Genomic DNA, 72,089 nt, shown 5'->3' on the forward strand with positions numbered 1-72,089 from the left:
GATTTCTTTCAATTTAAAACGCAACTATGCCTACCAATGTGAGTAGTTTTTAGCATAGAATTATCTGTTGTTGGGGACAGATTGCAAGGTGCAACATGGTACGATTACCATTCTATGACGGGATTAGTTAGCCAGTGATTTGTTTTAGAAGCATGGACTTGATGGTGGGGGATGTCGTAATCGACCAGCGGTCGTGTGCACCCCCCTCCCCCCCCCCCCCCCCCCCCCCCCCAGTGGGACCTAGGACCTAGGCCTACAAATAACGGTAGTTTGTCATCTGCTTTCCATTGAAATGAGGGAGCTTATGAATATTTAAAAACAATTGATAACGGCACATTATGACTCACCATCAACGAAGTGCTGTCCGCAAACAGTGAAACACAAGTGAGATGGCTTCTGGACTTGACACCAAGCAGTCCTGCCAATAGATGATATCCGCATTGCGCGACGTTCCGGATCTTTTGAAAACAGTGGAATATAACTGAAGATCCATTTCGTTGTCTATACTATACGTACAGCCAGCGGAACAATACGAAATAACCATTTTCAACAGCCAAACAAAACGGAAACGTATAATTCGACTTGCAACTGACAGGAGCCACATGGACATTTTTGTTTTATTGCCGTCCAGTAAACAAGGTCACGTGACCCGTGCAAGTCCTCTATACTTGGGTGTGAATGTGGAGTTTGAAGAAAAGTGCAGTTTCTACTATATCTGTACAAAAAAATAATGAGTGTAGAATGATGTGATAATCAATGTGTTTACGAACGCACTCAACTAATAGTCTACTGGACAATAAACGACAATAATAAAAGCAGCGTAAAACAACAACAAGAGAGCAATGCTCAAATATATGGACACGCAGAACAATTCCCCAAAAATCATATGCGGTGACCAACGACTAACATACCGGCGGTGACTTACCAGTACCTGTATCGGGGTACCGTGACGGTACAGGGACTGTCATAGATATTTTAGGTCCTGTGACAATTGAAACATCAGTTGAAATATCTCGTGATATGAGTCAATTATGTACCGTATTATCGGATCAGGTACCAAACCACAGTCAAACATTTCACATAAATACGTTACTAAATAACATGCGTCAACTTAACACCAGCCGAATCGGGGCACAATTTTTGGTACAGTGACTGTCATAGCCGTTTAGGGCTGATGGACAATTCGACTACACGGACAACTCACCAGGCCTAGGGTGGTGTAGCCAGTCTGCGGACAATTTCATTCAAACCGCTATAAAACAAAAACCAATATATCTAACTCGTTAATTTTTTCACCGTGGGTGCATTGGCGGCATTTATTCTACACGCTAAACCTCGTATTAACTTTCTACGACAAAGGGTTAAAGCTATACAAATCCCCAAAGTACGGCACTCGAAAGACGTATTTGCGACCGAACGACCAGTGTGCGACCACGGATTTCAAGCCTTGATCATCGTTTCTGCTGCGTTGAGACTATCGCATACGCAGCCATACAGCAATCAAACAGACAAAACACGGTGGTCGCAAATTGGTTGACAAAGATATTATCGGCGTATTAGAATAGGATTTACATATTTATCCCGGGGGAGAGAAGTAACTATCAAAGATGGTTAACACAACTCTACCCACCTGCCAAGTTTCATCTTTTTATCTCTTATATTTGTATGGATTTTCAAGCTTTTGACAGCTACGAGTTAGTTCAGTGTCACCGCGCTGTGTTACGGTACCAGAACTACTCTATCTTTAGAAGTTCCTGTCTTGTGACAGCGTGAAAACATTGGGCTTCTAATTGCATTTCTGACCGTCATATATTTCAAGAACACGGTTATTTCGAACAAAACTCGTTAAATTTTAAACAAAGCACCACATCACAGCAATCAAACAGACGAAAACACGGTGGCCGCAAATTGGTTGACAAAGATATTATCGACGTATCCGAAATGCACACCCCCTATTCCCCCTCCTTCAAATGTAGAAACGCGAAACTTTCAAATATGGTTAAAAGAAACACAACTCTACCCACCTGCCAAGTTTCGTCTTTTTATTTCTCATATTTGTATGGATTTTCAAGCTTTTGACAACTACGAGTTAGTTCAGTGTCACCGCGCTGTGTTACGGTACCAGAACTTCTCTATCTTTAGAAGGTCCTGTCTTGTGACAGCGTGAATTGAAATTGCAAGATGGTCCGTTGGACACAAAATGGCGTCCGATATCCGCAGAACGTTTAGTGACGTCATAGCAAACAAAAACAAATCTTACAGAGCTAACAGAAATATTTGAAATAAATAAAAGTAATAGCCGTCTGGAGAAAAATTTCATCTTCAACCACTGAAAATTTCGAAGCAATTAGTCCAGTAATCAAAGAGAAAAGCGACTATTTAAAAACGTGTCAAAGAACAAGAACAAGAACAAGAACAACAACAACAAGAGAGCTACGCACAAATATATGGACACGTTAGACAAGAGCGAATCAGTCCTTACCGGTACCTTTGACGCTACCGGTACCCTCAAAAAAGTTCTGAATTTCCAGTAGCAAGAATTTTGCAGAATCAAAACGTACAGCCAGTCATGACACTGACTAAAATCCGTGTTCCCATGGATAAAAAATAATACAGCAAAATTTTAGACGAAATATCAAATTTCATAGAATTCACGCAAAATTTTGAAATAAATAAAAGTAATAGCCTTCTAGCGAAAAAATTAATCTTCAATCACTGAAAATTTCAAAGCAATTGGTCCAGTATTCGAAGAGAAAAGCGACTTTTTAAAAACGTGTCAAAGAACAAGAACAACAACAACATAATATTGAAACGATCGTTATGTCCACTACGTGTCCAACAACAACATAATATTGAAACGATCGTTATGTCCACTACGTGTCCAAAAACGAAGTAAAATATGACAAGAACATTCCACGCCCTGGCGTTCCAACTTCAGTTTTAATCAAAATCCACGTGTTTTATGTATTGTGTAAGCAGTCTTTTTCATGGAATCCATCATCCGTTACATCTGACGTTTGGTCTGTCATGTTATCCTCGGCTTCGATCAGTTTTCCATATAAACTCCATGCATGCAGGCCAGCATGATCAGGCTTGTAGAAATTACCTTACCATGCGAGCGCTCGGGATGCATTTCTATTTTATTCAAATACTACCTAGATAAATACTTTCGCTTTTTTATTTTATTTATTCTAATCTTGTTTCATGGTACATATTGTGTGCATTTGTGCCTTTCTAATTCCTTCCATTAATAAAATGGTACGAAAACTACACATAGAGACATAAATCCCAGGCCGAAGCTGCTGTCAAAGGGCGAGTGTAGTTTTAAGTAGAGATGTATGGTGGCCCATCGTTGTCACGCGTAAAATTGAAAAAAAAAATAAAAAAAACTTAAAATAAAAGTAAAATAAAAAAATAGTCGTGAAAAAACATAAAAAAAAATAATAAAAATGAAAAAAAATGCAAAAAAAAAAAATCAAAAATAAAAACGAAAATAAAATAAAACGGAATAAAAAAAAGCCAAAAAAAAAATTTGAAAAATAAATAAATAAACGTGAATAAAAAGGGTGAAAACGATGGGCCGCCTCGTGGCCCATCGTTGTCACGCGTTTTTATTTTGAGAAAATTTGCTTCTGCTTGGGACCAACGTTGTCATGCATATTCCTACACGCACAAACGTGTTCCCTGAGTTTCTAACTCACTACTGATTTTCTTGAGCAATATTCAATAAATTCAAAACGAAAATGTCCTATAAATTCTTCATGCTACAAGTTCAACTAGGAGTAATACATTTATAATAATGATAAGAGAATATAGAATTGAGTACGAAAATTCGGGAAATTTGTTTTTACGTGTAGAAGGTAATTCAACTGCTCAGTTGTCCGGACACTCTTGGGATACCGGTACCATCTGACCGTACCTGTACCCATTCAATCACTCATGAAACAAATGGGAGATACGGATAGTCTAGCTAGTAGAATATAGTGAATCGAGGGATGGATTGAGCGCAGCCAGTTGCAGGTTGTACGTAATATTAATTACCAGCATGGTACCGGTTATTGTGATTGTCATGGAGGTACGGTACCGGTAACCTACGGTGAATAAAATGTGAATAATTCACATAGCATAGACTTGAATAAATAGTGACTATGTGCATAAAGTAGCCTAGTTAGACTCGTCCGCCGGCTCTAGCCATCACTGTCTGATCGTACAACCACGAGGCTGGAAGGCGATTATGGTTAGACCTGATTTCAATGGAACGTGCATGTCGGCATGTGCATAAGGTATGGCATACCGTACAGCCGTAACGTACCGATCCAGACGAATGATAAATCGCGCGGGCTCAACCATTTATTTCAATCCATCCCTCGATTCAGCATATTCTACCAGACTATCCGTATCTCCCACTCGTTTCATGAGTGACTGTATGCTGGCTACCGGGTACGATCAGACGGTATCGGTATCGCACGAGTGTCCGGACAACTGAGCATTTGAGCAGCATTCTCCAATTCAATTACCTTCTACACGTAAAAACAATTTTTTCGAATTTTCGTATTCAATTCTATATTCTCTTAGCATTATTTTAAATATATATATTACTTCTAGTTGAACTTGTATCATGGAGAATTTATAGAACATTTTCGTTTTGAATTTATTTAATATTGCGCAATAAAATCAGTAGTGAGTTAGAAACCCAGGGAACACCGTTTGTGCGCGTAGGATTATGCATGACAACGTTGGTCCCAAGCAGAATCAAATTTTCTCAAAATAAAAACGCGTGACAACGATGGGCCACGAGGCGGCTCATCGTTGTCAAACTTTTTATTTTCTTTTTATTAACGTTTTTTTTTTAAATTTTTTTTTGTTTTTTTATCCCGTATTTATTTTATTTTCGTTTTTATTTTTAGTTTTTTTTTTGCATTTTATTATTTTTTATGTTTTTTCACAACTATTTTTTTATTTTAAGTTTTTTATTTTTTTTTTCAATTTTACGCGTGACAACGATGGGCCACCATAGAGATGTATCGATATCGGCCATTTTTTTGGTATCGGCCATCTATCGGTATCGGCTAGATTAAGGCCGATATTTCCGATATAGTTACCTTTTTGATATGGTCCAGAATGTTTTAAGTCCTCCGACAATCGAAGCAACTATTGACACCTTCCTTCAGAAAGTTTATTCCCCGCTGTTCAAATACGCGAGAGACACCACTTTAGGGAAGCTGGAGGGAGCTGACTCCGATGACCGCATGGTCGTATCGCTCCTTCCAGTCTATACCGAAAAAAGTGTATTTTTTGTTACCATTATTTATTGTTATGACTGTTTTTTTTCTTCTGGTTGACGAAAATAAAAAATCTCTTTCTCTCTCTCTCTAGTGTTTATCGGAAGGTTTTCTAGTCGCCTTGCGAGCGAGATTACTAGAGAGAGATATCTAGACTTCCTCTCGTTGTATACACTCTCGAAATAAAAAAAATCCAAAATTTTCGAGAAATTGCTTCAAATTGTAACGACTGTATTAAAGAAAGTTGTGATGCAGACGAATTGTCTATTTCAGTGTGTTGTGTACAACCTCCTTTTTCAAATAAGCTATGAATGACAAGTTAGATATAAACCAGACCTGAGATATCGGTCGAACATTATCGCTCAGTTGTAAACACAGCGTGTTATTTACTATAATATAGGACGTCATATACAGTCTTCTGTTCACGCTAAAACACTATTGAGATATAATTTGAAAGAATTTATTTAGTCTAATTGTGTGGGACTATTTGCTAAGTGATAGCTGGCTTTTTGAAATTTCAGGGGGTGGGTCAATGAAAATGTGAAACAAAATTTTTATTTTTTGGTGTGCTGTAGTATACAATAATGCAATATAAAAGATTTGTATATTTCCTTGTACTGGGCTCTACTAGCTCATTTCAACGAGACATTTGAATCAAAATCAAACGAGATATGTCTTTGTAGTAGTTCGCCATCTAGATTCTATGACGTCACAACCATCTTTCAATGCGCATTGCGTGGCAATAATAACACCATGGTTCGTTTAGAATACCATGAAATCCCTTCTTTCTACGTAAACACTATTTCCTTGTGTGAATATAAACAGTGACACATCTGCAGGTGGACAACACTAAAAGGCTGAAGGAAGAAACGGATGAAGTGGCGGAAAAACGGAAGTTGAAGTGTTCCCAAAGGTGAAAAATTAAAAAACACTAAAAGGCTGAACACTAAAACGAAGAAGTGAAAAAAATTTCTTTCGAGGTGGCTGAAGTCACTAAAAAGCTGAACACTAAAAGGAAGAAGTGGATGAAATTTCTTCCGACGAATAATGAGGTGGTTGAAGTCACAAAAAAGCTGAACACTAAAAGAAAGAAGTGGATGAAATTTCTTCCAACAAATAATGAGGGGGTTGAAGTCACTAAAAAGATGAACACTAAAAGGAAGAAGTGGATGAAATTTCTTCCGACGGGTGTTGAGGTCACTAAAAAGCTAAACACTAAAAGGAAGAAGTGGATGGAATTTTTCTACGACAGGTGGTGAGGTGGCTGAGGTCACTAAAAAGCTGAACACTAAAAGGAAGAAGTGGATGAAATTTCTTCCGACGAATAATGAGATGGTTGAAGTCACTAAAAAGCTGAACACTGAAAGGAAGAAGTGGATAGAATTTCCTCCGACAAATATTGAGGTGGTTCAAGTCACTAAAAAGCTGAACACTAAAAGGAAGAAGTGGATGAAATTTCTTCCGACGGGTGTTGATGTGGTTGAAGTTACTAAAAAGCTGAACACTAAAAGGAAGAAGTGGATGAAATTTTTTCCGACGGGTGTTGATGTGGTTGAAGTCACTAAAAAGCTGAACACTAAAAGAAAGAACTGGATGAAATTTCTTCCGACGAATAATGAGATGGTTGAAGTCACTAAAAAGCTGAACACTGAAAGGAAGAAGTGGATAGAATTTCCTCCGACAAATATTGAGGTGGTTCAAGTCACTAAAAAGCTGAACACTAAAAGAAAGAAGTGGATGAAATTTCTTCCGACTGGTGTTGATGTGGTTGAAGTCACTGAAAATCTGAAAACTAACAGGACGAAGTGGATGAAATTTCTTCCGACGGATAGTGAAGAAAATTTAATATATTAGTTTAATATTTATGAGACAATGTCCTCGTGGATTCGTTTTATGTTAATTTTTTATATGGTATGCTCAGTTCGAGCCTGGCGAATATTGAAGGCCATTCTCGTTATATTGTTTTTAATTTTGATGTAATGTGCAAGCAAATTGCTATATATATATATATATACTCATTTCTAGCTGTTACTGCCGTATAATGGATTTGTTGCGCCACAATGGGTGGGTTACGGCGAGGCATGTTTTGCAAATAGATATCTTGTTTTTCAAGACGCGTGAAGCTGATTTTGTTATTAAATCAATTTTTCCAATCAACAAACCTTGTAATTTATAATATGTTTGTGGCCCACCTCAAAATGGCTCTGAGGCTTACCAGTGGGCCATGGCACATTGGTTAAGAACCAGTGGTCTAACAGGACTTCGAATTGACTAATACATCATTATTTAAAGTCTTCGTGCGTGAACTGCTTGCAAAATTTCAAAAACAGATATTAAGTTTAAGGAATGAAATACGGAATTAAAAATTAATTATATTCGGGCACAATACCACGGCAATCTATGTACATAGATGTGTGGTCAACTGCGCGATTGTTATTTATTTTTTGATTCCTTTTTTCGTATTTACAAAATACAACGGCGATCCATGGACTTAAAATGTGTGGTAAATTGCCCGATTATAATTAATTCTTGATTCATATTTTCGTATTTATAAAATAATAAAAGATATATATGCGGACATTGAAGTGCCCGAATATAATTCATTTTTCATTCGTGTTTACGTACTCACGAAGAAATTGTCGCAAGTCAGAAATATAATTTATACTTTATCCCGCTTTTTGGCAAATAATTTGGATAATGGTTGGTATTCAAACTTTTACTGGAATGATTTTGTGTTGCGCAAAATGTTCGAATCCATGACTGATAGCACTATTTTAAATGCTTGCCGTATTAATTTAAGTCTGATAACTCATGGTATATAAAAAAATATATATAGCAGTAATCTGCAAACATGAAATGCATGGTAGACAACATGTTGTTGATAACAGTTATTCCATTGTTTATTGTATGCAAATTCCTTTATATAGGCTACTATAGATAAGCCTCAATTACTTTATTTTATTTTCGAATGTATTCGGAATTTCATATTTGAAAATAATATTTTTGAATGTATTCGAAATAGTGAACTATTCGGTATTGACCAACCATCCCCTTAGGACTGAGGCAATTTGATGCAACTCAATTGTGAAAATAAGCGCAGGAAACAATTCTATTGTACCATCTTAAACAGTGCTGCAACAGTAACAGCATTAGTTCCCGCTGTCCCCATGTGACTGTGGTATTTCACCTATTGGTATATTAAATTAAGGCAGGACTCATTACAGATTTTTTATCTCTAAAATATTAGTACAATAACTTGTGACTCTGGGTTACACATAAAGGAAAACTTTGTACACACAAATCTTTGTCATCTCTGTGATATATGGGCTCATTATTGCGATAGAGCTTGCTAAACAAGGAGATACTGAGCATACATTTATGATAGCAGCATAGTGTAATAAGACAGACATTTTAATTGCATCTGGATTACAATAAATAAGAAATGCTTTCAGGAATTTGCTTGAACACAAAAAAGTAATTAACTTATTCAAAATAAACCTCCAACCGAAAACGATTAGAAGAAAATACTACATTTCTTTTATGATTACTGCTGCAAGAAGTGTTCTACCATGTGTTCCCTCATTTCGTTAATTAACATGCCCGGCGAATGAACTTGTTCAGTAATAGTTCTCTTCAAATATATACACGAAATATTTCACTCTCAACGGAGTTTAAATTAAATTTAAATCAAAATTGAATGTTTTCTAAAAGTCGGTATCTGATCGTTTATCAATTCATGTCAATGCGTACCATAACTTAGTCGCAGCGAAGGTGTGCTGTTGCAAATTATTAACAAAATTGCAACGAAATTTCGGGTATACGAGCCATTTAAATTTGCGTGTGATAGAAACTTAGGTCATTCAGTGGAAAACTCAACTGACAGATTGAAGGAAATTAATTACTCACACAGCACGTCAGCATCTCGAGTGATGATCAGGGTGTGTTGCGCTGAACTTGAAAATTAACGAAGGCAGATCAATAGAAGTAAATGACGAAAAATTCATTTACATTCCCGTCTGGCAATTTGTGTTATTTGGAGTGTTTGTTCTTCTTCGCTAAACGGCTCTCTTTCTTTCGAATCGCGTAAATCGGATTCGAAATGAATTGCGATTTGAATCGATTCAATTCATAAATCTAAAAGTGGCATGCCTACTCATCAGTCCGTGTTCAGGATCTTCATTCAATCTCACTTCCGTCGGGATATGTTTTGGCTACTTAACTCTCCTAATGTTCGGTATTTTAGTGACTTCAACCGCCTCAAAATTGATAGGACAAAATATCATCTACCGTACTTCTTCCTTTTAGTGTTTAGCTTTTTAGTGACCTCAGCCACCTCACCACCTGTCGAAAGAAATTCCATCCACTTCCTCCTGTTAGTATTCAGCTTTTCAGTGACCTCCGCCACCTCATTATTCGTCAAAAGAAATTTCATCCATTTCTTCCATTTAGTGTTCATCTTTTTAGTGACTTCAACCATCTCATTATTCGTCGGAAGAAATTTCATCCACTTCTTCTTTTTAGCGTTCATTTTGTTAGTGACTTCAACCACCTCATTATTCGTCGGAAGAAATTTCATCCAGTTCTTCCTTTTAGTGTTCAGCTTTTTAGTGACTTCAACCGTAGTAGTAGGCTATATATTTACGCTTCAACTACCTCATTATTCGTCGGAAGAATCTTCATCCACTTCTTCCTTTTAGTGTTCAGCTATTTAGTGACTTCAACCACATCAACACCAGTCGGAAGAAATGTCATCCACTTCTTCCTTTTAGTGTTCAGCTTTTTAGTGACTTCAACCACCTCATTATTCGTCGGAAGAAATTTCAACCATTTCTTTCTTTTAGTGTTCAGCTTTTCAGTAACTTCAACCACCTCATTATTCGTCGGAGGAAATTTCAACCACCTCTTCCTTTTAGTGTTCATCTTTTTAGTGACTTCAACCGCTTCAATATTCGTCGGAAAAAATTTCATCCACTTCTTCCTTTTAGTGTTCATCATTTTAGTGACTTCAACCGCCTCATTATTCGTCGGAAGAAATGTCATCCACTTCTTCCTTTTAGTGTTCAGCTTTTTAGTGACTTCATCCACCTCATTATTCGTCGGAGGAAATTTCATCCACTTCTTCCTTTTAGTGTTCAGCTTTTTAGTGACTTCATCCACCTCATTATTCGTCGGAGGAAATTTCATCCACTTCTTCCTTTTAGTGTTCAGCTTTTTAGTGACTTCATCCACCTCATTATTCGTCGGAGGAAATTTCATCCACTTCTTCCTTTTAGTGTTCAGCTTTTTAGTGGCTTCATCCACCTCATTATTCGTCGGAGGAAATTTCATCCACTTCTTCCTTTTAGTGTTCAGCTTTTTAGTGACCTCATCCACCTCATTATTCGTCGGAGGAAATGTCATCCACTTCTTCCTTTTAGTGTTCAGCTTTTTAGTGACTTCATCCACTTCATTATTCGTCGGAGGAAATTTCATCCACTTCTTCCTTTTAGTGTTCAGCTTTTTAGTGACTTCATCCACCTCATTATTCGTCGGAGGAAATGTCATCCACTTCTTCCTTTTAGTGTTCAGCTTTTTAGTGACTTCATCCACCTCATTATTCGTCGGAGGAAATTTCATCCACTTCTTCCTTTTAGTGTTCAGCTTTTTAGTGACTCCATCCACCTCATTATTCGTCGGAGGAAATTTCATCCACTTCTTCCTTTTAGTGTTCATCTTTTTAGTGACTTCAACCATCTCATTATTCGTCGGAAAAAATTTCATCCACTTCTTCTTTTCAGCGTTCATCTTGTTAGTGACTTCAACCACCTCATTATTCGTCGGAAGAAATTTCATCCAGTTCTTCCTTTTAGTGTTCAGCTTTTTAGTGACTTCAACCGTAGTAGTAGGCTATATATTTACGCTTCAACTACCTCATTATTCGTCGGAAGAATCTTCATCCACTTCTTCCTTTTAGTGTTCAGCTATTTAGTGACTTCAACCACATCAACACCAGTCGGAAGAAATGTCATCCACTTCTTCCTTTTAGTGTTCAGCTTTTTAGTGACTTCAACCACCTCATTATTCGTCGGAAGAAATTTCAACCATTTCTTTCTTTTAGTGTTCAGCTTTTCAGTAACTTCAACCACCCCATTATTCGTCGGAGGAAATTTCAACCACCTCTTCCTTTTAGTGTTCATCTTTTTAGTGACTTCAACCGCTTCATTATTCGTCGGAAAAAATTTCATCCACTTCTTCCTTTTAGTGTTCATCATTTTAGTGACTTCAACCGCCTCATTATTCGTCGGAGGAAATGTCATCCACTTCTTCCTTTTAGTGTTCAGCTTTTTAGTGACTTCAGACACCTCACCACCCGTCGGAAGAAATTTCATCCACTACCTCCTTTTAGTGTTCAGCCTTTTATTGTTTTTCAATTTTTCACCCTTATGAACACCTCAACTTCCGTTTTTCCCCCACCTCATCCGTTTCTTCTTTCAGCCTTTTAGTGTTGTCCTCTGCAGGTTGTGGGATATAACTTAGATACATTTGCTCTGCACATAACAAAGATTTTATCATACTAAAACTCATTGTATGAATTCAAAGCGTGTATATAAACTTCAGAATCACTGCCTTCTTTTCCTTCATCACGTGGTCTCTCGTTCGAATGTAGAGCTTACCAATTATTACTAGATCAAACCTGTTATGGGCATAAGTAATAATTGCCAACACACTGTAATAAGGCCTGGTCAACACACAGAAAAAATTCTCAATCCGCGCTGAATCAAAATTTTGTGAAGTCGGCGGCTTGGGGCTGCTTTGACACCTAAAGGATGTGAAATTAACACTTTAGAAGCATGCAATTAGCACTTTAGGATCCGTTATGACTCTGGCGTAAGGGGGGGTCCGCTATATTCCACCTTTAGGAGGGAAAAAGGTGTACAATAAAAATATTTTTACTCCTAATATGGGATATTTTAAAAAATCGCAATTAAATAGTATAAAACGCTTTTTTATCATTTTTCGCTAATTATCGACATTGTTTGCTTTATATCTTTTGAACTAATATGGATGCGCATTATTTTTTATACATTTTAAAAACAAGTAAATTTGATATACTTCAACGTACAATAAAATTATTTCTACTCCCAATGTGGGATATTTTGAAGAATTGTACAATTGAATAGCTTAGAAACGCCATTTTTCAGGTTTTCGCTAATTATCGACATTGTTTGCTTTTTGTCTTTTCAACTAATATGGATGCGCATTATTTTCTGCGTTTTAAAAATAAGTAAATTTACTGTACTTTAATCTACAATAAAATTATTTCTACTCCCAATATGGGATATTTTAAAAAATCGCAGTTTAATTGCTTATAACGCCATTTTTTACGTTTTTTGCCAATTATCGACATTGTTTGCTTTATATATTTTAAACTAATATGGATGCACATTATTTCCTATATTCTAAAAACAAGTAAAATTAATTTGCGTTAATCTACAATAAAAATATTTTTACTTCTAATGTGGGCTATTTTAAAAAATCGCAGTTGAATATCTTAGAAACGCCCTTTTTATCGTTTTTTGCTAATTATCGACATCGTTTGGTTTATATCTTTTGAACTAATATGGATGCGCATTATTTTCCACATTCTTAAAACAAGTAAATTTAATGTATTTTGATGTACAATAAAAATATTTCTACTCCTAATGTGGTATATTTAAAAAATCGCAATTGAATTGCCTATAAGGCCATTTTTCGATAATTATCGACATTGTTTGCTTAATATCTTTTTAAACTGATACGGATGCACATTATTATCCATGTTCTAAAAACAAGTAAATTTATTGCATTTTATTGTACAAAAAAATATTTCCACTCCTAGTGTGGGATATTTTATAATATCGCATCTGATTTGCTTAGATACAATCTGATTCCCAGCAATGCACATTTTTATATGTTGCGGTCATGGTCCTTCAAAGTATGATTTTAAAAGTGAACACTGCATGAAATCGTGGGCAAAAAGTTTCGCCCGAATTTCGCTAACTTCACACGGGTGAAAAAGAAGTGCTTGGGTTGCTGAGCGACCGTTCTGGTAATCTTTCCGGATTCTTTGGGATAGAAAGTCAGAAGATATGAAAATAGGGGAAACGCGTGGTAGATATTACAGGCTGACTGGTCAACGTAGGCTACAGCATGGATAATTCGCCTATCTGCATGAGTGCGGAAATCCCGTGATCGGACGCATGGCGACTGTGGGTCATGCAATAGACCTTTCCCCGACCTTTGACCCCCGAAAAATTCTTCTTATACTTTACCATTGCAACATTTTCGGGGCTATTTTATGAGTGCTTTTGCGAGTTGGCGCTTGTAAAATGGGGTATGTATTTCAAACCATCATTATGATTCATCGCATACAACAATCTGTTTTTCAAAAGTACCGGTAAAGAATTTTAGCCTAGTGTATCACAGCTATTTCTACACTAATTTTTGTTACTGCAGTTAAATTAAAACTCCTAAAAAGACAGGGGATCATTGAATTATCTGATATATATTTAAGTTTCCGAAACACAAATGAAAACTAACGAATAGAGTTCAAAAACAAGGTAATGTTTACGACCACGCATGAAAATCTGTCTGAGTGAGAAAAGTGTCTGAGCGGATGCGAAAAGGGAGCATTGTTACGTCACTTTTTGCATCTTGCTAATTGGCCAATGTCATGGAGTAAACACGAAAGTCGATGCTCGGGGAAAGGTCCATGACCAGCAACGACTAACATACCAGAGCCATTATATAACGGCTATGAACATACCGATGACCAGTGACCACGCGATAAAACCATTGCGCGCCAGACACAAGATGGCGCATGTTATGGAAATTTACAGAGTATCTTTGTTACCACTGTGAAGCTAGCAGCACTTTCAGCCAGAATATTTTTAAACATTGAATATAGGTTCCACGCGCATATAGTGTTCACTTATAGGTAAATATGAAAATTGAAAATGCTGATCAAAATATAATATGGGCACGAAAATAGATGAAAAATCTTTAAACTAAAATAATACATTAAATTTAATAAGAAAATAGTGTTTAAAAAAAGATCAACTAAGCGAAAAATGAATTTCCAGGCATTCCGCAAATACAAAGTTTCGGAAAATTATCCTTTTCGGAACCTCGATTCCTCGAAAACCGCCAATAAAGGCAGCACCACGACACATTTGGAGAAAAGCAGATACCCTATAAATTCGATATTTTTATAACAGAACAGTAGCAGCACGTTTTGGCTTGGCCATATATATTACCAAACATATCGTGTAATCTAAATTTTAATAACGGCATGGACGTAACAAATTTAAAATTCATTTTGTATTTCAACTAAAATTGCTAGACAATGGATCAAATATAATTTTCTCTTTGTCACACATTAATACTGTACATCTTTTAAACTTGGAATACGTTGCGGGAAGTATAAAACAGCAAAAAAACATTTGCGACTCCTAGTGGATTCTGTCCTGGATTACAAAAAATTATCGTTTTTAAAAACGCGATTTCTCAAAAACCGCCAATAAAGGCAGCACTACGACATATTCGGATAAAAGCACATACCTTATATATTCGATTTTAATATGCCAGAACAGTAGCAGCACGTTTTGACTTGGCCATATATAATACCAAACATAGCGTATATTCCTCGATTTTTAAAACAACGGTACGTACCATATTAAAAAAGGGTTTGTATTTCCACTAAAGTTGCAGGATAATTGATCAAATAACTTTTTCTCTCTGTCGCACATCAATACTGCACGTCTATTAAACTTAGAATAAGTTTCAGAAAGTATAAAGTAATAATAAAAAAAACTTCGCGCACCCCCTTGAATTAGTTTGAGAATTTCGAAAATTATCGTTTTTGGATTGGTGATTTCTCAAAAACCGCCAATAAAGGCAGCATTACGACACATTCAGAGAAAAGCACATACCTTACATACTTCAATTTTATTATGTCAGAACGGTAGCATCACGTTTTGACTTTGCCATATATAATACCAATCATAGCGTATATTCTTCAATTTTATGAACAATGTGGACGAAACAAATTTAAAAAGAAATTGTATGTCAACTAAATTTGCTGAACAATTGATAAAATATATATTTTTCTCTTTGTCACACATTAATACTGTACGTCTATTAAACTTAGAATGAGTTGCAGAAGAAAAGTTTAAAATACCAAAAAAAACATTTTACGCCCTCTCGTGGATTCTTTTCAAAATTTCGAAAAATTATCGATTTTGGAAGGGCGATTTCTCGAAAACCGCCAATGAAGGCAGCACTACGACACATTCGGAGAAACGTAGATACCCTATAGGTTTGATTTCACTATAACAAAACAGTGGCGGCATGTTTTGACTTGGCTATATATAATACCAAAATAGCGTGTATTCTCAGTTTTATAAACAATGTCGACGTAACAAATTTAAGATGGATTTATATTTCAACTGAAGCTGCTGGAAAATTGATCAAATATATTTTTCTCTTTGTCACAAATGAATACTGTACGTTTATTAAACTAAGAATTAATTGGGAAAGTTTAAGATACAGAAAAAAAAAAAATTTTACGCTTTCTATAATGGGTTCTTTTCTGAATTCCGAAAAATAATCGTTTTTGAAAGGGCGATTTCTCGAAAACCGCCAATAAAGGCAGCACTACGACACATTCGGAAAAAAGCAAATACCTTTTAGATTCGACTTCACTATACCATAACAGTAGCAGCACGTTTGGACTTGGCCATTTATAATACCAAACATAGCGTATATCTCAATTATTTGAATAGCGTAGATGATCACATATTTTAAAAAGGTTTGGTATTTCAAATAAACTCACCTAATATCGTAATATTCCGTTTTCTTACTTTTTCAAACACCGATACTATGTGTTAATTAAACTTGGAATAAGATGCAAATTGTATAAAACAATGAAAAATGTCTTACAACCTATATATAATTTTTTTCAATTTCCCAAACATGCCGTTTTTGGAGTGACGATTTCTCGGAAAATGGCCAATGAAGGCAGCAATACGACACTTTTCGAGAATAGCAGATACGTTAAAGATTCGATTTCACCAAACCAGAACAGTAGCAGCACGTTTTGATTTGGCCATATTTAATACTAAACATAGCGTGTATTCTGAATTCTATAAACAATGTGGGCTAAACAAATTTTGAAAGGGTTTGTATTTCAACAAAACTTGCTACATAATTGATCAAATATAATTTTCTCTCTGTAACACATTAATACTGTACGTCGGTTAGACTTGGAATACGTTACGAGAAGTATAAAACAACAAAAAAAATATTTACGACCTTTAGTGGATTCTTTTCTAATTTTCAACCAATTAACGTTTACAAAATGGCTATTTCTCAAAAACTGCCAATAAAGGCAGCACTGCGAAACATTAGGAGAAAATAAGATACATTATAGATTCGATTTCCCTATACCAAAACAGTGGCAGCATGTTTGACTTGGCCATATATAATACCAAACATAGCGTGTATTCTCAATTTTATAAACAATACCGACGTAACAAATTTAAAATGGATTTGTATTTCAGCTAAAGTGGCTGGATAATTGATCAAATATATTTTTATCTTTGTTACACATCAATACTGTACGTATATTAAACTTAGAATAAGTTTCAGAAAGTATAAAATTATAAAAAACATTTTTCGCACACTCGTGAACATATTTTAAAATTTCGAAAATTATTGTTTTTGGAGTGGCGATTTCTTTGAAACCGCCAATAAAGGCAGCATTATGACACAATAGGATAGAAGCAGATACATTATATATTCGACCTCACTATGCCAGAACGTTAGCAGCACGTTTTGACTCGGCCATATATAATAACAAAAATAGCGTGTTTACAAAATTTTACATCAACATGGACGTAACAAATTTCAAAAGAGTTTGCATTTTAACTAAATTTGCTGAATAATTGATAAAATAAATTTTTTTTTGTCACAAATTAATACTGTACGTCTATTAAACTAAGAAATAATTCGGAAAGTCTAAAATACTGAAAAAACATTTTAGGCCCTCTAGTGGACTATTTTCAAAATTACCAAAAATTATCGTTTTTAAAAGGGCGATTTCGCAAAAACCGCCAAACAAGGCAGCACTACGACACATTCGGAAAAAAACATATACCTTATAGATTCAATTTTATTATGTCACAACTGTAGCAGCACGTTTTGACTTGACCATATATAATACCAAACATTGCGTATAATTTTCAATTTTGTCAACTATGTAGATGTAACATATTTAAAAACGATTTGGTATTTCAACTAAATTTACTGGATAATTTATCAAACACTTTTCTCCCTTGGTCATAAATCAAGACTGTACGTTCATTAAACTTGGAATAAGACGGCGAATCCTAAAATAACAAAAATGATTTGACGCCCTCTTGTGGATTTTTTTCGAAGTTTTGAAAAAATATCGTTTTTAAAAGGGCGATTTCTCAAAAACCGCCAATAAAGGCAGCACTACGACACATTCGGAGAAAAGCAAATACCTTATAGATTAGATTTCATTATGTCAGAACAGTAGCAGCACGTTTTGACTTGGGGATATATAAATCCGAACATAGCGTATATTATCAATTTTATTAACTATGTAGATGTGACATATTTAAAGACGGTTTGGTATTTCAACTAAATTTACTGGAAAATTCATCAAATACTTTCCTCTCTTTGCTATACAACAAAACTGTACGTTCATTAAACTTGGAATTAGTGTGCAAATCCTAAAATGCCAAAAAATGATTTGACGCCTTCTTGTGGATCCTTTTCGGAATTTCGAAAAATTATCGTTTTTGAAAGGGCGATTTCTCAAAAACCGCCAATATAGGCAGCACTACGACACATTCGGAGTAAAGCAGATACCTTATAGATTTGATTTCATTATGTCAGAACAGTAGCAGCACGTTTTGACTTGGCCATATATAATACCAAACATAGCGTGTATTCAAACTCTTATAAAAAATGCAGACGTAACATATTTAAAAACTGTTTGGTATTTCAAATAAATTTCCTAGATAATTTATTAAACATCATTTTCTCTTGGACATATATATATACTATACGTTCATTAAACTTGGAATAAGTTGCGGAAAGTATAAAATACCAAAAAGCATTTTACGTCCTCTTGTGGATTATTTTCAAAATTTCAAAAAATTATCGTAATTGAAATAGCGATTTCTCGAAAACCACCAATAAAGGCAGCACTACGACACATTTGGAGAGAAGCAGATACCTTATAGATTCGATTTTGATATGTCAGAACAGTAGCAGCACGTTTTGACTTGGCCATATATAATACCAAAATAGCGTGTATTCTCAGTTTTAGAAACAATGTCGACGTAACAAATTTAAGATGGATTTGTATTTCAACTAAAGCTGCTGGATAATTGATCAAATATATTTTTCTCTTTGTCGCAAATAAATACTGTACGTCTATTAAACTAAGAATTAATTGAGAAAGTTTAAAATATAAAAATTAAAACATTTCACGCTTTCTATAGTGGGTTCTTTTCTGAATTTCGAAAAATAATCGTTTTTAAAAGGGCGATTTCTGGAAAACTGCCAATAAAGGCAGCACTACGACACATTTGGAAAAAAGCAAATACCTTTTAGATTCGACTTCACTATACTATAACAGTAGCAGCACGTTTTGACTTGGCCATTTATAATACCAAACATAGCGTATATCTCAATTATTTGAATAGCGTAGATGTTCACATATTTTAAAAAAGTTTGGTATTTCAAATAAACTCACCTAATATCGTAATATTCCGTTTTCTTACTTTTTAAAACACCGATACTATGTGTTAATTAAACTTGGAATAAGTTGCAAATTGTATCAAACAATGAAAAATGTCTTACAACCTATATATTTTTTTTTCAATTTCCCAAACATGCCGTTTTTGGAGAGACGATTTCTCGAAAACTGCCAATAAAGGCAGCAATACGACACTTTCGGAGAATAGCAGCTACATTATAGATTCGATTTCACCAAACCAGAACAGAAGCAGCACGTTTTGATTTGGCCATAATTAATACTAAACATAGCGCGTATTCTAAATTCTATAAACAATGTGGGCGAAACAAATTTTGAAAGGGTTTGTATTTCAACAAAATTTGCTATATAATTTATCAAATATCTTTTTCTCTTTGTCACACATTAATACTGTACGTCGGTTAGACTTGGAATACGTTGCGAGACGTATAAAACAACACACAGTATCGGTGTTTGAAAAAGTAAAATAATGGAATAGGTGAATTCATTTGAAATACCGAACTCTTTGCCTTTATTGGCGGTTTTCGAGAAATCGCTATTTCAAACACGATTAAAATTTTTTAAAAGTAACAAAATTCCACCAGAGGGCTTAAATGAGTTTTGGTATTTTATTCTTTCCGCCACCCATTCCAAGTTTAGACGTACAGTAATATTGTGCGACAAAGAAAAAAAAGATATTTAATTAATTATCCAGCAAATTTGGTTGAAACTCAACCCCTTTCAAATTGTTACTTTTACGTTGTTTATAAAATTGAAGAATATAAGCTATGTTTGGAGTTATATAGGACCAAGTCAAAACGTGCTGCTACTGTTCTGAAATGATAAAATCGAATCTATAAGGTATGTGCTTTTTCCGAATGTGTCGTGATGTTGCCTTTATTGGTGGTTATCGAGAAATCGCCACTCCATAAACGATAATTTTCGAAATTTTAAAACAAATTCACGAGGGTAGGTAAAATGTTTTTTATTATTTTATACTTTCTGAAACCTATTCTAAGTTTAATAGACATATTGACGTGCGACAAGGATAAAAATATATTTGATAATAATCCAGCAAATTTTTTTGAAATACAAACCCTTTTTAAATTTGTTACATCTACATTGTTTATAAAATTGAAAATTATACACTATGTTTGGCATTATATATGGCCGAGTCAAAAAGTGCTGCTACTGTTCTGACATAATGAAATCAAATCTATAAGGTATCTGCTTTTCTCCGAATGTGTCGTAGTGCTGCCTTTATTGGCGGTTTTTGAGAAATTGCTATTTCAAAAATGATAATTTTTTAAAAATTTGAAAATAATAAACAAAAGGGAGTAAAATGATTTTTTTTTATTTCATACTTTCCGCAACTCATTCCAAGTTTAATGGACGTACAGTAAAATGTATGTCCAAAAGAAAAAGATGTTTGATAAATTATCTAGTAAATTTAGTTGAAATAACAAACGGTTTTTAAATATGTTACGTCTGAATTGTTTATAACATTTTGAATACACGCTATGTTTGGTATTATATATGGCCAAGTCAAAACGTGCTGCTACTGTTCTGACATATTGAAATCAAATCTATAAGGTATCTGCTTTTCTCCGAATGTGTCGTAGTGCGGCCTTTATTGGCGGTTTTTGAGAAATCGCTATTTCAAAAACGATCTTTTTTTAAAATTCCAAAAAAATCCACAAGAGGGCGTAAAACCATTTTTTTGTTATTTTAAGATTTGCCACTTATTCCAAGTTTAATGGACGTACAGTTTTGATGTATGACCAAGAGAGAAAAGTATTTGATGAATTATCCAGTAAATTTAGTTGAAATACCAAACCGTTTTTAAATATGTTACATCTACATAGTTAATAAAATTGAGAATAATATGCTATGTTTGGTATCATATATGGCCATGTTAAAACGTACTGCTACTATTCTGACATATTAAAATCGAATCTATAGGGTATCTGCTTTTCTCCGAATGTGTCGTAGTGCTGCCTCTATTTGCGGTTTTTGACAAATCGCTCTTTCAAAAACGAAAATTTTTTGAAAATTTGAAAATAATCAACAAGAGGGCTTAAAATGATTTTTGTTATTCATACTTTCCGAAACTTATTCCAAGTTTAATGGAAGTTCAGTATATATGTATGTCTAAGAGAAAAAGATGTTTGATTAATTATCTAGTAAATTTTGTTGAAAAGCCAAACCATTTTTAAATATGTTACGTCTGCATTGTTTATAAAATATCGAATACACGCTATGTTTGGTATTATATTTGGCCAAGTCAAAACGTGCTGCTACTGTTCTGACATAATGAAATCAAATCTATAAGGTACCTGCTTTTCTCCGAATGTGTCGTAGTGCTGCCTTTATTGGCGGTTTTTGAGAAATCGCTCTTTCAAAAACGATAATTTTGTGAAATTTGTTAAAGAATCCACATGAGGGCGTAAATTTTTTTTTGGTATTTTAGACTTTCCTCAACTTATTCTAAGTTTAATGAAGTGCATTATTGTTGTGAGACAAAGAGAAAAATATCTTCTTTGATGAACTATCCAGTAAATTTAGTTGAAATACAAAATCAGTTTTGAATTTGTTGTATAAACATTGTGAATAAAATTGAAAATTATACGCTATGTTTAGTATTATATATGGCCAAGTCAAAACGTGCTGCTACTGTTCTGACATAATGAAATCAAATCTATAAGGTATCTTCTTTTCTCCGAATGTGTCGTAGTGCTGCCTTTATTGGCGGTTTTTGAGAAATCGCCCTTTCAAAAACGATATTTTTTTGAAATTCCGAAAAAACTCCACAAGAGGGCGTAAAATCATTTTTTTGTTATTTTAGGATTTGCCACTCATTCCAAGGTTAATGAACGTACAGTTTTGATGTATGACCAAGAGAGAAAAGTATTTGATGAATTATACAGTAAATTTAGTTGAAATACCAAATCGTTTTTTAAATATGTTACATCTACATAGTTAATTACATTGAAAACCATATGCTATGTTTGGTAATATCGAATCTATAGGGTATCTGCTTTTCTCCGAATGTGTCGTAGTGCTGCCTTTATTGGCGGTTTTTGAGAAATCGCTATTTCAAAAACATAATTTTTTGAAAATTTGAAAATAATCAACAAGAATGCGTAAAATGATTTTTTGTTATTTCATACTTTCCGCAACTCATTCCAAGTTTAATGGACCTACAGTATATATGTATGTCTAAGAGAAAAAGATGTTTGATAAATTATCTAGTAAATTTTGTTGAAAAACCAAACCAATTTTAAGTATGTTACGTCTGCATTGTTTATAAAATTTTGAATACACGCTATGTTTGGTATTATATTTGGCCAAGTCAAAACGTGCTGCTACTGTTTTGACATAATGAAATCAATTCTATAAGGTATCTGCTTTTCTCCGAATGTGTCGTAGTGCTGCCTTTATTGGCGGTTTTTGAGAAATCGCTCTTTCAAAAACGATAATTTTGTGAAATTCCGAAAAAAATCCACATGAGGGCGTAAATTTTTTTTTTGGTATTCTAGACTTTCTTCAACTTATTCTAAGTTTAATGAAGTGCATTATTGTTGTGTGACAAAGAGAAAAATATTTTCTTTGATTTACTATCCAGTAAATTTAGTTGAAATACAAAATCAGTTTTAAATTTGTTGTCTATACATTGTGAATAAAATTGAAAATTATACGCTTTGTTTAGTATTATATATGGCCAAGTCAAAACGTGCTGCTACTGTTCTGACATAATGAAATCAAATCTATAAGGTATCTGCTTTTCTCCGAATGTGACGTAGTGCTGCCTTTATTGGCGGTTTTTGAGAAATCGCCCTTTCAAAAACGATATTTTTTTGAAATTCCGAAAAAAATCCACAAGCGGGCGTAAAAGCATTTTTTTGTTATTTTAAGATTTGCCACTTATTCCAAGTTTAATGAACGTACAGTTTTGATGTATGACCAAGAGAAAAAAGTATTTGATGAAGTATACAGTGAATTTAGTTGAAATACCAAACCGTTTTTAAATATGATACATCTACATAGTTAATTAAATTGAAAATTATATGCTATGTTTGGTTTCATATATGGCCAAGTTAAAACGTGCTGCTACTGTTCTGACATATTATTATCGAATCTATAGGATATCTGCTTTTCTCCGAATGTGTCGTAGTGCTGCCTTTATTTGCGGTTTTTGAGAAATCGCTGTTTCAAAAACATAATTTTTCGAAAATTTGAAAATAATTAACAAGAGGGCGTAAAATGATTTTTTGTTATTTCATACTTTCCGCAACTCATTCCAAGTTTAATGGACCTACAGTATATATGTATGTCTAAGAGAAAAAGATGTTTGATAAATTATCTAGTAAATTTTGTTGAAAAACCAAACCATTTTTAAATATGTTACGTCTGCATTGTTTATAAAATTTTGAATACACGCTATGTTTGGTATTATATTTGGCCAAGTCAAAACGTGCTGCTACTGTTTTGACACAATGAAATCAATTCTATAGGGTATCTGCTTTTCTCCGAATGTGTCGTAGTGCTGCCTTTATTGGCGGTTTTTGAGAAATCGCTCTTTCAAAAACGATAATTTTGTGAAATTCCGAAAAAAATCCACATGAGGGCGTAAATTTTTTTTTGGTATTTTAGACTTTCTTCAACTTATTCTAAGTTTAATGAAGTGCATTATTGTTGTGTGACAAAGAGAAAAATATCTTCTTTGATTTACTATCCAGTAAATTTAGTTGAAATACAAAATCAGTTTTAAATTTGTTGTATATACATTGTGCATAAAATTGAAAATTATACGCTATGTTTAGTATTATATATGGCCAAGTCAAAACATGCTGAGACTGTTCTGACATAATGAAATCGAATCTTTGAGGTTTCTACTTTTTACCAATGGTGTTGCAATGCTGCCTTTATTGGAGGTTTTCATGAAACGACCGTCTTAAACGACGAAAATTCAGTCATTTTTAAACAACTCTCAAAATAGTATAAAAATTTTTATGCACTGTAATAGTCGTTTTAGCTTGTTTACTATATATTAACAATACAAGTAGTGTAGTTAATGATTGTTTTGCTTTATTTGCTATTGTAAAACTAATCAAAATATACACTTTCTTTTAAAAATCATTGGGAACATATAATTTTACGCGTGGGTATTTTCTGCGATTCTGTCAGTCACAATTTCGTGATTTGCTGCTAGCTTCACAGAGGTATCTTTGTTGGTTCCCCAATCCTGTCGAGTGCTCCGCAAGGCGCAAGCCAAGTTTGGTTAAGGATCTAAACTTTAGATTAAATCAGTGAGACCCGTAAAACGCTATTTGCTTCTGCATAATTATTGAAAAAAAATGTTGGCTCCAATAGAGGTTTGACACAAAACATTCCGAACTTTGAGTTCTAAATTGTTCGCATGTCAATACAGCATTAGGTACCGGTACCGGTACATTATTTTTTTTTTACGGTAGTTTCATTTTCATATGGTATTTACCTTGCAAACCATAGAATGTTTTTAATCTACAGTCTGACAGTTTCCATTGCCTGATTACCGGTACCAGATTACAGACGTTGAGGTACCGGTAGCCTACCGTACTCTACTTTAATTGGTCAAAAAACAAAATCTACGAAAGCAAAGAAAGAAATCTGGATATGGAATCTGAATTGAAAATAACTACAGTTGGATTATAGTTAAATATTTTAGAGTTGTTTTATCGGTTGTGATGTTTACATGAATTTAAACTATTATTATACAGATATAGTCTAGTTCCCGTACTACTGCACTATATATATAACAGTTAGACTATAATCCAGTAATCTTTGTTCGTCAATTCTTTAATTAAAGATTACTGGATTAACATTTTGTACGGCACACTATACAAACTCCAAGAATTTCCCTCCATTTGGCTCAACAAAACAAACACTCCGTTTGTCTCACAAACAAGGGGCGTCTGGCAGTGGCACCACGTCAGATGCTTCATATCGCGTCATGCTTGTCCCAATAATAACCTAAATTATTATATTTTTTTGTACAATAAAAATCAATATGGAGGCCCAGACTTGGATCCAGGTCTTGCAAAGGAGGGGTTTGCACTTAACGGGTATATTGATGTCCTTTAATGTGGGGGCTATTCTTGGAATCAGGGATCTGTACCCCACCGTATGAGCTTACCCAGTTACCATTTCTTTGAGATAACTACAGAATCTTATTCAAGTTATCGTTTTTGACAATACTGAAAAAAAATAATACTTTCCCTTCTTGCTAAATACATTACAATGAAATTGTTTATATTCCACTTTTCAATATTTTAATATATCCCATATTTTGATAATATATGAATTAGATGGATATACCATCAACTCCAGATATCCAATCAACAGCAGATGATATATTTTCAACTTATGGATTAGATGATTTCGAAGAATTTCCAATTGTACCTTTCATTGGATTGAGAAATTTAGGAAACTCTTGTTTTTTCAATAGTGTTTTGCAGGTATTGTCACTTAATACTAGTAATTTGATAATGTTGATTGATAACTCTGGAAGCCATAAGGCATGATTAATTAGGTATTCTGGCATGGGGATTGATAGGCTGAAATTTTTATTAGATAGGTATAAGTAATAAACATATTTAGTAACATAAATTCAGATTTTTAGTAAAGCTATTTCCATTTTCCTTGACAGATATTACGGGTAAACTGAACTAAAATTTTAATTCTAAAAAGTTTTTTTCAAAAAATTGGCATTTTTTGAATATTGGATTTTATTTGATAAATCTTTGACTGTATCTTATTATTTTGGTGATTAAAAATTGGTCAAGTGAAATGCCTGTCTGACGTAAAAACTAAAATTCAGTACTATGATGTTATTAGTACCCACCACTATCATTCCATTCTTATCCGTTTTCATGGTTTCATCTTAGATTAGGTCAGGACTCAAAGATGGTCATGACTTGATATTGGATCATTATAAATACATGCTAAAAATATTTATCCGCTTCACATGATATAATTAAAAATATTCGGAATGCAGAGTGATTGATTATTTTCGAAGGTATTTGGAATAGTAACTTATGGAGCATTGGCCATCCTTTAGTTCCACCATAGAAACATTATATGTTATAGTCTAACATTTTTATCTTGATGCAGATTCTCTTTTACTGCCCTGGTTTTCAAAAATGTCTGACAGAGATTGCAGAGAAAATAAAAGATGGTTCAATTGAATGTTCTGGTAATGCTGTGAACAACGATGACAATCTGAAATTACTTCTGGGTGAATATAAATTATTTTTTTTATTTTGTATTCATGTCAGATTTGTAAATATTTTTACCTATTCTTGTAGATGATGTAATGAAAATACCATGAACATAATATAAATTGTTTGCTCATAAAATATCAACGAAACTGGTATTAAAAATTATGGGGTTGGTCTGTTGGACTTTTAATTTTTCCTTTGAAATTGGTCTAAATCTTGATATTTGGTAGTTATAAATTGAAGAATTCATTGAAGTAAATTCTTCTGCTTTTGGCATTACTTCATTAGGATTTTTGTTATCACTCATCTTTCTGTGGACCAAAGCTATATATATTGTATTAAATTGCAATAATTCACCTTTTCATCCAATATCACATGATTGACTAATGAACCAAGTTATGTGAAATGAGTTTGAGACTTATAAAATAGAAAGCATTATCAAACCAGTAAAAGGCATGTACATATTACCAATTTTTTTGCTGACCATTAGTTCTAGCAAATATCTGAAAGGATACATTACTAAACTTGTAGTGTGGAAAAATATATAAAGAATAAGTAACTTTATTGATCATCATTTAAGACAGAGGAAGTGTCAATTTTCAAGTCGTGCTTTAGTTGCTACCAATTATACCTTCAGCATGTTCTTTCCAATTTAACGTGAAATGTGAAAGTATTTTATATTGATCAATACCCGTGTTGAGGTTTATATTTTTAGGTATTGTTTTTTGCTTCGTTCCATTCAAATAACATTTCAATTTTTTTTCTTATACTATTTTTGTGCAAAATAACCAAATATGTTATACGGTATTTTAAAATTGTTGAATTCTATTTATCATACATTGACAATGAAAAATGAAATGTCATGTTGCGATAGAATTAAATGTTAAATGTGAAGTCTGAGTGGAAGTTCTCCTATTGATTATGTTCTATTTAAAATGTTGTAATTAGGTTATATAGAAGTCTTTTAATATATTAGAAAAACGCGAGTTAACTTACAGATGGCAGATGCCCCCGATTATTACATAAAGTTATCATACCAATCAACTTTTTATTAATGTAGCTTTTTTTAAAGTTAATATTTCAAATTTCCATTTTCAAACTAAATTTTACGATATTTCCTATCACATTGTTGTGAAGCATTAGTTTGAAAATTGCATTCGCCATTCATATTGTTATTTATTTAGAATTGCAAAAGCTCTTCATTCACATGAGAAACAATCAAGATGTTCTTCTCAATTCATCAGATGAAATAATTGACAAAGAAAATATTAAAGCCGTGCGACCTGAAGATTTAATGCAAATTTTGAGGTAATGATGTTTCGTTATTGTTGAAAAAACGATGTCATGGTAAAGGCTTGTATAACTTTTTTATTTTATTCTTCATTTACAATAGGGAATTTTCAAATCGGTTTGGTTTTTAACTTCTTCTTTTTAGAGGTTATTAATTTTGAACACCATTAGAATTCTCTCAGTCACCTATACAGGTAACTCTTCGGAGAAGGAAACCTTAATTGACCATTGGTTATGTTGAACTATTTCTGCACCATGGAGGAGACTAGTAATTATCTCCTACAGGGTTTGATTCTTGAGATTTTTGGTGGTGTGTTACCGCTATTGCAAGTGTGTCGTGTCTCAAACGGTCAGCATAGGGAAATAGGCGTCAATTTCTCTTTGAATCTATAATACACTTCTATAATTCTCCAAAAATACCTGAAATCGTAAATGAAATAAACTTTAAAAATATTCTACATAAATTACTTTGTTTTTAATTTAGGAAAGTTTATCCTGCATTTGAGCCATATACCCAACAAGATGCCCAAGAATGTTTGAGATGTATTCTCAGTATTCTGCAAGATGCAATGCAACCATTGGATGGAGAGAATAAAAGCGAGAATTTATCAAAACCAATGGTTAGATATTTAAACTGATTTCATAAGCAGGTGAATCTGTATAAAGTAAAAATTGTAAAAACTGAGTCGCCAGTCATAGTTTGAGAAAATGATACAAAAATTAGGGATCAGTATTTACTCTGATAATTCAAATGTATTTACTGAGGAGTTTGCTCTAAATTTCAATTTTGGCGGACGAGCAGAATGGCCACAATTATTACTATATCATACACCAGGGGTGGGCAACCCTTGGCACAGCCTATTTATTCGACACGCGAGCGAGGCCTCGGAAATGGGTTCATTCTCCTTCAGATAGAAAATTTCAAGACTCTTGAACTTATCTGATGAGACTAGGTGTTCATTTTTTCATAATCGTTTGTAATAATTGGTATTTATTTAAACTCTTTTTGTCCTTTCATGGCATATGGCTGCAAATACATTATGACGTAACTAATGAGTGAGCTTTCGTGATATTTAGTCGAGAAGTGCGCAGCATTCATTTTACTACACTTTACGTAATATAGTTTGTCTGTGCCACCCTTTTTCTTCATTTCCGCTTGATTTATGAAGTCCTACAGCTCATGTTGGTTAGAGTTACTTGCTAACTCATAAATTGATTTCGAAAGGAATTTAAGCGATAAGAGCAGGGAATACAGGAGAGAAGTGCAGAAAACAAACTATTGCGTGATTGGGATGCCATTCCCGAAAATTCTTCGTGTCTTAAAACTTTGCGCAACTCCATTACTCTCCATGTTTTCATCTGCATGTGCTTGTGAACCCATGTTCTCAGTTGCGAACCTTATTAAGTCTCGTAACAGGAGTAGCCCGAAAGATGAAGCCAGTAGTTCGTGTATTTCTTTGAAAGTTACAAAATATAAACCCAACGTAAAATCTCTATCAACTGTAATGCAGCAGCAGAAGTCTCACATATATAAAATAAGAAAGGCAATCAAATCTACTTGTCGAACTGATATTTCCCTGAATAGTGAATCTGTTTGTACACGTTTAAAGGTTATTCTTGTGTATTTTTACTTTTAAAGTATCGAAGCATTGTTATTAATTTTGGTCGGCACACGGAAGAATTTTGTCGTTAAATTTAGCCGATTTTGGCACGCGAGCCTAAAAGCGTTGCCCACCCCTGTCATACACCAACATTTATTATATCATATAACTATTGATTTCTATTGTCTGTGTTCTAATAGTTGGATGTTCTGGCATTCTATCTTGCATTTTGCAAAGTTTACTCAGAAAAGTATGACATAGATTATATTTTATGTTAGAAACTGACAAATGTAACAAAAATGGGATATAATTTATCATATATATTATATTTAACATCTGAATTCTTGTTCCTAACTTCATCCTGTCATTCACTCGAGTAAGTTTTTGGATTTGGCTTGAAAATTTTTTTTCCTTAAAAAATTTGTATTGTTCCTATAGATCACTGACAAGACTTGCAAGGTGTTTGGAGGCAGAAAGTTTGGTGACACTGTGGTGGTATCTAGTACAAATGAGAAATCGCAAAGAGAAAATCAAGATCCGAATATCAATCCAATAAAACAAGTATCCAGGACAACAGCTTCTCGAAAAAAACACATGAAGACATTTTTAAGGCGACCATTAAAAGTGAAATCCAATAGCGAAGAACCAGTTCAACATTTTGGTGGAAAATCACCTACCAATGTTGAAAATAAATTAAAAACTAACATAAAGTTAATGCGTAATGAACATTCATTAACAGAAAATGAAAATAGTGTGAATGTGAAGAGTTCTGGCTGTTTTGGGAAGTTGACAAAAAGGCATGTTACCTCAGACAATATAGTTCAGAAAAGCAGTTCATCACTGATATCAACACCAACAAAGAGACCAAATTCGTGTGACATCACCTCCCTGTCACCTCCAACCAAACGAAAAAAGTTGAATATCGGTAACGGAATAAAAAGTTTTTGCAAACCTTTCTCATCCAATTTGAACAAATCTAAATTGCCATGGCAAACTGATAAAAACAAGTCGTACTCACTAGTGGAATCTAATAAGAGTGGGAAACGAAATCCTTTCAAGGTTATACTCAAATCAAGTCAAAACTCACAATACAAAAAACTTGATACAGAAGATGCAAAGATCAATGGTTTTGAAGATGAATTTCTTGAACCGGAGGATTTGATTGCAAATGTAAACGATCAATTAGTAAATAATAAAGACATTGATGAAGAGGAAATCAAAAAACCACTCAAGTTTGTGGAAAATTTATTCCAAGGTCTTCTTGTTAATGAAATAAGATGTATGGAATGTGAAAACAGCGTCCAGAGAAAAGAACCTTTTATGGTAAGAATGCCTATTCAAGATTATTGAATATAGTTATGATTCTACCATTTCTATGAAATAGTTGTTCTATTAGATTAGTTGACCATTCTGATTCTATGTAATATTCATTGGATTTGACCTTGTAATTTTCCACAAGGGGTACATCCAGTGGCGCAACCAGACCGTTTTCAACGGGGGGGGGGTCCGACCGGAATTTACACAGTGCAACCACGACGTAAGTCGCAACGCCTCTAGGTGTCGCCCCGCTGAAACGCGATAAATTGCTCGTGGTTAAAAGGGAAACGCCATCGATTAAATCCCAGCCTTCAGCTTACCTTGCACTCGTTCATTAACGGCGCTTCGCTATGTCTTGCACCTCGTGGGTAGCAAACGCCGTTCATTACATTCCAGCGAATTGCTAACGTAAAGCTGTTAATTATTTTCAACGTTTCCCTCGCTTTGCGCCTCGTGGATAGTGAAACACGGCTTGAATAAATTCCAGTGTTTCCCTAGTGCCGCGCCTTGCTCGTTGGGTGAATTCGTCAAGACTAAAAACAAAATGCACTTCTTGCGAATGGACCTTTTCCCGACCCTACCCCCAGAAAAGTTCTAAACTAAACTGAAGCTCACCGGAAGACATGATGACAATTAAAATAATTGATTTACAACTAATTTTTGGAAACACAACTAAAAACTGACTAATTTAATGCAGGGATGTCCAAATCGAATTAAAATTCAAATATCGCAAACTTCAAATACTGTTTTTTCGTGTGTATAATAATCCCGAATATGGCGCACATATCCTAGCGTCGTCCATGTGTGGTTCGGCAATATATTACAGCTGACATGAAAGAATTTCGATAAACGCCGACTTGAAGAACTTATAAGACTTCGAGGACGTTTTTGATTTAAAATATTTTCTTATCGTGTATTTTAACTTAGTCGAGATGGTTCAGGCGTCCTCGGCAAATTGTGTCTTAATTAGTTGTTTTCATCCTCAGTTTCGATAGTGACCGAACATAACAGGAAATTTTTTCATTTCTTGTAATTTAGCGCGTATAAAATAGCTCGTAAATAGTATTTAATATCTATCGCAGATTTCGACGGCATCCGGCGTTGATGACAACATCGTTCAGTTTAAGTTAGCGGTATTCATTTACAAACAAAAATACATAACAGCCGACATGAAATATTCAAATCAGCGCAGAGTTCAAAAATAAAACACGTTTTATGGTCTTAATATGCACATAGAAAGAAGAAAGGACAGAGAAATAACGACTAAAAACTAAGAACGGTATGGTATGTTTGTGTACTTTTGTTTACCATCGTCATCATAATCAAATTAGTTAAACCCGATTCCCAAATTTCCGTCCGCCAATAATGGAGAATAAAGATGGAAAAACGTGTTTTACTTTTTGAGTCGGCGTTGATTTAAATTTTTCATGTTATGTGTTATAATTTTTTGATTATAAACCAATACCTCCAACTTAAAATGAACGATATTGTTATTAACGACGCCGGGATAACGATAAAATCTCCGATAGAAACCAAATAATATTTAGAAGCTATTTTATAGAGTGCAAGAAATTAAAAAATTTCCCGGTAAGTTCGATAACTATCGAAACTGAGAATGAAAACAATTAATTAAGGCAGGATTTGCTTTTAAGTTTATTGCCGAGGCGCACAACATATCTTGACTAAATTGAAATATACGATAACAAATGTAAAAAATTTTCAACCAAAAACGTCCTCGACGTCGTATAAGCACTTCAAGTCGGAGTTTATTGAAAACCTTTCACGACGACTGTTAGTTATTGCCGTACCACACATGGCTGCGATAAAAATCAATATTTTTCCGAAAATAATTTTCGTATCCAGATTTTGAGAGTTTCTACTGCATTATTATAACATGAAGACGGGCGGCGTTACATTGCGTCAAGATGATGAAGCACGAGAGTATTCGTCACAAGAGAGAAAGAGATAGCATTATGCTATTGTCGCTTTCAATTCGCATCGACAGCGCGCGATTTCTACCTTTTTGAGGTAACATATCTCATTTTCGAATACAAACATATACGCGGGGATAGCGATTATTACGTAACTAACAGCAAAAAGGTATGATTGAAGTCGGGCGGTGTTAAATTACGTCGAGGTGATAAAGCACTGGAAAAAAGTAGTTTTCACCGGATTGGTATGACCGTGGAACGACGTTGTTTGAACGTAGAACGATAATAAAAAAAAAACGAATTTCAAACGGGGTGGACACGACCCCCGTAACCCCCCCCGTTGGTTGCGCCACTGGGTACATCCACTGTTGATGTCCATTTTCATAATTCATGCTGGGATGTTAGTGAATTTATATATTTGTAATCAGCAGTATAAATGTCTGTCCGACTGTCCAAATAATTTAGCATTCTAAAGTTCATTTTTTGAATCCAATCATTATGGATTTGTTTCATATCAATTTTGATTTTGCACTTGGATATATGTATCAGTATTAGATTACAATAAGTTTGTTGGTCATGTATCTTGTGTTTTCATACGAAGTACAGAATGATAATATTACTTATTGTTTTTATATGTAAATTTAAAGTAGTTTCCCGTTTTCTGAATAAAACTGTAGCATTCCATGTGAAATATCACATATTGTAATCTGTATTCTATTTACAGGACATCAGCTTGCCAGTTCGAGAGAGCAGAAAAGCTTTGGCATTTACTGCAGAATCTAATAAAGAAGAATTATCAGAAGTATATAGCTTATTGTATACCTATTTTACTTATATACGCCTACCGGATATTTCTAATATAGTCTCATTTAGTTTTTGAAAAGGGCCTTTATCTTCTGATTTAATTTTTATAAACCCTTACAAATTTATATCAAATTGTATGATGCTTTTCTTTATAAAATTTCACGATATTTGAATGGTGTAATTTTGTGAAAGACTGATATTCATTTATTCAAATTTTGGATTGGTTCAATATTTGAAACAAATTCTCGATTTCTCAGAATACAACTTTTAGTTCATCCTTGGCTGCTGTAGTTATACATATTAAATGGTACTCCTGTAGTATGTGTACCAGGTTGGGGTTTGGCCATAATTTTATTTCGATTTTAGTTTGATCGCGAGTTCGGGGACTGTCTGTGTTAGCCCAATGAATACACCCCATGCCCATAGGTTTTTTATTTCCTTTACACAACTTGATGTAAACTAGGCGAACAAAATAGTCACCTCCATATTGGTACACATACTTCTGGAGCCCCCGAGAAATGGCATGTAATTTTTTTGTCAAAGCATAGGATATTTGAGATGTGGGATCTGATGCTCTATTTGTGCTACCAATGTTCAATTGGTTTTCTTGTTTTCATGTAGTCAAGTTCTGATGACGAGGATGAAGAATTGACTGACAATTGTTCTGTTATGTGGGGATTATCTGCTTTCACTTGTCATGAAATACTTGAAGGAGAAAACAAGTACTATTGTGATAAATGCTGCAGGTATTTAGTGTGGAAGTTTTCATTTTGACTGCAGGTCTCACTCAGTCTAGTTAGTCACTATGTTATTGTTAAAAATTCATTTTTGAGTGTCTTTATGAGGCTTCAACATTTTTATTAACTTCAGAGTCACTATCTCTTTTTGACTACCCAGTCTTCGTATAATTTGTATTGAATATATAATATCCTCATAATCGGTTTCTAGTTTAGCATCATAGTGTACAATTTGTATAATCATTCATTTACTGGATAATACATTAATCACTGAGCAAAATCCTAAAAATTGTCTGAAAAATTGAATGTAAATGGACTTATTTTTTCTAGGTACTCTGAAGGTGAACGCAAACTGCAGTTTTCTAGTCTTCCGCCTATCCTGACTTTTCATTTGAAAAGATTTGCAACTTCCAAACCCCATGCTGGAGGAGATGCATTTTGTGGCACTGTAAGTTCTTTTTTGTCTCGCTCCTGTCATGCAATCAGCTAGTATTATAGCAGCCATTGCTACTAGAGAAGTCAGACGCGCATTGTCTGTAACATATTACTAAATTCATACTCATCAGGATCTATTTATTACAAGGGTTTATCTGTAAAGCAGTCATTGCTAACTAGGTCTGCAAAATTTATTGGACACAAAAGATGAGTTATTGTTTTAGGGGAAAAAATTTACTTCGTTTTAAACGAGTTTTATTACTGAACTAATTACTGTTTTTTATATGACACGATTATGTGCCTTTTGCGCTGAACAAGGCTTTGTACCAGCAGTCACTGCTAGGTTAGAAGCTACTATAGATTTGAAGGGCCAGAATCCTTCCGATTCGACACTGACTATTTAATTGATTTCACTCCGGATGAGGTGGTGTGCATGGAATTAGAACCCAAAATTTTCCCTGCGATGCCATCAAGTTGATCTGAATGCTTTAACCAGCAAACTACCAGGCCCACAAAAAACTTTCAGTAGTTGAAGTGTTTTCTAAAATGCTCTTACCTCATTTGTCAATGAATTGCAAATCCTGGTGGTGACATTACCAACCATATATTGCAGGGTGATCCAAACCCAGGCCCGCAGCGTCATTACCTGTGGCCCGCGTCGCCTTTGTTGAAGGGTAATCGAAAATCGCATTTGGTGTTGTTTCGTCATAAAAATAACCAGAAAATCTTTTCAAAATCTTGTTACATCACTAATGTCACTGAATTGATTAGTGTCACGGCTAGCAACTAGCGTCTAGCGTAGTTGAATTGTGTGCCCGAGTAGTCCAAATTGTTCACTGGCTTTCTATCTTTTTGGTTGGCAATATATTTCAACAGGTATTATAACTAAATTTTAATGTAATGGCCTGAGAATAGAATTCTTTCCAGCGATGTTTTGCAACCAGCCTAAATGGTATTGTAAAAAATGCTTCTCGTATGTTAGAAAAATAGTAATTACTCTTCTGTACCTCACATTCGGTAAAATATGATAATTATTTAGCAGTTATGGCAAATCTAGTCAAAAACGCCATATTGCTATCATGTGAGCAATGAGCATTTCCAAATTTTGCTTTGAGAACCCCATCGATGTTCGAGAGTACTTACATTTGCGGGAGCACTTTCTCTGTTGTGAAGAGTTTGAAATCTTACATTAAATGTAGATGAACATTTCAGTGATTGTTCTGGCGTATTTTGCATGTTTTAGCTTGATAAATGACAAACAATGATCAATTGTTTGCACAAGAAAAGTGTTTGTTTTGTATTGCCCTGTTTACCTAGTTATGACACTATTGTGGCCCGCAAACAATGCAGAAATAATTTTGTGGCCCGCGAAGGCAACAACCTTGGACCACCCTGATATATCGGATCTGCTGTCTTGTTTGTATCAAACCTTAGTAGTGCCAGACAGTTCTCTCTGTATCATCAGATATCATTTGTCTCTAGCCCTGTTCTAACTTTTTCATTTTAACTATAAACAATTCTCATTCAGGTGTCGAAAATCAATAGCTGTCTTAGTGTTCCATTGCAATTATGTCTTCACCAATGGTGTTCTTCTTCTTGTGGGAGAAGTAAAGAAAAGTACATACTATTCGGAATAATCATTCACAGTGGTGTAACTATCTCAAGCGGCCATTACTTGTCATATGTGAGATTGATGAACTCATCTCTTAGTCGAGGTGAGTTTACGATTGTTTGTTATATTACAAGTATTTTTGTTAAAAAATCAAACCAGAACAAATACATGAATTTTTCTAAATTTGAACTCTACCATTTTAACCATTAGAAAATATTCTTCTATGGCTATATCTATATTATGTTTTTATTTATCAGTAATTGGGCCATTAATAAAATTCACTTGTGATGCCATAATACATTTATGTGGAAATGTCTGTTATGACAGCATAATAAATCAACAATGATGTCGCCAGGAAGAGGACTCACAAATGTTATAGACTAGGGCCTCTCGTCAAAGTCTGGCCCTGTGATTACAGCACTAAATGTGACAAAATATCCAAATCTTAATTTTTTTGAAGAAATGTAAGAGGTGCTCTTTTTCCTCAACAAAATCTCTCAATTAGAATAGAATCAATGGATCTAGCTTTCATTTAATTTCCGTGGTATTTTTGCCAAACAAATAACATAATTTTATTGTTCATATGCTAACTCAGGAAAGGAAGATATGGACGAGCGTCTACAAACATACGAAGATAGTTGGTTGGAAGCAGATGATGAACGAACCAGAATCATTACTCAAAAGGAACTATTGGACGTTATTTCACCGACAGATGTAGAAGGAATATCTAGGACTCCGTATTTGCTATTTTATCATAGAGTTGATGACATTTGAGCTTTTGAAACTTGCCTTTTTCCTGTGTTTTGTAGCTTTCCTATGAAAAACTTGGTTGGACCTTCGCTTACAATGATGCTTTATGTGCTATAAGTTTACTAAAAATTTCTTTGTGATAATGCCCAGTGTGTTTCAAATACCACGTAAGCTGCACTAAGTATTGCTTTAATATGATTTTAAAATTTTTAAAAAAAATTCCAAATCTCTAATTTGTGTGATGTTTAAAGATTACATTGAATCAAAATTTGACATTTTAAACAGTTTCACTTGAGATCAATTTGTAAAACTGTGTTTCTTTTTAGAGACAGGAAAAACTGAAATTGAATTTTAGAATTTTTTTGGTTTGGTGACACTGACATATCTTTCGTTTTTTTATTTTTTATTTGTACACTTGCTCATTTAATGGAGATGTATTTCATCATCATTTACTCAAAGGAGGTGGTGGGTGAGAACAATTTGGTTGTTCAGATGAACAATTCTTTTTTGTGTAAGAAGAATACACTGTCATGATTATCTCATTAATGCGTCTATTCGAAATGAAATAATTTTAGCATGGCAAACTCATTGATCTAGTCATTTCAGTCAGTATTATCAACTAACAAAAACCTCATATTATACATTTTTTTGTTGTAGTTTGCTCAAACTCGTGAGCAAAACTGGTAAGTGCATCATTGTTGATAAATTTGTTGAAATTGGACTAAAGTTCTGATGTGTGAATCATTTCTTTGTGGACAAATACCAAGCCAATGTGTTTCAATTTATATTTTCTCAGAAATCAAAAGAAACTACTGCCAGGAACAAAATTAAAAAAAAAAAATTTTGAAAAATGAACTGCTTTTTAATAATTATTCATTTATTCATGTATGATTTGTTCAAATTGAACTGCTGCCAGAAGAAAAAAAAAAAAATTCTGAAAAAAAACCTTAAAATATCATCAACTTAGTTCAGAGACAATAGTAATTTCTTATTCTTCTGGAAAAAATGTTATTAATATCACGTATTTGTTGTGATTCAATGGGCAGGACAATATTTTACAGCTATCTGGCACCAAAAATTGTAATTTGTACTGTAAAAATGTTTTTCGTCAGTGTGATTAGACATTAATAATATAATTATAAAAACTTAAAAATAATCAAGATATTCAGGAAATTGACTAAATTGTATGATGAATATTTTACGTTCCTGATACGGAGTACAGATACCATAATTTTCTATGATTCATAGGAAATTGTATGTATAACTTTTTGTTGGGTTGATCGATTTAAATATTTTTTGAAATATTGGGCCAATAATTCTTTGATTTAAAATTGAATGGAATTTTATTCTGCCATTTCTTTTCAGTTTTTTCCTCAGCACATATTTTCTGTTCGTTTTACTTACTGTCACATTTTCAATAAACAAATATGGGAAGAAATTGACTAGTTCCGCAATATACCATGATCACCATGCTACAGCGATAAGAATTGTAACCAAGTAATTATTCATTGCAAATCTTCTCTATTCATTGCAAATCCTTCTCGCTGCCCTGGATGTGATGGCCAACAGATTATAATTGAGGTTGGAAAAAGGCCCAAAAAAATCATCCTCATTCATAGCTACAAAGTACGAGGTACAAGCGGGTTTTCAAACCACGGCCACAAAATGCAAATAAAAGTTATACAATATGACTTGTGTAAAAATAGCGATGTCATTTTAATGCCTACCTGGGCATGCTTCGATGAGAATTCAACTATTTTGACAAGGATCAAAGAAGAACGAACACACAGTAATTTTCCCTTCACGGGTTCTCAATTCCTGACATTTATTAGTTTTTCTTTTGAAATATCTATCCGCCGATTCCGACAAATAGACTGCAGTATTTTTTACTTATTTTATTTCGCGGAAAATATATATTTGTCTCCAACATTACACTATCGATATATTACTTACTGAAATGTATTCACCCTATCCTCCGTTGATATGGTAATCTATACTATACGACATGTCAGTTCCAGTAATCTATCTATATCCTATACCAGACATAGGCAAAGTACGGCCCGCGGGCCAAATCAGGCCCGTTGGTTAATCTGGCCCGCCTGATGCTTCCACAGCCAAACTGGAATCAAATTTCGATGTTTTACCTAAAAATAGCTCAAGAAATTTGTTGAAATTTCGGTTAAATTTAGTTTTTGCACGAGGCATATTGTTTTCCACCTTTTCTTTGTAACACTGTAAATATTGTTCATAAAATGTAACTAGATTTACATGGCCCGCCAGAAGAGATGGGCAAATTTTTTGGCCCCTGGTTAAAAAACCTTGCCCACCCCTGTTGTATACTATACGATCAACGATTTCAGCTTTTTCCATCAGGTCCAATATATATCTTTTTCATGATCGATGTCATCAAATGGACGAGATTCCTCTTCAGATTGGTCACCTGTACAATCACAACAATTGTTACAAAGCTTAAATTCAAAAGCTTGTTTCAAATTTATTCAGAAATTGCAAAGCGTATTGAAATAACAAATAAAATTTGCTAAATGCATAAATAATCCAATCTGATTATTCAACCAATAAAACTGAGATAATTAGACAATCAATATTATTTTTAGATGTTTTCATCGGTATTCAAGTCTTCTGCTTTCATATGATGGGACAACAAATGCAATTACCTAAGCCCCTAACGATATCTCTAGCCAGAGGATTAACCAAATCTACCATAGCCCTTAGAAATTTCATGAACTTTGTTATCAGCTGAACGTGATGCTTCTTCAGATTGGTCACCTGTTAGAAGTACAACAATTATTGCGAACTTGAAATTAGAATTAGTTTTTAAAAGTTTTTTATAATGTTGTTGACTGCTCAAGCAAACTTTGTAGTTGATATTAAAAAGAAAATGTTTTAGTTTCGCCATGATGTATTAAATTGATTACTATTCACAATTAGCTAATTCCTCGATGGCTTTTTTAACCGAAGGAACAAACACACCCCAAAATCTCACTTTATCTTTGTTGTCGGTCGAGCGCAATGCCTTTCTTTTTCATGATCTTTGTCATCAAGTGAATGTGATGCGTCTCGTGATTTACAATGTAATTTTACTTTTGATAAATGAACACAAAAGACCTCTTCCAAAAAAACCATAGTGCTATCTTTCAAAAAAAAATCTAAATCCTGTCTTAATTTCCGGGAAACACGGTAAGAAGTGCTGTACAGTGTACAAAACTGCTATGAGTAAAAAAGCCACATAGTCATTCTTTGTGTAGCAAATTTTTGTTCTTTTTGGAAGATCGTAAAAAGGAAACTTTCACAGGTTAGAATTTTGGTTCAAAGCACCAAAATTTCTTTGTTGCGTTCTCATGTTATCCTCTATTCATTGGTAAGGAAATCGATGGTCCAGGAAATCCTAATGTTAATTAAGTAGCTAATAAGTACAAGTAATAGACTATTGTTCAGTAGACACTAGAATAGACTTGAAAAAAGCCAAAAAAAACGCCAAAAAGCCAAACGGAAATTCTGACGCCAAACGCGTTTGAAAAAAGCCAAAAATGGCAAATTTGGCGTTAAAAAAGCCAATATGGCAACCCTGGTTCCTGCCATTCCCGGGACGGTTGGTAGCCTTAGCATCAGCAGGTCTTGAATAGTTTAAGATTTTGCCTACTTTCCCGATTTTTCGTAGGCTATATGTGTGTGTGTTGACTTGCATTGCCTGTATATTTTTTCAGTGTTACGGAAAATCGAAATAAATGTTACTTTACTAACCGTGCGTTGCTTCTATATTATGTTTGTTACCGAGCGGCGTGGGTTTTTAATGTAAGTGCCCCGTATTGGGTTCGATACTGATTGAGACATCCTATCGGATTTCTGCGCCCTCGGAATATAACTACTGATTTAAATCTGCCCCAGTAGCCTTTTAAAACTACTAAAATTAGGCTTGTTTGCGTTACACTACTCGAGCCGAATGATCGAAATGGCGTCCATATGACGCCACAATGGGACAAGTTAGTTGCACGGTGTTGGCGGGAAAGTCCCGAAGGTGGCTACAGAGAGCTTTCCCCTGTAACTCCGTCGCCTGTTCGCGGAATTCAAATTTTATCGCTTCGTCATTGTACTTTTGTATTTATGATGCAAGAGTGAATAACAGAAAGTTCATCAGTCCTAGTAGTATATATTTACGATCAGTCGTTACATTACATGCTGACATGACAATTGTTTGACCGTGGTATTAGCCTAAATCGATTATATAAGTAAGACGCTTCAACATCGCGTGAAAGTGGGTGATTTCATTTGCCGCCTCGAAACCTCTAAACATTGTCTGATTGTCCACACCGACATCGGTACGATTAGTGTGCGTACGGTACCGGTACTGATATAGCCCATCTTTAATGAAGGTATTACATCATTGATTTATTGTGATTCTAGCGAGTACATGAGTATGAGCCACTCTTCTTCAGCCCTTTGTTTAACCATCTGTAGATCTACAATTCCCATAGCAGCATAGACCAGTGGCTGTAGAATGGATGGAACTATTTTTTTTATAGCATAGTTACCTACCCTACCGTAGCCATTTATTTCAGTATCGAACCATACCGTATATACACATGTATCTACAGTACAGCAGTACGGTATAACCTGCCTACATCGCTTGTTTACAGAAATCTAAATTCATCCCATATTTCAATATAACAGTATAAACACAGAGACAGAAAGATGACTAATCAGCTAAACAATGGTTTATCTAATTTATGGTTAGAGCCTTTTAAAGGGTAAGTAAAGTGCTTCTTTTTTAATTGTCTTCTTTATGTAATATACATGGCTGCAAAGATGGGTCCAAGGGCGCGGCGATGTGGCTCATCGTGCTAAGCGTTAGGAAAACGCTCTCTACCGCACCTCTAATTACTCTGCGTGGGTTCGCAGGTCGGGTACGGCTTCCTCCACCATCAAGTCCATCCTTCTGAAAAACAAGTAACTAATCCCATACCCGACATGGAATGGTAACCGGACGAGAGCAGGAGAGGCCGTATTTCGCCATAAGGATGAGCTGTCTTATCTGCTTTCCTCTCCCCCGGGATAAATACGTAAATCCTATCTTATCCTAAAACTATATGGATGAACTGGTGAAGGCAAGATATCTATAACTGACTCGCATATTAATATTTTGAATTACTGAATTAGTTTCTCAACTGCTGCAACTCATGCTGGACAAGAGCCAGAACAATGGAATTCAAGAATGGTCGTTCCTGCAGTTACTCCATCAACCACCTTTAAACAGTTTAGTCCCGGCGAACATACTGTGAGTTTCTTTATTGAATTTTTTTCTCTTTTTATTCATATTGTTGCTGCAAAAGTATATGATAATATTGAAAAAGTTTTTTTTTTTTTTTGTGCAGGGTTATGAATACAGTAGAAGTGGTAATCCAACAAGAACATGTCTGGAGAAATGTGTTGCTGCATTGGAAGGAGGAAAGCATGGTTCGGAACAGTTTATTAGTTTTTGTTTTATTAATTGCCTGGAATTTTTAATTTGAAAGCAGTTTAAATGGTATAAAAAAATTTACACACTGTGAAATGCTTTCAGAGATTAGATGTTTGAGATATTTCAATAAAATCACATTTATTAAATATAATATATAACGATTAAAATTTCAACTAATATATTTCAGCTCTGGCATTTTCCAGCGGACTTGCTGCAACTCAAATAGTAATAAACTTATTGAAATCTGGGGATCATGTAATCACAACTGATGATGTTTATGGAGGAACAAACAGGTATTTATAATGCATTATGCATATATCTCCACATGTGTTAGAATCTATGCTTCTATAATATTGATGCTTGATCAATGTGTTGTTTAAAGTCTAGATTAGCAAACAATTTGAATTTTCATTTTGCTTCAGGTATTTTCAGAAAATTGCTTCAAAGTTTGGACTGGAGTTTTCATTTGTGGATTTCACTAATATAGAAAATGTTAAGAATGCAATGAAGCCTAACACTAAGGTTTGATACTTGTTTTTTCATTCTTATAATCTGAGTCCTAATAATGTGTTTTTTTATTGTAAGTACATCATAAATATAGTCTTTGATCAGAGTTCCTAATGTGAAAATTTTCTTCATCGAATTTGTTGAATTAAACTACATCATTGGATCTTGGATATATGAACAGCATTTCTCAATCTAGATTGGGCAATTTTATATCCATACATACATAAATAACTTTTTTTTAAATAGTTATGATCATTCTTCAATACTTTAGATTGTCTGGTGTGAAACGCCAACAAATCCAACAATGAAGGTCACTGATATAAGAAAAGTTGCGGAAATCACTAAGCAACAAAATGATTGCCTCCTTGTTGTGGACAACACATTCATGTCGTCTTATTTCCAAGTGAGATTTGAATTAAATTATGAATTGGCATTGGTACATGTGAATAATCATAATGTGTTGTTTAATTTGTAGTTTGATGAAATTAGTAATTTTGTCTGTATATCTCTAAATCCAGAAGCTCGTGGTCAAGAAATACATTACTTTAATAGATTTTTTGATATTTCAATTCATTTATGGGTGTTTGACTTTTAAAGCATACTTTATATACTTTTTCAGAGGCCGCTTTCACTCGGGGCGGATATTAGTATGCATTCTGCTACTAAATATATGAATGGCCATAGTGATGTTGTAATGGGTCTTCTCATCGTGAACGACGATGCTCTGAGAGATAGACTTTATTTTCTTCAATATGGTATGTTCACATAAACTCATTTTGATTGTTCATAAAATCTTTTTTTATATATATCGATCTAATAAAAATTCAGAACATAATATTTATTTGTTTTTTTATTTTTGTACCATGCAGCAACTGGTCCAACACCATCCGCTTTTGATTGTTATTTGGTAAATAGAGGACTTAAAACTTTGGCACTTCGTATGGAGAAACATCAAGAAAATGCAATCGCAATTGCGAAATATCTTGAAAAGCATCCTCTTGTTGAAAAAGTTAAATATCCAGGACTACCATCACATCCTCAACACGAAATCATGAAAAAACAGGCAAGTGCTCATTCAGTAGTTGATAGGATTCAGATTTCAACATTTCATTCGCTTGAGCGAACTAGCGTAAGTGTTAATTTGTGTCAATCAATATGGTGTCTAATCTCTGATACTGTTTTTCTTGGCAGCTCTATGAAACTTTGCCTTCGCCTTTTTCAGTTCAATAGTATCATATCAGTATTTCATTTTATAGGATGATTTGTATTTGATAGAGATAACTTGATAATTGATATTAAATATGATATTTGGTGAAAAACCAATTACCAATTTGGTGATATTTTGTATTGTAGTCTTTCTCAGTACTTCAAACGGATTAAATGGTTTAAGTTTGAACAAGTTTTCATAAGCTTGCACATAAGGACTGTGTGCATCATACTAATGGTAACACCATAGATATGATGAATAAACTGTCCAAGCATCTTGAAAACTGAATGAGTTAGGTTGACCAGCAAACCATTACACTTGAAACGTTTGATGGTTGACATATTATTATAGCAGAATTTGTGATATATGTTTTCAATTGTTTCCAGTCAATGTGATTCACTATGCATAATGAAATTTTTCGTGGTTTTATCATAAATAATCTTGCATGCAATAGGTAAAATTTAGAATTCGTTGTTACAAATACATTCATGAGTAATATTTTCTAATCTATAATAGTGCATATATACTAAATGTATCCAAGAGTAAAAATTAACAAATATAATATTTTCAAAACCAATTTTAATATATATCATTTATTGAATTATGTATGCCACATTTATTGTTGAAGTCACTAAAGTTAAAAATAAAACTATACCAAATTATTTGTAAATTCAATAATAGTTACATTAGGTATAATCAAATATGAATGTATTTGTATATTTAATTCAATTTGGACAGCGGAATAAACGCTTCAGTCATTGTGTAGCGCTCCAGGGCAAATTAGCGAGATTCATAGATAAAAGATCTAAAGTCAATATTATAATTTATGAAGTTCAGACAAACTGAGAATGACTGTACCATTGAATAGGCCTTTCTGGTTTTTGGCTATCTTAGAAATTATGTAAACAAGCAGTATGTAATTTGTTACCTCTTAAAACTTTTTATCCAACACGATCGGAACAGGTTTTTAGCCTGTCAAATAAGTCATTAATAAAATGGAACAATATCAGACAAAATTGTGTAGACTTATTTCAACTGTTACTTTATTTGGAAATCATATAAGTAGTATATATACATATCTACAGACAAAAACACCTGATATAAAACAGTCTAGTCAAAGTGTAATTAAATTACAATTTTGCCAATGAATGATTGATTTTGTCTGCAGTAGCAACTTTTAAATGTTCTAAACTCATAGTTTATTATAACCTTATCAGTTTAATGTTTCTGAGAAATTAAAATGTCTAAACTTTGCACCTTTCTATTATGATTTTATACACTAAAACTGGGATATTGTGTGTTATGTCAAGTTACTGATTTTGCCAAGCATTCACACACATAAATTGAAGTTGGATAATGCTCATTTATTTCCAGATTCCAATTTCAACACAAATCTGGTGAAGTTATGAGGTTAAGTTTTTATGGTTTTGTAGGTACGAAATTAATGGTCGTGATGCGATATTTCATCATTGTTCTTTTTGCCTTTCTGCGCTGAATTGAACATATCGTCCGAGTATTCACCATTATTGTAAGGGAGGCGTGTCCGTAACAGCCAGTGAGATTGATGCCTGGCGCGCGCCCCTTTTGACAACGTGTCGCATTGGTCTTGTCGAGGCAGGTTCATTTTCGTGGAAACGTCCGGTCATTTGGATTTTGTTGCACTTGAATTGTCGCTTGTTCGTTTATATTAGACCAAGCATAATTCCTAGACTCGTAATTGGAAAATGATTAATAAGAAAGTAACAATACGTACAAACTGGTCTACCTACTGGTACCGTTCTTCATCTACGGTTGGTTGAATTCGAAATCTTTAGTTCGACTTTGAAACATTTTTAAATACAAATAAATCGTAAAAGAGACGTTTCTTGATGTCATGCCATGTCACCGTGAACTGTTTCTTCTGTGGAAGATTGGTAACTTCGCGATCGAGAATTTGTGTTTCCAATAATCATGACACAGCAATTTTGAACCGCGATTCGGATTCGACAGACCGCCTTGTAAGATTTGTGAGAATAATCTCTGGGTTTGGTTTTATAAAATGCTATGTATTTGACCAATTACTTTTGACTCGCATAACCTTGCATCATTCGCTAGTCGCTACATTAGTATGTTGCGAATATCCTTCGAGAAATAAATCAACTCGATTTTGTTTTGTCATTAGAAGTTGTCCAGAATTACAATTCAACGTTCGGATTTTTCATATTTCAAGTTTTAGTATCGCAACCTATGCGCTGTGTGCACGTACAATGCAATTTTTCCTGTGATATTCCCATTCACATTTGGTTATTAGAACATGCCGTTTTCTGTTTTAAAACTTGATAATCTTCTTTAACAGGCGACCGGGTGCTCTGGTATGGTATCCTTTTGGATGAAAACCGATTTGGAACAATCGAAAAATTTCTTCAAAAACTTGAAAATTTTTATACTCGCTGAAAGCCTCGGGGGATACGAGAGTTTAGCAGAACACCCGTAAGTATTATCTGTATATCTCATCATAAATATACTATTCCATTGACTTGGTTCCAGGGCTGTTCTGACCGGAATCGGTAAGGCCTAAACTTGACGATTCACAAAGTAACCGAACTCTTTGTGCAAATTGGCAAGCGTGTTTTTGAAAAGGCAAGGTCAGTCAAATATAACCCTAAGTCCCACACCCCCGATGATTATCTGCAAAACGTGGGCATATAAAATTGGGTGACCGAACATTTGAACCCACGTACATTTGAACCCATGCATATATCCACGGGTTCAATCTATATGCCGGTGCTAAAACCCATGGGTTAGGGTTAGTATGACTATCCGAAAAACAAAAAAAATTCCATAGGTGCAATAGCATACAGGTGAAATTGTCATGGGTTCAAATGAATGGAACCATAGAATTGTTATCATTATTGTAACCTTATCTGTTGAACAACCGTCATATGGATTACCATATTGATTTTTAACGCAATTCGGAATTAGGATGTTAACGGGGCGTTTTTTATAATTATTTCATCGAGTTTACTATTTTTATGTAATCCAAATCTATGACAAGTCAAAGAATTCTTGAAGCACAGTGATCGTATATCGATATCAATCATTTCAAACTATTATTGCCGAAAATTTATTAAGACCTGTGCTCTGAGCAATGAATGTGCTTGGCATCAATCAGTGTAATATTTCGTGTTTCTTCGTTGAAGGACCACGAGCTCCGGTTCCACTTAGGCTATCTAGTTCAGGTACTGTATATGGGTTTGAAAGCGAAATTAATATAAATTCCTAGTAACTACTGATAGTGAATTTCACTCATGATAATATAAATGGGCATATAAATTTGTATAAATATACCGGTATATATATTTGTATATGAACTATTCTATCATTCTGGCATCTCTTACAGAGCAATAATGACTCACGCATCTGTCCCACCAGAACAACGTAAACTTCTAGGCATCGGAGACAATTTCGTTCGTTTATCCGTCGGTATTGAAGATGTCGAAGATCTCCAAGCTGATTTGGATCAAGCATTGAAAGCAGCGGTTAGTATTTTATATTTTTACTTGAAAGATTGTTGGAAATTTTTTAAACCACTTCAACGTTCATAGTGATTTTCCTCACTTGTACGTGTTTTGTTTAAACTTATTCATTATATGACGTTGAACTGCTATAGAAAGGCGTTTATTTTCACCAACGTGATCCGCTTTATGTCGGCATCCCTAACTCTTATTCAAGCACGGTATGTACTGCTTTTATTATGCGATAGCCGAAAATAAATGAGCGATTTCTATCTGCCTTTCATCGACCATCGGAGTAATTACTGGTAATATTCCATCGAACCCATCATGTCACCCTGACCGTTGAATTCAATTATTACATTCGCAATTACTGCGAAATAACGTTAACATTTCATATTTTCAACAGTACGTAATTATATGTATGCGTAATGTATAGTTAAAATGCCTCAAATTATTTTTGTACACTTTCTTATTAAGATGTGCGGTTCCGCTAATCTTTTTTAATTAGTTTACAATAAATTGCGGTGTGCTATTATTAGACGATTGTTGTTCAGTGGTAAATTAAAGTCCTACTAATGTAGTGCTCTTCTCTGATTCTACAAGATTGCAGATTATTTAGGTTTTTGAACTTTTCCCACAAGCCTAAATCCAACTGACGAAATGTATTGCTTTCGGGATCTTTATTTCTCTCATTATATGAAATGTGAAATTAGTTATGAGGAGTTCTAAATACACATATAGAAACGCTCTTCTAATGACATATTTCTATTTTTACAATCAAATATAATGCTGGTTGTATGAGAAACTTCTCGAGAATCGTATCTATAGAAGATCGGCCGTTTTAGTTTTTGAGCCGGATGTTTATGTCTGGATATCTCGATTGTGGAACTTTCAATGTGTCGTTTTGGTGTCATATGTCATTGTGTTCTGTGAAATTGTGGTATCTGATCGATTTTGTGTTTAAAAATAAGCGATTTTACGTTTTTGAATAATCTACTATTTCATAGAAGTAAATTATTTTTCAATTTTCTTCAAACGTGTCTTTTTATTTGTTCAGGTTGCCGGTTATAAATAAATAGGGTTATCAAAATCGAAGGTACCTCACCAAGCTGAATTTTCAAGATTACTGACTTCACCTACAGATTCTCCTGCTCTATACTTTGTAATTATTGATCCAACTTTTAATATACCACATTTACGTAATATAATTGGTAAGAAGTAGGTAATAAGAAAAGTAGAAAAACCTCGCATTAAATTCTATTTCATGCTTTCGCTTTTTAGATCCAGTTTAACAAATTATTGACTTGTTTCAATTTATTTATAGCTATTATGTATGGAATTAATATGTTTGAACTTGCTTCTGTTACCGGTTTGCATTTGCCCCACGAATGCCACCTTTCATTTCCTAAATTTTTTGCTTTTTGGTGTAACAAAATCTTGTACGCGGTATATCATTGCGCATCGCTATATTAACATTAAACATCGCCAGTTCTCTGTGATCTGTAGTATTATAAAGTTCATCTAAATGAGATCAAATACAATTTAGGTCGAAACTTGTAAACAAGGTTGTTCGATTGAATGGGGCATTGAAAGCTTCTTTATCAAATGCACTTAATTTTGATCGACAATACATTAGACGGGACAAAACTGAAAATTCCCCTGTTTCATTTGTATTTGAATACTTTGCACTATGGATATATAAAGATTGTAGTATTGTTTTCGTAAAGAACAAGTATTACCATTTACGAGACGGAATGTGTCAGAAGAAACCTATACAAAACAAAAATAACAGACATGCATCCATATATATCACGTTGTCGACGAATCCCCCATATTTCTGTTGATTTTACTTTTGATGGTTCATAATTGAGTTATTATTGCGTTTTCTGGTCCTCTATAAGAGGGGCATTAAAGACTAGGGGCGACGTTGGTTGCACTACTGTAAACGTAAGGTTTGTCCAAATTGGCAATGGAAATATATTTCCATATTTTCTTCATTTTGTATTTAAAAATATCAATATACCAATTTACCATTGCCCACAAATGTTTTTGGTATATAATAATCGGTTTTGTGCAGAGATTATCACTGATTGACTTATTTATCAGATTTATATTGCACACATCATTCCATTTAAAGTTCTATACATGTTAATATATAAATATATATATTGCTTTTTTTTTCTATAATGTAATAATACGTGCTTCCAATTCAAAGTTTTCCATCGGCGCAATTGATACTTATTAGAAGTCCACATATCAAATCTCGCACTTCTGCTTGACCAAAATTATCCGGACCTCAACATTAATATACAATTCGAAAAGATTTGTATATAATGCATATGCCCAACTTTGTTCAGGATATCTTGATTTTTCGTAGTAATACTTGATACTAACATACGATCAATTGCATTCATCTCTTACCTCTAAATGTTAAAAAATTTTCTGCTTTTAAATGGTATGTACGTTTTTTTCGTCAAATAGCCTGGAACGACATTTGCAATCCTATGTTGCTATTGCGGGCCTGGGCAGACAACTCTTGCTCCAGCTCCGTCACTGAGAAACTCAAATTTTGATAACAAAAGCTTGTATGCAATCGTTCATTAATTGTCTTGTGAGAATGCATAGTCAACTTCGATTTTCGCCGGTAAATTCCGGCGTTACCCCGACAATTCTATTCCCCGACTATTCAAGTAACCACTATTTGAAAAATGACTCCCGACTCTAAAATATAATTAAGATATATCCCGAACTCTGAATCCACATACCCGTGGACAGCAGAATAGGGGAACAAAATCACTTGAACACGAATATACACATTTTTATATTTCTATGTCTGCCTGATTCTGTGCTATATTTCTCTTCATATCTCATAATTTGTGTCTAGCTCGACTGCACTTACTTGAGGTTTTCGTTGCGGTATCTCTGATATTTATAAACTACCGAGTGTTCAGAATAATTTAAATTTTGAACTGCGCTGAAAAACAGAACTGCATTATATTTTTTTGCTTTTCAATCCGGTGGTAGTGTAATGCGCCTTTTATTATTTTGCTTCGGTTGGTGACCTCCATATTTATCCTCCCTCATATTTATCTAGCAATAATTAGTATATGGTACCTGGAAATTGATCTACACCTAGTGGAATAAAACTACATATATACTCGAAATTGTTTGATGTATTTACTGTTGAGAGAAGAAAATTTTGTCAGAATTATCATATGTGCGTAGACTGGAGACTACCTGACAAATTAGGGAGTTCATTGATGCTACGCCAGTCGTGGTAAAATATAACTAACGCTCACAAACTCGAGCGACACCAGTTCGACTTTCTAATAGAGATGTATCGATATCAGATATTTTTCGGTATCTGTATCGGCTAAATGTAAACCGATGTATTCAGGTTTTAGGTCTGATCCAGAATGTTTTAAAACATAAGTTAGTACAGGGATGCTGAAATTATTTTTTTGCGTTGAGGGATCGTGTTCGCGGCATCTGCCTCGTTAACTCTGAACCATTCCCACTCCTGCCCGGGAACCTGATTCTAACCTGGTTTTAGCTATTTTTTCAGCCAAACCGTCTCAACTAATTTGTCTATTTTCGCTACCGTTCAAGTTACGATGCAATTAATTCAAGTATTTTAATAGGCCCTTATCGTGGCACGCAATTAATGCATCAATTTCTCATGTTTTGGAATATCTGTTTTTCGAGCTGAAATAATTTGCACTGGAAATATTGCTCATAGACAACTGATTAATTCCGTCTGTTCCGCACACTGAATGTGGTAATTGTACATATTATTGGCTTTGGAAAATCGGCTTTTGGAAATATAGGTGTATCGGTATCGGCGTTTTTACGTTGGTATCGACAAAAAATCTGGTATCTGTACATCACTACTATGTAATATACGTAGTAAGTTTGTCCGCAGTGAAATGGAATGATGTACCTCTCGTCTGCGACATTGAATTCTTTTGTGATGAAGTTTTTTTGGTAAGGAATAAGGATTCTGAAATATCCATATTTATTGTATATAAGTGTATCTAAATTTCAGCCCCTCGAATTTTTTATTTTGTCATTCCTACCGATAGTCTTGATTTTTGTAACATTATACAATCCACACGAAGTTGGTTGGTACAAAGTTGGTTTCTCAGTCCACCGTTGGACCTCTTACTGGGTATTCTTACTGGGGCCCAGTATTTATCAGGGTTCTACATTGAGGTCCCATTGATTTTATAGTACGTGAGAAATGTATTCATCAAAAATAAGCAAAATGAAATGGCATGGGTTAGTGTAACCAGCATAGTTCAACATCGATTCCCCGATGGTTTTAGCTGCTGCAAATCTCTTCAAATTCTTTCCAAAACGACTTTTGTAGAGACAGGGCACCTTTCTGAGTAATTAGCACCATTGTAGGAAACCTATTTTCAGAAACTTTTTCAGGGGGACATCTTGGAAATGTGCACGTATTTTGGCAGAGAAAAAAGTGTCCGTGCTTATTACGTCACTCTTTCATTTTCCCTGCTTCGCATTTTAGAACAATTTTCGTTGCAGTAAAGTAGAAAGCAACGTTCTCAGGCCGCAGACGCGTCTCTTCTGAGACTTCTCTTATTACCCAGCGCAAGACTTAGTTAATTTGATTTTCAAATATGAAATCTCAACTAGTTGCCAAAACACTAGTTATTGTGTCAATTAGAGCCCAGGTGAAGTTAACATCATTGAACGATTTGTAAACGCAATATGCAAAACAAAAATTATTAAAGCGGTAGGGAAGTTGCAGACTCCACACATGACATGGGCAAACTGCGGCCCGCGGGCCAAATCTGGCTCGTTTAATAATTTAATCTGACCCGCCTGATGCTGCCAAAACCAAACTAAAACCAAATTTTGATGTTTTTGCTAAAAAAAATAGCTGAAAGAATTTGTTGAGATTGCGATTAAATTTAGTTTTGGCACGAGGTTTATTGTTTTCCAGTTTAGTAGTTGTAACATTGTAAATATTGTTCATAAAATGTAACTTTTTACGTCACACTTACATGGCCCGTCAGTCAGGATGGGCAAACATTTTTGGCCCCTGCTCCTCCTTGCCCACCCCTGCTCTACACTATATATTTTTATAATATGAACAAAATAACAAGAACACAACACTGGCAACATTGATTGACCTAGCTGCTAGCATATATATATATCGATAGATTTCACTTCGCTTTTATTAAAACTTTCAACTGCATGTTACTGTATTACATATCAAGTTTCTTTTTTCATCGAAAATAAAGGTTCAATGTGCTGACCCTATTTCCCAACGCGCATTGCCGTCATTCACTGGCCGCAAATGGCCAACTATTGACAACAATGAATCCCAGTGAGATTTTAGGGCTCCGACCACTGTAGCTGTCTTGCGTGAAGTGTAAAAATATATCATGAGAATGTTGAGATGACCCTGAGCACTTCTTTGCCTTCTTTGTTCCTAATGTTAAGACATCCAATATTTTCATTCGCTTTATTTATGTATCATATTAATACAAGTTGGTATATATCGACGGAAGGCATGAGGTGTAAGCAACATAAAATGCTATTATTAACCTATATGAAATAATTCCACAACGGAAGCGTAGAGGCACAAGGGTTGAATCAAAAAGACAGAAATTAAATGTAGGACAAATCGCTTTGAATTGTTACAATCCCGGAAACTTCTGTAAATAATTTAATTTCTATTTCAGAATGGAAAATAAACAATATATATACAGTTTTGCTTCATGATGTTTTGCAGCGCAGAAATTCAAATGTAATATGTGAATTGTCCTCCCATGGAAAAAGGCCTTTGTGAAAATTCATTATCAAATATTAGTTAAAAGTCGAATTGAAACATCTTCTCATTATTCGTTATTGATCAGTTGTAGTTGGTATGAAATCCTCGATGTGGATCTAGAATATGATGGAGCTCGAGTTAGTGACACATTAATTTAAATATTGATGAAGGGTAAGGAAGATTATATTACTAAATTTAGTTTCATCATACAAATGTGGTATACCTTCTATGCAGCCTTCTGGCTTGTTGTTGTACCCATACGGACACTTGCAGGTTGCGCGAGGACCTTTGCGAATGCAAAGTTCATTCTTTCTGCAAATCGTCTTACGTCTACAAGGATCGTAGTGATATTCTGAAACAAATGTAAAGTGATTATTTCAACACAAATAGCAAACCTGCTTTGTTTAATATTCAATTTCGTGACTTTTATATTTCATCAAGGCGGCTTTCTTATGCAAGAATCTAAAAATTCCAAAATAAATGCTAAAAATTTAATCAATGAATTGAAATTTACCCATTGGACGTCTCAGGTATTCATACTTTGGCTCTGAAAAAAAGAGTGGAATCGGCGGGTTAACTTTTTAAATATATATAAGGAATTTATCTGTCACGAACAACTAATTCTGTGAATCTATAGACAAAATGACCTTTTTATATAAAGAGGTTGTAGAGTGAGTAGAATGTGTTTTTAGATTCTGACTAACGAATTCAGAAATTCCAAAATACATCTTCATCTCCGTAACAATAAAAATTTCGACTTAAATATTCAACTTCACGAAATCTCAGTATAGTATATGGCTCTGAATTCCAAGACCAGCTTACAAGTGTGATAGTATAGTTTTAATTATGCTCACCTGACGAAGACGAATAGACGCTGGTACCTGAAAATAAATTATACATTTTCATTTAAGTAAACATGTAGAGATATATATGAACATGCCGATTCAACACCTATTGAAATCACACGTGAGAACTCAACAAGAGTTTTACAGAATACGTGTTTGCCAACATTTGGCCAAATTAAAATGCTATTTCTAAATGCATCACAAGTCTCAATTTCTGTTATCCGGTTGTAAGTTTTTTTTAATGTTATTTTACTTTTAGCAGTTGCATTGGCGAAACCAGAACTATTGAGCAATTTCAGGTTCATTAAAATAATTTAATTATATAAGTCTTCCATACCGTTCTTAATTTGAAGATCTGTCCTTATTTTTAGGATTGCACTTTAGAAAATAAATTTGTCCCTAATTCTAACATTTGTCCTCATTTTGAACCACGTCTTATTTTAATCAATGGGATATCTACAACATAAATTTCAAAATAAAACAAAGTGAACATGTGACGGTGGCTCGTAAATCGGATAGTGCTACATTTCTACGGGTTCCCATACTGGGTGTTGTTAATATTTATTCATTTCTGAGCTTCAGTATTGTTCTCTTCCAAACCGATTACCTGAGAAACGCAGCTTTCTACCCATTTACCTTGATTGTTTTTTAGCCTAACCGGTCAATACTTTTGTAAGTAAAAGCGAATATGGACTTGCAAAAAAAAAGTGCAAAACTATTTCGAACGGTGAATAATTATTGTTCAAATCGTATATGGTTATTTATATACTCAAATCAGTCAAATGTATTTGGACAAACTCGTTATTACCGATTTTTGGTTTCAGTCTAACGGAATTGCCTATGGTATATACATAAACATTTAAGCAGTCTTACCAATGTCTCCGTGTATTGATCCTGAAAAAAAAAAATCAGAGTTATGTTTTGTACTCATGTTGGAGTTGTCTTAGCGTTTGCCTAGCCTGACTGTGAATGCTTCATAACACAAAAGAGGTTAAACTCTTGTTTATGTATATGGTTTATGTATTTTTACCTAGACATATAATGTTTTTGCTGACGAATTGCTTTTTATGCACAGTGATTTCTCCTGTGACTAGTCCTTCACCTCCCCATGCAAATAAGAAATAAACACATTTCTCCAGATTTTTGTCTTTAATATCCTGAATAAAAGAATATGCATATATGAAATGTCTGTTACCAAAATCGCGATTATTTATTTCCACCCGAATGCTACAATAAAGATACAAGGTTTTGAGTTCTCCAGAAGTGTGTTTACCGATATGGTAATAATTTTGTTCGCCTACTTTACATTAAGTTGGGTAAAATGACTGAAACCTATTGTCATGGGGTATATTCACTTCGCTAACACGGACAGTTCCCGAACTCATTATAGAACTAAAATACGAAAAATGGGAATAAATTTATAGCCTAACCCTAACCTGGTACAGACTCTACTTGAGTACCAAATTTTGTTGATGGTGTACACATACAAAAAATATTTGGGAAGGGTCATCTGAAAATTGGAAGGTGTTAGGGTTTTTTGGTAAAAGATAAAATTTTGAGTAATAAAGTAAAACATCTAAATTTTGATATATAAAGTACATTGTTACGTTTCAACTGAACTGTCAGTCAGACAATATGTTGAGTACGATGTCAACATGCTGACAACATGTCATACTTGGGTTGTTATACAGCTAAACTTACGTAAGTGTTTCTTCTTCTTTTAAATCGATATTCCATCATACCATCTTGATGATAATACGATGTCGGGGACACATCAGAGTATCTATCAACAGGAACACTGAACCTTGATTTTTCCGCCAAATATCGATCTTGCAACACCAGGCCACCACCTGATGTTATCCACCCTGTAATTCCATCAGAGCCGACCTGAAAGCAAATGAATAAAAATCGGGTTTCATTCATTTTAACATGCTTTTGCATATTTTTCGCACATATTTTTCGCACATCGCTCAAAAGATGATTTCCGTATCCACTTTTGAGTTATTTCAAGAATGGCAGCATCAGCATGCAAAATTATGTTCTGCACAACATCTTAAGAACGGGATGGATTTGAGTAAAAAAGTAACTGAAAAATTCAATTAAGATTGAAAATGCGATAATGAAAGAGCAAATACCCCATTGCTATGGAAACCCAATGAATAGATTTTTAAGTTAAGATTTGTCTTATGTTATAAGAGTAATTCAATAATATTATAATTCAATAGTAATGGAGCGTTTCATTTTACATAAGGTTAAAAAATGCCTTCGTTTTGTTGAACTGAGCTTGATGCATTTAATGTGAAAAATTAATTTTCAAAACAACCTTTTCGATGTAATTGAATTTCGAACTACACAATTTTTGCATATAATTGTTAATTGTATATAAGTTCTAATTAAATTTGACTGCGAATAGTGTTTAGTCTAATTATGTTGTAACATGATCTCTCGAATTATTTTAAATTTCAGGCTTTCCGTCATGAACAACTTGATACCAATAATTTTTCTTACCATTGATCTATCGTCCGAAAATCCAATTCCAGCCCAATATCCCTTAGGCAATCTGGCTGAAATTATGAAGTAGACATCGTTTGAAAGTATATCACTTTCCCAAGATGCCTCGAATTCACAATTATATCCAGCTTTACAGTTTGCTGGGTATCTGAAACAACCTGAATAGAAAAGTTGATTCATGTAGAGAGATCAAGTGAGTAAATTATCGATATTAATAAATTAACGAAAACGGGATACCGATTCTTTATAGTGATCTTATAGGTTCGGGATACATTATAGGTAAGAACTACACTCAATTGCAGTAACATTGACGAGTTTTCCGTATGCTATACATTTGAAATGTAATTATTAGAGATGCTTTGTTTGAAATACTCGATTGACTCGATCACCATTTCGATCTCGTCAGGCAGATTTTTCTCAAATTATATACTCATTAATACAGCCAAGGCTAAAGTTTATTTCAAGTTACAATTGCATGAATCTACACAGTTCATTTCTACACGGGCAATACCATTTGTTATCATACCTTCCTCTTCGTAGCCGTAGTCATATTGTTGTTGGTTCGGAGGATATGGCCTTCTTGGAACATCTAAGACAATAAATATAAGTTAAAAAAGTAATATACTATATTGACTAAGTATACACCGGTCTATCTATCAATGACCCTTATAAAAACCTTTCAAATCTTTCCAACGATTCGGGCGAGATAATCTGGGCCACGACATGCTGTATCTATGTAAATAATTGTTTCAAATAATATGTTTGCTATGATGTATGGAAGTGTACGTCACTAATAAGACGAGATGGAGTACGTAAAGAGGTCAAACATGCTTTATAATTAATTTAGTTAATATACAGGGTGTTAAAAAAGTAACGCAAAATTAACAGAAGTCAAGATGTAATGCTACTCAAAACATTTAACGACTGACACCTTTTAACAGTATTGATTACGGTGAAATGCCTTTTAAACATTTCACGACTGACGCTTTTTAACAGTTACTTTTTTAAAGTTGCCATGACGAACAATTTTACCTTAATTTCGCGCAAATTTTTTAACACTGCTTTTTTTGCCATAAATATGCAATTTTTTATGAAGCCTTCGGCAAAAAAAAAAAAAAACATGTATTGTTTTAAATCTGCACACTCTATTTGACTTGTTTACAATAACTAAGGTGTGCTTCAGTTTGAATACTGGTACCTCATGGTACTGCCATCAACGAGGCGTTCTAGATGCAAATTGATTGCACATTTTTTCTGTTTAAACAATATACCCCTGAAGGGGTCTGACGAGCAGATAAGCTGTAACACCATAATCTTGTTGTGACGTCTTCGGCATGACCCTATCTGGTTGTAACAATCAAAATAACTCTGAGAGTTGCAACATTTTGCAAAATTGAAAATGCGTATTATCAGTACCATACAAACAAAAGCATACTTATGCAAAATTGGAAGCAATGTTTAATTGTCGAAAATAAGACAGCTAGCTAACTATGTGTGAGTTTCAATGCTTTGCAATCGGAGATAATAACGGCGGCAATTTACCTTGATAATGACTTGGTTTGTTGTCTACATAATCTTTTGGCACATAACCTGGAACATCATGTTTGGTGGAGTCACTTACGTAATTTTCATCATGTCCACACACATTCTCCAATACCACAATGAGCGTGAGGATAGCCAAGCAGCGGCTTTTCATTTTAACTTTAATTAGGTTGTACTTGAAAATATAATTTGTGTTGCCAGATTAAATAAATAAATCAGACGAAATAAAAGATGAATGTGCATTTCAATCTCAAGCTTGTACGAACAACTAACCCTTCTTTATTATCTTGTCTTCTTACTACTTGGAAGCTTGATATACCCGTTCTAACAATCAATTTTATCTCGTTAATAATCTCGTCAGATGTTTGTTTACGATAGCTCTTATTTTATGGAAGTCTCCCACTAGCTATTTCCTCTGCAGTATTGACTGAAATAGTTTTAGGCCTTGTGCCAAACAATATCTACATGCACCACCACCGCAAGAAAGAGCTTCATGATACGTTCATCTTCAAACCGAGGGTTTGAACTTGTTTTGAGGACAGTATATAAATATATAGGTATATAAAATCTTCCTTGTGTACTATACTACTAAACAACGAATGCCGTAGAAATATATTTGCTTAACATTTTAAACTTTTTGCCTTTGATTGCACAATGGCATTTTCTGTCGAAAGTCAAAACAAAGCTCGGCGCCAAACAACTAGTTAGCGTTACATAACACGGAGCACGTTCGCTCCAATCTTGATAAATATTATTGTTTCCAGCGGTTTTTGTATAAAATGCGGCCGATAATTTGAACGTTGAAAACGAAATACGTTGAAAACTGGCACTTCAAATAATTATCCACTCAAACCCTTTGATTAAAAATATCGCAAGCGTTCTTTCGTTAAAATATTTCCTGTTTTTATATTTTTGTCGTGTTGTTTTTATTCATTTTATTTCATACTTGTTACACCATTGCAAATGCCGCAGGGGGAGTTACACAAGCACGGGATGCCTAAACTAACTAATGTAAAATAAATAAGGATATTATTCTACTTGAATTTAAACGTATTGTCGAGATGTTTTCTGTCAAAATGAGTCATCCAATTAGCCGTAAATGCGTAGGGGTATAGAAATAATGCGAATGACCGGAGGTGTAGTTTACGAATAAAAAAATGATAATAAAAGTAAAGCATCGAAAATAAATCATGTTTTATCGTCTAATGAGCAATATTCCAAAAATGTCCGATCATGCCCTTTTCGCTTCGATTTTTATTTTAATTTCGAACCCATTAAACTTTTTCAAGAAATAGATATTGATGTTCATCATCCGAGAGTTTATGTTTAGTTTACGAGTAAATAAAGATATTTTGTGAATCTTGTTTATATATAGAGACGAAATGCATGACGTATTATTTGTTGGAAATTAAATAAGTCCAATATGTGAATCCAATAAGGGTTTAGCGGCATTCTATTCATGAGTAGTAACATGAGGTTTAGCGTAACAATTGGTATATGTACAGTTTTTTGTTCGCGTTTGGAGATTACTATTGTATCTCACATATGAAATCCGGATATCAGGTATTTGACAAAATTGTTTTTCACAAGAGTCAGAAATCTTTTTCGCTACATATTTTACATCGGGTGATAAATATAAAATTGTGTACCAAACAAATAAAAGTATATTTGAAAATAATCTTATTGCAACTGCTGATATCAGGTGCTATGGCCTCAAGCAGCTGCTTTCAGGGGGTCAGTCTTACTGTAACCTAATATGGATTTAAGTGCTGCGAGGTGGAAATGATATAAATTCTGTGTTAATATTTAGCTGAAGGGTCAAAATATACTACGTGATAATTTTGGCAAATTTTGGATGAACACTTTTTTTGCAAAATTCACCAACCCTTGCTTGAAATTGTTGGTCATTAATAGGAAAGAAATGATATTACGATGAGAAAATTTGAACGAATATTGTTGTTTACATATACTCATATAGCTACTATGGTTCAATATTGAACATTCTTGATTCCGCGTATATCAGCTAATTCTGCAAAAACGACAACAATTAGGTACATTATTCTACAATTGAAAGGAAAGAATGAGTGAACAACAACACAGTTTCTACTTAGTTATCGAGAATGAGTGAACAACAACACAGTTTCTACTTAATTATTTCCAATTTCTACTTACTTGAAATTGTTGGGAAAAGAAGCTGTAATTGGAACATAACGACAATAAAAAGAAAAAGAACATCTTCTAGAGATTACAGTGTGCAATTAGAATTCCGCGTAATTGTTATCTGCTAACATTTTTACGAAACTTCCAGTCTTTATGTTCTCTTACCGTAAATTAGCGTTCTTACGTTGTTTTAAATTCGCCTAGAACAACTGTCATCAAAATCAGGCTATGTAACTTAAGTTTAAAGTTTTTCTAAGTTTAAAGTAAATTTTTTCCAGCTATTATGTAATTACGCCATATCTGACAGCGCGATAGGCTGTTATTACGTCGACTTTTTCTTATTAGTCAACGTAATCATTTTGCTTTCTATTATAATCTACAAGCTATTTCTCCCTGAAACTATCTGACCATTAGGATTTTGAATTTGTTAAAGGAATTTTTAAAAATTTCTCAATAACAAAATTATATGATTTGTCAATTTAATGAAACCTCAATGTTTTGTTTGGCTAGAAAGCAGAATTGGCTCTCTCAAGGATTACTCGCTACTTAACCACCCTATGCTGCAATAAATTGACACAAACTGTTGCAAAGCTACCCTGTTATTATCTGCTTTGATTCGTTTTATTTTAATTATTGGGGAATATTTAATTAAATCCTTGACAATAGCATGCCAAGAGCGACAAGAAAATATAGTAACGTGAATTAATATCTTTTTCTGAAATTTAGTTTTAGCTCAATCCTCGCAAATGGCGGATACGAGTTCACTTCTGTCGTAGGAATAGCTAGTCAAAGAACCGTTTCAAATGCAGAAATGTAAATTGTTGAGCAGTGACAAGCGGTTAACTGTTATGTGAACCACACAACGACGCAGAGGAATTTATATTTCGCGCGGGAGGGGTCTATGGACTACAATTCTTTTTATACCCGTATCTCAGCTAATACTTTATCACTACACGACCTTTTTTTCAATGGCGTATGATTATTCATTTAAAAGCACTTATTTAAAACTCAGAATGGCAAAGATATGCAAAACTATTTATATATATATATGTATAAATTGCATTGCTCGTCGTTACATTATCATAATTTGTACTAACCCTTCATCGATACTTCAGATTTTTCGTATTTGAATATTGTTGACGTTCATTTATATCTCATATTTACCTCGCATCATTTCAAATATAAGCAAAATATATATCAATATTATCAATCGTCAAAGCATACTTCGTGCCGCAAACCTACCAGAGGCGCGATAAAAGCGCCATCTTTTAGTGAGTGTTTTCATCACATATTTATGGCAATGGAAAAAAGAAAAATCTTTATAAGTCAATTTATTTTATTCTTAACGAAGTAAAAGAGAATAGAAGCAGGCTGGATTTTTATCTCCTCTCAGTAGTATCGAAGTGGACCTGAAATGAAAATATAATTCAATAATTTCATTCAGAAATTAGACACAATGCGAATTGATTGAGAAGGGAATAACTAGACTGTTGCTTGTTACCGCATTCCAGTAGCGAAAGTACATTTACATGTACCCTAGATTACGGACAATAAGATGCACCATGGATCTTTTTTGTTCTCAAAAAAATAGATCGAGAGCCTTATATATGAATCAGGTAGTGCATTATGCTTTATTGCCTATATGTTTGTACAAAATCCCAATGTAAAGAAATTTATTGACGGTGTGCCTTAGGCTTAGGGGGCCGTAAAATATGGCAGTCATTTATCTACACAGTGTCGAAGTGTCTTTTATCTATGGAATATGCTCGGGAAAACAAGTTGTGATAGGCATATTACGTATTATATATATATATATATTTAATCGTTATTCAGAACTAGCAATAAATCAAATATATAATCTAAATCTTTTCAGAAACAAAGCCGAAGTCCAATTTGGAAATTTTTGTACGCACTGTTTGAAAATTCAATTACAAATCGTACATTAAAAAATATTTGAAAAATATGGAATAATCACGATTGTCGGTAGTTGGCGCAAGTGAGCAATTTTAATACGACAATTCAGATTTTAGACAATATTTTACCTCCAACACAATATGTGCCAACCAAACGGAATCGTCCCCTGCATTCACATTTCGCCTGGTGATTTCCATATCTTACACAATATTGATTCCATTTACAGGCGATTCGTTGACATGGATCGTAGTAATGCGCTGTCAATCATCAAATAATATTTGATTTTTTAAATTCGATACACAAATAAATCATTTTTTATAAGAGTGGGAATTTTACATAGAAGAATAACGTCATTAATAAAATATAAATCAAATTATGATTGTAATTTCGTGGGTTTATCTTTTTCTATTTCAAATTTTTTAAAGAAATCTTACGCATTGGTCTTCTGAGGAAATCATACGTCGGTTCTAAAGGAAAATCGTTGATACATTGTTATAAAACTACAAAAATGTTTCGAGATAAATCAAAATATCTTTGTTTATTAAATAAATCACATGACAGGTTTCATATTGAAACGAAATATTTCGTTATGTGTATTTCAAATAAATATGTTAATTTAATAAAGTAGTGTCTATAAGAGATAAAAGCAACTTTCGATTTGGAACTTTATGTTTGAAATCTAAATTTACGACAGAAAAACGTAGAATGTATACGAACCTCTGTATGATGTTCCCACGTGAGAACCTAAAAAAAGGAACTGTATGAATGATTTTTCGTAAAAATTACTGTGAAGTTTCTAAAATTAATTGCAGAAGTTGTATTTTTACCATTTACAGTAATGTATAATTTTCTATTGTGCGTATTACAACTACATTACCATAAGTAAATGCTATTGGCCCGCAGTGTGTCCCGCTCATGAAACTGTGTTCATACAAAGCCGTTACAATGTTTTTCGATAGAAAAAAACTATACAGAAATAAGCATAAAAGTCATTGAAAATAAAAACAGTTTGAAATAACAAAAAATCGTACACGAGATTTCATGAATATAAATAAAACATTAGAATATTAACCTGTTGATCCGAAGATTGAGCCTAAAATAGAAAAAAGAAAAGTCAACTTCTCAAGCTATAATTAGAGTTATTGCCAAAGCAAGCATTTGTTTATAGGATAAATATCAATGCAAAAACCTGGGTAACATTTTTTAAGTATAATAGTGCAGGAGAAAACTTTCCAATTTGTTATGATTTGGATTCATTTGATTTCTCAACTGCTAATGATGACTGCCAATTTGAACACGTGAGTAACAGGAGTCTAGGAATATACATACATAATCGAATATCGTTTAATGGCATTTCAAACAATTTTTATACAAACAAAGATCTAGCTGTACAGAATGCCATTCATAGGTAAAACTGAACTACTGAATTTTCTGAGGCCTGAAAACTTTCTGATGCATCATATAGTTTGATCAACAATTTAAGACATAGTTCTTTATTGTTAATATCAATATAAGACACTCACTTACCTAAGCATATTGGAATTTTGCTAACATATTTGTGAGTATGAGCAGCAATATTTCCTCCTTGGTGAGCCCGACCTCCCCATGCGAATAGGAAGTAGACACAGTTGTAGAGATTTTTATCATTAATCTATAAATGTAAAAGATAAAATGTTGATAAAAATCTCTCGGATATCCTAATATGTAACAATATTAAGTGGTTGCAGTTGCTGTAAATGCGCAGGGTCTGGATATAGATTCACACGGAACTTGAATACTTGTCTCACTAGCAAGAAACTCGCGGAATTGTTGTTGAACGGGAAGATGGTTGATTTTAAATAACCAGCCTATGCTTTCACTCGACACGTACTATCTCGATAAAAGACTTATTAAATTACTGTAATGCATTTTTTTAGTAATCTTACGTCATATGTATTTCGTTTTCGTTTGAAAACGAATTTCAGCATTCCGTTATGATGGCCGTACGATGTCGCAGAAACATCCTGGTATTTGTCGGGTCCCACAGCATCCGGAGATCTGCCTTTCAAATATCTATCCGTCAATATAAAATTATGGCCGTACTCTTGCATATGACCGGTAACGCAGTCAGAGTTAGGCTGCAAAAATATTTAAAAAAGAATTCAATATCTCATATTCCATTCAGTATTATGTTTAGCGGAAAGAGATAAAATTACGAACCGTTGAAAAATGATGTTTGTTATTAATAAAATTGCCCACAACAGCTTGCAACTGTTTTTGCCCATGGTTACATAAATGAACAAACGGAATATCGTGCAATGTAACACAAAGAATACACCACTAGGTGTGATTTCATTTTCCTTTCTCGGTCTCGCGACCACGAGTGCTTATTTTAGGTGCTTGCTTATTGCTTTTATTAGAAAAAATGCTGTTTAAAAAATTTCTTACCATGTATGGGTCGTCAGAAAATCCGATACCAGCCCAGTACCCTTTTTCAACTTTTGCGGTTATTGTAAACCAAACATCTTCAGAAAGAAAAAAGCTTTCCCATTTTGCTTCATATTCGCAGTCGATGCCCGATGCACAATTCTTCGGGTATCGGAACACACCTAAACGAATATATCAATACAATAACAATTTAGTAATAAAAATTTGATGTCAGTGCAGTTTCATGGAAAAATTATGCACAAGATATTACACAAATTTGTGGCTTGGTGAGTTATCATCCATCACTTGGTGTCCTACTTCAGCCTAGATGGCACGCCTGGCATGAAGCAGCTGTTTGCTGCTAGTTTACTCACGAGAGTTGAAATATCGTTGATGCAATAAGAGGTGTGTGTGTTTGAAAATATGTGAATATAAATTGGGCGAGATTTCAGTAGATACCGGCTGTCACGGCTTGAAACAAGACCTACTCGGGGAATCAAGAGATGCGAATACCGATAAGTATATTAATATATATCTCAGTTAAATACCAAATATTGCAGAGAATTACAAACAAGGCAGTGCGTGCAAGTTTAGTATATGCTCACCATCGTCTTCGTATCCCTCATCTGGGACGTATGTTGGTATAGGCGGTTTAGGTGGTTGAGCAGTTGGATACTGGGGGAAACGAGGGTTTATAGGATATCTGTTTTTATAAGGCGATTGGGTTTCGGGTCGAATATATTGTGGTGGATCTCGAGAAATATATTGACGGGCGTACTGGGTTTTATAAGATTCCGTAGTTGGATTATAATATTTGGGCACTGTTTGCGTTGAGTACTGGGGTACTCTCCGCGTTTGATATTGTGAGATAGGTCGCTGGGTAACGTAAGGGGTTGACGTAGTAGGCTTGTAATAGATGGTTGTAGTTGGCATTGAATACTGAGGTACTCTACGTGTTTGATATTGGGATGCCGGTGGTCGGGTAACGTATGGTATTGAAGGCGGCGTCTGAGGAGGACGTTGAGGTGAGGTTCCTGTGAATATAAGTTAAAGCTGAGACCAATTGAATGAGTAGTAACAAGTATACGTAGAGTCCAACCAAATGAAAATTACAACCTAGTCACTAAATTTTGTATGATATATCTCATGCCTTCGCTATGAACAAGCATTTTTACAATTCCAATCTATCCAATTATATTGAGGGAGCTACCATGTAATGGTCGTCATCAAAGTCAGCCATTTCAAAAGTGTTCACTATTAAACACTTACGGATGCAAACTCTTTCTTGGCTTGCTATCGCCATTGTGTGAACGGTAATCGCTGTCTCTCCATACGCATTACCACCCCATGCATACAGAAAATACGGACAGTTATTCAGAGGAAGATCCATTGCGTCCTGGAAAATATGACACTGTAAAGAACTGAGAAAAAAAATTATGAAATAATGTTTAGAAAAGATACTCTACCCCAGTAACAAGTGGACGGATAAATGTAAAAGAAAGAAGTCCGTCGATATGTGTTCCTTGTGAGCTTGGGAGATCTTGCATCTCATCTGGCCCAACTTGAAATTGATTTCTTGATTTGAGATACCTGTCTTTAACAATAAGATCGTCTCCATATAATGGGTAGAATCCAGTTATAGCATCGGAGTCTGGCTGTTTAAAACAAATTCTCGTGAGTTAGCGGTAACACAAGCTGATATTAATTTGAAGACTCATAATAAAACCGTAATTGTGCTTAAATTAATAGTTTTTATTTATTGCATATATATAGTTAAAACAGCCGTATATACTGAAAAAATAATCTAAAATGTGAGCATTTTCATCTTTTTTTCTGTTACGTAATTGCTATAAATAGCATTGTACAGAACTGGAATATTTTTGTTGGAGAAACGTGTGATCTAATAACTAGAATTATACTGATAACACATTATCAGCTCTTTTGCTGATGTCGCTTAAATTTATACATCAACATTTACCAGACATTATCAGGTGATTTGATTAGGAAATGGAACAGGAATGTAACTGATTTAATCGGGACTGGACATTACGTAATGTGGTTTCGTGTGATAAAAATAATAATGTGGTGTTTTTCTTACTTGAACCATTTTCACTGTTGTTGTTGTACTGCCTCACCAAATTCTATTCGAATGGGAAGCAGGGTACAACGCAACACAATAATTTTTTCATCTGGGCTAATTTCAATATTTATTGTGTTCGTTGCCTGACACGGAACTTGATTCAATAGTGTCAACATGGGCATTAACAAATTGCATTCCAATTTAACAAGTGGTAACCTTAAGTTGTTCAAAACAGTGTAGAAAAAACATTTATTTCATTTGAATACCATTACAACTTGTATATTTTGCAAACCTAATTTTGCCAAAAAAAAAATGATCTTTAAAGTGTAGCGAGTTTAATAATAAGAAACATAATAAATGTTTGATTAAATTAAATAATATAGACTTCCGGATTTGAATGTGGACTCGCGGAACCCAGGGACTGTACTGGCTTACCCCAGGGTGCAGCAGAACCCCGGTCGATCCCCACTGTTTAGTGACATGAAGAAACGTACTCGTTTAAAAATATATATATATATATTAAGTAATATAGCAAGTTTCAATAGTTATGCAATATTGAAATATGACATTGTTGTTATGCGTGTCTCGATAATATCTCTTAATAACATCATCCGAGTACATGAAATAGCTATGAAGCTGTAAGCCCAATTTATTTATTTGATAGACAAACTATAGACTGAGAACGATTCATTTAGTGAAACTGGGAATATTTTACATGTATGAAATATTTACAATTTTGTGTGGCAGTAGAAACCAGGATCCTGATCGAAATGAGTTCACTTACCATGAATCGATCGTTGGAAAATCCAATACCAGCCCATATACCGCGCCGAACTCTCGCTTTGATGTTAAATTGGACGCTTTCTTGGGTAGGTAAATATCTCCACGATGCCATATAAACACAAGTACGATCTGGACATCCTGCTGGATATCTGAATGACTGGTCTGTAATGTAATCAAATTGAATGATATTACGTTTGATTAGTACTGAACAGAGAAATATTGTGATCGTTTAAAACTTGAAGTAAAAACTGTTTGCTTGTTTTAGTGCCGTTTTACTCTACACCTCGCCGAGGTCGTCAGACCAATTTGAAATGACAAAACTTCATGAAATAAATGAATCAAAATGAATTCATTTTAGATTGCGACATATACGATGTATCCAGGGTCAATCAATGCCTCCGTATACCTTCGTAATTAAGCTAAGCTGCGTTTTTTTTCGAGAAGAATTCATTATGAGTTTTCAGGTTCGAATTCCTTTCAGTTTTGCATTTGGTTTGTACCATAAATATTCTCCAAAATGTAAGAAATAGCATTGGTTAGATTATGCCGAATTTTGTAGAACATTTGTAGAAAATAGTCGCTCGTCTACAGCCTCTTAAGGGGTTTCTATGAGGGGAGATGCCTTAATTCAAAAAAGGTCTGACTTTCTGATTATTACGTCATGTATATTTTCCACCATTAAAAAAATATTTAATCCTACTACCATTAAACCAGTCAACCAAGAGCGACCCATATCCAATAAAAAAGCTTTTTGTATTGAAGGAAAAACTCAATTCAAAAAGTTGTATTCAGACAATATATATAAATATATGCACGGGCGAAAGTTTTACTACGGGTTCATCGTAAGCGAAACGTCAAAATATTCTCTTTAACAAACTTTACTGAGAAAAACTGGAAAAACGCTGCAAGTTTGATATCGTTATCAACGACGTATCATAAACATCCCAATAGAGAATATATAAAAATACCTAATTTTGAAACCGATTTCTAATTTTTATGTAAAGCAACGTTGCAAAAATATCGTTCATTCGAATAAGAAACTTTAACCTTTTTTGATTTATGTCAAAATCATCATGGCGCATCATATCATGGTCGCTTTGAATTGAATAGAGACCGAATAATTTTTACCCGTATTTGGTTTAATATTAGCGCAAATTCAATCTACCGAACATTGTACTTCTTACAACGCTTCTTAGTTTGGGCGAAATGATTATCATTGTCGAACTTATTTTGTTCAGAATGCACTTGCAAATGCAAGAGTTCCACATTAATGTTCACCCATCGGCAAAGAAATTGATAGATTATGCCCCCATGCTCTCTGTCTGCACTAAAGAATACGGACAATCATGAACCCTTGATATGAACGCATCACAGATCAAATCCCGGTTATTTTGTTCAAAGATTATTTTCGCTACAAGTAAAATCACCGTCACCGTCCATAATAAGGTTTTGCGGTTATCACCCTGCATAGGAGATATCGCGCTAAACCTTCATCTCAAATTTGCATAATACGCTATTGCGATAAGAACCCGAAAACAAGGGCAAAATCTGCATTCTGTTTAAATTTTTTTATTAATTATTAGCAGTTGTTCGATGACGGCGCAAATTTCTTGAAAGAGATTAAAATCAAATATTTATATGTGGAGATTATAATGACGCTTCAGGGTGCCTAATTAATCACCGGTTAATTGCGCATGATCATTAGCAAAACATAGGTGTTTTAGTAACATTTTAACATTATATATCATACTCATAATATATATACTTATGCTATGTAAATTTATAAAAATAATTGGAAAATTTTTTCAATATGATTAATACATAAAATTTTGTCGTCATTATATATGGATTTTTTAGTTTAAAAAAAAACATTACACAGATTTACACACGACAAGACAGATTTTTTTCAATTCAGATCAAAGAAATTTTCACTTTTAGTAACTGACAATTGAACAACTTCCGTGAAATTTTCAGCCCAGCGCATTCATTACCAATAATTCAGGCAGTGATTCATTTTGGCATTTAGCGATTCATTTTTTTAAAATTCTGTATCTTGTTGTATAAAGAATATTTGAAATGTTACTTCCCTATACTATTTTTTCATTCAATTGCGCATGTTATAACCAACTTACCAGATGGAGAAACAGGAAACATAGAACTCAGTCGGAGATGTCCATCTGCGTTGATTCCGATGAAGAATGCCGACAAAATCAAGACAGCAAACTGCATTGTTATTATTTACTTATGATTATTCTTATAGAGCTATAATAACAAAAAAACAGAAGATAGCGTTTTCTATTTACGCAAAATCGAGTATGATCCACCGAAAAATTTATAACTATATTTTAGTCTACAGTTAGATATAAAAATTAATACTATATTATGTGTTTTCGAAGGCATATATATTGCTATAATATCAATTTATTTTATGTCTATCGCAACGCCTCTAACTTTTAAAAAAGTACCTCGTCATGACCTAAGGTGTTTTTATTAATGCTCGGAATGGAAGTGCAAACTTGCAAATAAAACCTTTTTTTCTATAAGATGTTGCACATGCAAAACACGCTATCGAAGACTTTCCTCAATAAGAACATGCTTATATCAATATACTTGAGAATCAATGCGTATCTTATGGGTTCATGTTGCCTTAACTTCAGGACACGAGTTATGAAAAGTTTTTCATTTTCAATTTCATATCAGTTACCAGAATATTACCATCACCTTACTATGAAGAAACAACAACACGAATTTCCGGATAATATTCACATTTTATGCATTCGATTTGCATGCTTTTTGGTATTACGTCACGTTTTATGCTCCCTGAGTGAACTTTTCAATAAAGACAAAATATCATAAGTAAATGCAACATCACGATGACGTAATTGTACTGCTTGACTTATTTCAAATAAATACAAATTTACGATAGTAATTTATTAGCAACAAGTTCGTGACCCAAACGAATTATTACGCATAATAACTTATGGCGTATTCATAATGCTTAACTTTATGCAAATTGAAATTAATATAGACAGTATTTTTAGCAATGTTTTATGATGACATTTAAATAATTCAGCTTAACTTTTATATCTAATAAATTGAATTAACGATTAACGATTTTATAGACATACAGTTGTTAAGTGTATTTCAACTAAACAACTTCAATCTTGTTGCCATTATATTTCACTCTTATTATGTTCCGAACGAATTATATACCAGCCATTTGAACTACTAAATTCAACTATCAACCATATCAAATAGCTTAAGACAAAATCGTATATAATTATGATTGGGTTATTTGATTCAGAGAATGGAATCGATTTATAAAATGACATCACTTGCTTCAATTTTTGTAATTCAATCCGATGAAAGGTGAACGATCTGGAATTGTCATTGAATCAGTTTCGATGAAGCAGGACAATGCTGATTTTAGCAAATTCTATAGATTAGAATTAGATTTTAGAATACCAACTTTGCACTCTTTAATCTTTACACATTAAACATTTATACCAGGAATTAGTAGAATGAATCGCGACAAAGACTCAATCTTTGTTGTTCATTGACAACTACAACTTGACATTTTAGGTTGCAAACCACTCAACGTCTGATAGGTGTCTTCCGAAATATGAACTATCACCATAGTCCGGAGTAGACATTCAGACTCATATCACAAATTTATCGGAGAATACTGCGCTTTTTCTAAATTCTACTTGTTGTATTAACCGGTCCTTTGAATTTGTCTTATGAAACCAGGAAATTCCAACGTACTAATACAGGTGGCGATATTATCGATGAAACTTGTTGAATGGTCTGTGAACCAACCCAGGTATAAAGATACGGTTAGATAAGGCAACTATTTTCTTCCATTGTGGATTTGCTGCCATACAAAATTATTTTCCTCATATAAACGTGGTTAGCATAGGGTTTCATATTTCTGACTAGGTTGCCCCGAGGTTGCGATTATAAGAGAACACGAACAAAGATAGGGGATACACTCGTGGTTATCTACTTGCGTGAATTTGAATTTATCATAAACCGCTGAAAAGACAAAAGATTTTGAAAGATCGAAGTCACGGGCCCATTAGAGCCGTATTTCCAAATGACCAATAAACGCCAGCAATATTTAAAACGGGAGGTAACGTTGCAATTTAGGCGTTTTAAATGACTTCAACGAGCCGAATCGCTAATGACAATCCACCCATTATCAAAGGCATCACATTGTTTTGTGTTCATACCTAAGCACGCCGAACTCTTTATACCTGCCTCGCAAACCCCTACAGCCCAACGATCTGATATCCTGCTTGCACATCCACAAAATATATTCCATATCGCGATAATTTACCATAAAGTTTGAAGGAACATAACTTCAAAAGCTGCAGCTGGAGTTATACATTCGACAAGAGTTATACGATGAAACGGGCAAAGTATTATCCGTAGAATTTTTTTTATCGATTGCGAATCGTAAAAGTTGTAACCATACAAGGTCGCTCAGTTATTTAAAAAACGACCAACCCCAGACTATAGAGCCGCGTGTCAACACTT

The 72,089-nt window shown here is 34.1% G+C and overlaps 4 protein-coding genes across 4 annotated transcripts; 2 read left to right on the plus strand and 2 right to left on the minus strand.

The window, feature by feature from the left end:
- The first annotated feature begins 25,221 nt into the window (after positions 1–25,221).
- Positions 25,222–38,263, plus strand: LOC120335652 (ubiquitin carboxyl-terminal hydrolase 1-like). Its single transcript, XM_039403213.2, has 10 exons — positions 25,222–25,586; positions 26,242–26,365; positions 27,533–27,656; positions 28,123–28,258; positions 29,678–30,562; positions 33,212–33,289; positions 33,913–34,037; positions 34,359–34,476; positions 35,992–36,178; positions 36,671–38,263. The coding sequence occupies exons 1-10, from the start codon at positions 25,437–25,439 to the stop codon at positions 36,847–36,849; spliced, it is 2,106 nt and encodes a 701-aa protein (XP_039259147.2). The 5' UTR covers positions 25,222–25,436; the 3' UTR covers positions 36,850–38,263.
- Positions 38,264–41,450: 3,187 nt separating this feature from the next.
- On the plus strand, positions 41,451–50,673 carry LOC120336122 (cystathionine gamma-lyase-like). Its single transcript, XM_039403723.2, has 11 exons — positions 41,451–41,591; positions 42,001–42,118; positions 42,216–42,297; positions 42,489–42,594; positions 42,724–42,823; positions 43,080–43,211; positions 43,428–43,563; positions 43,678–43,871; positions 46,351–46,484; positions 47,395–47,533; positions 48,567–50,673. Exons 1-11 carry the CDS (start codon positions 41,536–41,538, stop codon positions 48,582–48,584), a joined length of 1,215 nt encoding a protein of 404 aa, XP_039259657.2. The 5' UTR covers positions 41,451–41,535; the 3' UTR covers positions 48,585–50,673.
- A 2,313-nt stretch (positions 50,674–52,986) lies between these two features.
- Positions 52,987–58,889, minus strand: LOC120336492 (uncharacterized). The gene is made up of 10 exons (XM_039404183.2): positions 58,208–58,889; positions 57,192–57,254; positions 56,663–56,823; positions 55,856–56,041; positions 55,185–55,311; positions 55,028–55,048; positions 54,164–54,190; positions 53,824–53,856; positions 53,533–53,661; positions 52,987–53,425 (listed from the first exon to the last, which is right to left on the minus strand). The coding sequence occupies exons 1-10, from the start codon at positions 58,359–58,361 to the stop codon at positions 53,391–53,393; spliced, it is 936 nt and encodes a 311-aa protein (XP_039260117.2). The 5' UTR covers positions 58,362–58,889; the 3' UTR covers positions 52,987–53,390.
- A 2,794-nt stretch (positions 58,890–61,683) lies between these two features.
- On the minus strand, positions 61,684–69,810 carry LOC120336854 (uncharacterized). Its single transcript, XM_039404621.2, has 13 exons — positions 69,683–69,810; positions 67,552–67,712; positions 66,154–66,342; positions 65,957–66,083; positions 65,293–65,721; positions 64,709–64,869; positions 64,207–64,398; positions 63,809–63,932; positions 63,354–63,374; positions 62,999–63,025; positions 62,716–62,748; positions 62,410–62,538; positions 61,684–61,776 (listed from the first exon to the last, which is right to left on the minus strand). Exons 1-13 carry the CDS (start codon positions 69,777–69,779, stop codon positions 61,757–61,759), a joined length of 1,710 nt encoding a protein of 569 aa, XP_039260555.2. The 5' UTR covers positions 69,780–69,810; the 3' UTR covers positions 61,684–61,756.
- Positions 69,811–72,089: the final 2,279 nt, after the last annotated feature.

The sequence above is a fragment of the Styela clava genome, chromosome 2, assembly GCF_964204865.1.
Source record: "Styela clava chromosome 2, kaStyClav1.hap1.2, whole genome shotgun sequence".
Classification (NCBI taxonomy): domain Eukaryota; kingdom Metazoa; phylum Chordata; class Ascidiacea; order Stolidobranchia; family Styelidae; genus Styela; species Styela clava.

Excerpts from the sequence above, each read along its gene's own strand:
- LOC120335652 (XM_039403213.2), top strand. The coding sequence starts at position 25,437 with ATGGATATACCATCAACTCCAGATATCCAATCAACAGCAGATGATATA. Across the intron at positions 30,563-33,211 it reads AGAGAAAAGAACCTTTTATG|GACATCAGCTTGCCAGTTCG; the intron begins GTAAGAATGCCT and ends TTCTATTTACAG. Across the intron at positions 33,290-33,912 it reads ATAAAGAAGAATTATCAGAA|TCAAGTTCTGATGACGAGGA; the intron begins GTATATAGCTTA and ends GTTTTCATGTAG.
- LOC120336122 (XM_039403723.2), top strand. The coding sequence starts at position 41,536 with ATGACTAATCAGCTAAACAATGGTTTATCTAATTTATGGTTAGAGCCT. Across the intron at positions 42,824-43,079 it reads CAATGAAGCCTAACACTAAG|ATTGTCTGGTGTGAAACGCC; the intron begins GTTTGATACTTG and ends TCAATACTTTAG. Across the intron at positions 46,485-47,394 it reads GAGAGTTTAGCAGAACACCC|AGCAATAATGACTCACGCAT; the intron begins GTAAGTATTATC and ends CATCTCTTACAG.
- LOC120336492 (XM_039404183.2), bottom strand. The coding sequence starts at position 58,361 with ATGAAAAGCCGCTGCTTGGCTATCCTCACGCTCATTGTGGTATTGGAG. Across the intron at positions 57,255-58,207 it reads CAAACCAAGTCATTATCAAG|ATGTTCCAAGAAGGCCATAT; the intron begins GTAAATTGCCGC and ends TTATTGTCTTAG. Across the intron at positions 53,662-53,823 it reads ATACCTGAGACGTCCAATGG|AATATCACTACGATCCTTGT; the intron begins GTAAATTTCAAT and ends CATTTGTTTCAG.
- LOC120336854 (XM_039404621.2), bottom strand. The coding sequence starts at position 69,779 with ATGCAGTTTGCTGTCTTGATTTTGTCGGCATTCTTCATCGGAATCAAC. Across the intron at positions 66,084-66,153 it reads TCCGTCCACTTGTTACTGGG|GACGCAATGGATCTTCCTCT; the intron begins GTAGAGTATCTT and ends CATATTTTCCAG. Across the intron at positions 63,026-63,353 it reads CTCAATCTTCGGATCAACAG|GTTCTCACGTGGGAACATCA; the intron begins GTTAATATTCTA and ends TCCTTTTTTTAG.